This window comes from Zalophus californianus, chromosome X (assembly GCF_009762305.2).
Source record: "Zalophus californianus isolate mZalCal1 chromosome X, mZalCal1.pri.v2, whole genome shotgun sequence".
Classification (NCBI taxonomy): domain Eukaryota; kingdom Metazoa; phylum Chordata; class Mammalia; order Carnivora; family Otariidae; genus Zalophus; species Zalophus californianus.
Window position 1 is genome coordinate 127,488,187 of NC_045612.1, and position 72,089 is coordinate 127,560,275.

At 46.6% G+C, this 72,089-nt stretch overlaps 1 protein-coding gene across 2 annotated transcripts; it reads left to right on the forward strand.

Annotated features, from left to right (window-relative positions):
• The first annotated feature begins 21,401 nt into the window (after positions 1-21,401).
• Positions 21,402-47,176, forward strand: MXRA5 (matrix remodeling associated 5). Of its 2 annotated transcripts, XM_027609522.2 has the most exons (8): positions 21,402-21,547; positions 23,605-23,820; positions 29,299-29,428; positions 29,654-30,044; positions 32,360-37,318; positions 40,012-40,912; positions 44,165-44,525; positions 44,744-44,899. In XM_027609522.2, exons 1-8 carry the CDS (start codon positions 21,501-21,503, stop codon positions 44,765-44,767), a joined length of 7,029 nt encoding a protein of 2,342 aa, XP_027465323.1. In that variant the 5' UTR covers positions 21,402-21,500; the 3' UTR covers positions 44,768-44,899. The 2 variants fall into 2 exon arrangements, with proteins under 2 accessions (XP_027465323.1, XP_027465322.1); XM_027609521.2 differs by having other exon boundaries at positions 44,165-47,176.
• Positions 47,177-72,089: the final 24,913 nt, after the last annotated feature.

A 72,089-nucleotide genomic window follows, 5' to 3' on the forward strand; every position in this document is an offset into this window, starting at 1 on the left:
AAGAGAGAGAGCGTGCACGGAGGGAGAAGCAGACTCCTCGCTGAGCAGGGAGCCCGATGGGGGACTCGATCCCATGACCCCAGGATCATGACCTGAGTCAAAAGCACATGCTTCACCAACTGAGCCCTTTCCTCATGATTTTCTTAATGACCTTTCCTTTTCTCTAGCTTACTTTATTGTCAGAACACAGTATATAGTACATAAAACATACAAAATACATGTGAATCTACTGCGTATGTTCTCGGTAAGAGTTCTAGTCAACAGTAAGCTATTGGTCCTTAAGTTTTGGGGGGAATCAAAAGTTACATGTGGGTTTTCAATAATGCAGGAGTTGGCACCCCAACGCCGGTGTTTTTCAAGGGTCACCTGTACCAGGGACATGTAAACTAGGGATAGAACCAGAAGTCAATGTTTGATGACAGTTACTTTCCTTTTCAAATTAATGAGCCCATCTGCTCTGGAGAAGGAATGCCACGTGCTGTTTACACATTAAATGCCTCAGTCCCTACAAGGTGTCTTGAACCTGAGTCCTGGCAGCTGGAGAAAACATTACTACAAGCTTCCCTGCCTGGGGTCATTGCCCGAATCCAGCAGTTACAAGGATTAGTATGATTTGAGGCAAGAAATGCTTTGTGGAGAGTCCTCACCCTTAGAATTCCAAAGTTCAGACATGAAACAAAGCTAAGTAGGTGAACCACATTAAATTGAATTTGTTGCCATGAGCTAAATAAGGAACATCTTTGAACATACTCATGAACTCTGCTGTGTGAGCTACACGAGTACATTCTTTGCTTTTCAGTATCATCAGGAGCCAGAGGAACAACTCCTGGGGGACAGAGTTTCCTGTTTAACTTTCCCCGCCAAGACAGGCTTTCTGGTAGCTCACTCTTTAAATAGCTCTGTAGTGCGGGGACCCGTCTCCGTCTCCATCTGTTCACGGGTAGTTGCCTCTTCCTGGCCAGGGAAGGAGTTCCGTGACGGGGTTTAGGGAGTGAACACAATCAGACAAGCGTGGTCGTGGAACCCACAGTCTGGTGGATGGAGACAGTAATAAAACGGTCAGGCTAGCGGATGCATCATGACAGACCGTGGTAGGTTCCACGATGGACACACAGAGCATTCTGGAGAATGTGTAACAGAGGGAGACGTTTGGTCTAGGAGGTCAGACATGGATCCTCTCTGCTTTAGGGTCTTCATGGAAGACACGGTCCATCCAAACGTCTCCAGCAGTGGAAGCGGGGGAGGGCCAGGGTGGTTGGAGGGCACGTGGGAAGGGGACACAGGTGAGACATGCAAGCAGGGACAGAGCTTTCAGTCTTGTGTCAAGGAGAGCGTCTGTTGTGGGAGTAAAAGCCAGCAGCTACAGGGGGTAAAGAAGCAGGGCTATCTCTACTAGAGGGGCATTTCAGAAAAGTCATTCTCGCTGCAGGGTAAGCAATATGAATCAGAATCCACCCACAGGGTGGCCGCTTAAAGAGCAGACAAAGTGTCCAGGTGAGAGTCCACGGTTGTTTGCCCTAGATTGACGGTGACGGCCGTGCAGAGATGCAGACAAATGACGGCAACCTGTGAAGGCTGGCTATGGGTCAGAGCAGGTGACATGGAGACCTCCAGGTCCCCGGTGTGTGGAACCAGACCCGCCACACTGGAGCAGAAGTCTGTATTTTGGTCTTGATGAGTTTAACAAGATATAAGAGAGGACATGTGAGGACGTGCTGGAGGGTTTTTAAACTGAAACTAAAATCATTAATAGGCAGAAATATTAATATGCACATATCTTCCATTCAACGCCATGGCCAATTGCCAAAAGGCAGCCTTTTCCCCCCCCATTCTTTTTTCTTATCTTCTTTTTTCTTAATGTTCCAAAAGTCACCAAGTCTAGGAAAAGCAGAACACTATTCCTGAAACTATGTATTCACGATTTCACTCACGAGGCATGATACGTCCCACAAGGAGTCAGAGGTGGACCGCGGCCGCCCCCCTCCCCAAAGTCTGTTCAGTGGGAAGCGGCTCTGTTTTCCTGGATGGAAATGCGTGTTCAGCAAATGTGATTTCCATGCCTCGCCTGCTGACCAGGCTGCATGGCTTTGAAGGCCCTCTTGTCCAGATGGATCGGGCCCCCCTCCGGGGGCGGCCAGTGTGTGGCCAGCAGCCAGCCCTGCTGGGTGGGGGGAGAGAAGACAGCCCACATCATCCCGGAAGCCCGACCGGGAGGTGATGCCCTCTTGGAATGGGATTGTACACCGTGGTCTCCTGGTCTCTCAGAGGCCACGGGAAATGTTGTCGGGGAGAGCATGGTTGCAGCCTGGGGTGGGGGGCAAGTTTCTGGAGAGGAAGCTGGAAGCTGGCCTCCCACACAGTGGACAGAGCCTGGAGCAGAGCGGGAGAACCAGCAGCTCTGGGATGAGCTGAGGCCACAAGAGGACTGGCGGCCAGCGAGGAGAGCAGAGCCACAAGCAAAGCAGTCTGGGTGGCCGGGTTCCTTCCCTGCCTTCCTCTCTCGGCTTGCTCACCTTGCTTTGCCTCCTCTGCCCTGCAGCCTCCCCTTCCTGAGCCCGCCATTTCCCCCCTCCCACACGATTTCCCCCAAAGACTTGCTGCCCCTCTCCTCGCAACCATCCCCCGCTCCCAGAGAAGGACTTTGCCTTCAGCTGACTGACACTTCATTCTCTTTTCTCCCACGGTCTCTTCCAAGGCACACTGCCTCTACATCCAAGACCCTTCGACCCTACAAACAGAGGTGTCCCCTCTGCAACCCTCCAGAAGGGAACAGCCGAGCACAGTGTTGATGTGAAGAAATATTCTGGGAGCCTTGGTGGAGCCACAAATGCTGTGGCTCCCCCAGACCCAGGGTGGGCCTCCCTGTGACGCTGACTAATGCCAGGCAGATTTTTAACGTTGAGATGCATACAGCTGCTTCTGCAGAGGTCAGTCAAAGGTTAAGAAGATGAGATGACGAATCCACTCAGAGCGAGACCCAGAGCTCAGAGAGCTTGACTCAGTGAGCAGTCTATCTCAGGGCTTTAGGACACAGCTCTGAACGCCCACATCCATCCGTGTGTTAGTGTCTTAGGGCCGCCGTAACAAAGCAGCAACATTTCATCTTGTACCAACCACAGACTGGGGGGGTTACACAACAGACCTTGTCTTCCCACCATTCTGGAGGCTGGGCGTCTGAGATCCAGGCAGGGCTGAGGCTGGTTCCTCCTGAGATGAGGCCATGGTGCTCTCCCCATCACACCACTCATATCTGTCCTCATTGTGCCCAGACCACTTCAGGTCTGGGCACAATGCACAGTACGTCTTTCTAGGTCTTTCAATGTCAATGAGAACCAGGGCAGCTTACTTCAAGGTATTTGTTTCATGCTTCCCCCTTCCCCGATTTTCAGCTTTGATTCATGATCTTTATTTTTCCAATTTTTGTTTTAATTCCACTATAGCTAACAAAAATAAACTCATAATGGGTTAAGGGCCTAAATGGGAGACCTGAAACCATAAACATCCTACAAGAGAGCATGGGGCCATAATTTCTCTGACATTGTCATAGCAACATTTTTCTAGATATGTCTCCTGAGGCAAGGGAAATAAAAGCAAACATAAACTATTGGGGTTTCATCAAGATAAAAATCTTCTGCACAGTAAAGGAAAGAATCAACACACCTAGAAGACAACCTACCCAGTGGGAGAAGATGTTTGCAAATGACATATCTGATGAAGGGTTAGTATCCAAAATATATAAAGAACGTATACAACTGAACACACACACACACACACACACACACACACACACACACACACAGACACAAAACCCCTCAAATAATCCAATCACATGGGCAGAAGACATGATCTTTAAATCATGTAAAGCTTTATTTTAAAACAATGGCTTATAGGGTTTTGAAACTTTGGCACAGATGTTCAGGCAAGGAGTTTCAATTTTTACAGATTAATGGATTTTGTATATCTCTTTTCCCTTTAGCAATAAAAGTTGTCATTCATTAGTAACTTGTCACAAATACTCACTGAACCAAGTCTTAGTAACAGCAACTGTCCAGTCACTTAAAGGATTCCAGGGTAAATCAGAAAGGTGATCAAGAAGTATGACTCCCTTGAACGGGTTCATGGAAACTCATACACAAAGAACATAAACACGAACAACGTAGCATTTTTAGAGCATCCTAATAAAGTACAAAATCGATTGAGTTCAAACCCTGCATATGTTTACATTTTTGTCAAATTTGACTAACCACCCATATAGGGTGAAGTGTTTATTAGGGCCAAGGCAATAAGACAACACACACACAGAGGACTCATTGCTCCAGGCAGCACATGCCATTTCAGGTTGCAAAGAAAAATATCCTGGTTGTGGAATAATGTTTCCTGCTTCAAAAGAAGCCATTGTAAGTTGGATCCCGGTGTCTACTGGAGGTGAGATATGGCGGGTGTAATCTGGCACGTTAGGCTTGCAGCTAGCAACCCAACAAAGACTCCATGCTTGAGTCTAATCAGCAGATTATCTCCATGTCTAGACAGTGAGTTAGGCCTGGCAAAGGGTTGGCTTTGCTCATGCAGATAGAGGGGGCTGACGAAGTCTACCAAAGGTCTTTGAGTACAGAGCCCGGGCACTGCTCTGTTGCACAGAGGATATGACTTACCGCACATGAACTGCCTTTCGGAATTCCAATGGGTGCATTGGCTATCTCCAACTAAAAACCTCCCACGTATTATTTACCTAAAACCCTGCTTGCTGAGATCATTTTTGGCAAGAGCGATGGATTATGATAAATCAGTATTTCCTGGTCTCCATATTGCTCGTCATTTTTGTTTCCATGTGTTATTCTACCATTCCCTGGGGGACACTTTCATATCCTAATGGTCTACCTCCTTCTGCACACAAATCTTAAATTATCTCATGGCTTCAGCATCTTGTTCCTAGGTCTTGTTCACATGTCTGGAATAGTAAAGACATAAAAGAAAGAGCTAATTGTCCGGACGGTAAAAAAAATAAATAAATAAAAATAAGGAGAAACACATGAACCGAGTCCTCCGTTCTAAGGAATCAAAAGTGCTATAAAAGCATCACAATAATATTGGTTGAGTGTTGTCTGTGTGCTAAGCCCTGTGCTAATTGCTTCACAGACATTATCTCCCTGAAACCAGTGAGTCAGGATGATTGTGATTACCCAAGTGGGAGCTGGAGTCTGAACTCAGCATTTGGCTTCAGCCTCTGAGTTCTTAACCGCTAGTCTACACAACAGAGCACTTCAGGGCTCTGCATAATCATTATATGTGGGTTTTATTCTTCTTTTCACATCAGGATCTTGGAGTTCTTTCAAAGTATAAATAAATGGGGATTTGTGTGTGTGTGTGTGTGTGTGTGTGTGTGTGTGTGTGAAACAGAAACTTTAAGCTAGGAAAAAAATTCTTTTTTTTTTTTTGCTTTTTCTATTTAATCTTTGTCCAACCAGAAGATTATAACTGAGGAAAAATGGTGAACCCGTTGAAGCAGGAATAGCTTATTATGCGTAAGAAGATACTAAATACCCTTGTGACTTTGTTCCAACACAAACCGGGAGTGTGGCCATAGGAGAAGCCAGTTCTCAGCCACCCCCGTCCTCTGAATTTGGAATTGATGACTTCTGTCGAGGTATGTTTCACTGGCGGTTTCTATAAGGTGCCAACGGATAATTCTCAATGTGAAATTTCTCGACAAGAGAATCTGCGCAAATCTGTTTCTCATGTTCTCCCAAAGCCCTCGTCGCTGTCAAAGTGTGTTTCTAGAAGTACAGAATTTAGGGCAGCCCTGTGTTTCCCCCACCTTGTGCAGTTGCAAAAGGGGCAACACGGGTGGAAGCCCTAGGCTTTTCTTCTCTTGACCCCTGGCTGTTCTACGCTTTTGTAAATCTGCACGGTGAGAAATCTACTGGGTCTTGCTGATGTTCTCAAGAGAAAGGAGGGTTCAGGCTGTTGGCGCTGTTTGGTTCTTTAGGAAATTAGTTTTGTAGGGAAAAAAAAGTCCCAAGGCACATATTTAGAACTAATAACAGTGTCTTTCAGATGAAGCGGCGTGGATGTGTCAGGAAAGGCAGATGGTGGTGTCATCCCAGCGGACAATGTGAGTTTGTGGGGCTATCGCCTGCCTATGCTGGAGCCCAGCGGAGTGCTGGTTGAGTGCTTCTGTTTCAACCATCTGTCTGTCTCTCTTCTCTTCTCCCTCATGTGCCCTGTTACCTCCCACCTTGCCATGACGGTGGTTCCTTCCACAGGCACGAAGAACGGCCTCTTCCCACTTGACAAGCAATGTCAACACCAAAGGAGTGATGGAAAGAATACATCTGTGATTGAATTTCTTGCATTTGGACCCCTTTGGCCTTTAGGACCTGATTTTTTTTTTTTTTTTTTTTGATCACTCAAACTTCCTCAGATCACAGATGCTAGGGTGATGGAGAATCGAGTGCCCAAAACTGGGAAGTTGGTTCCCAGGTTCTGGCTCCTTGAATCCATGCTGTGCTAAGGTGAACAGAATGTTATAAGTCCTGAGACTTATATAATAAGTCAATAAGCATGAGATCTTATTCTCCTCTTCTGGAAAACCCAGGTGTCTGTGTTAAAGAGAGAGAGAAACATTGCCCGGAACTTGGTCCATAGCCATGATGCCATTATTTAGATGTTATTCTGTTCTCATTCTATTTTTTCTCATTTCACCTCCCTCCGTATTTTACTTCTCCACATTTTTTTCTTTTAAGATGTTATTTTTAAGTAATCTTTACACCAAACATGGGACTCAGACTCATGACTGTAAGATCGAGAGTCGCATGGTCTTCCAAGTGAGCCAGCCAGGTGCCCCTCCACATTTCTTCTCACCTGGATGTATGACAAAAATCATGAACGTAAGAATAAATATGAAAATAAAAAGGAATAAAGAAAGTTTTTTAAAGTTTCTTTAAACAGGGGCGCTTGCGTGGCTCTGTCGGTTAAGCAACTGCCTTCAGCTCAGGTTATGGTCCCAGGGTCCTGGGTTTGGGTCCCTCATCAGGGTTTCAATCCTGACTGCATATGAGTGTGACCTGGGGAGTTCAAACACCAATCCAGTGCTAGATTCTGCTCCGGGAGATTCTGACTTCATGGGTCTGCTTCTCTAAGTGTGGTCCCCTGGACCAAAGCATTGCCTGGAAGCCACTGGAATTGCCGAATTTGGGGGCCCACTGCAGACCTGCTACCAGGAGCCAGAATCTACACTCTAACAAGATCCCTGGGCCATTCATATGCACATTAAGGCTTTATAAGCACTGGTCTAAAAGGGTTTCTCAGATCCTTATATTTTGGTTCTCCTCCCTGCAAAGCAGTACACACAATACCACAATATACTGAATTACAAAGTACCAATTTTATATTGAAAAGCTCTTACCAGGCTTCCAAGAAACACATTCACCCCAGAATAGTCCACATACCTCCATAGTTCATCTACACTGTAAACTTTTTAAAAGATTTCTTTAACAGAGATTTGCTCTCACAATCCTTTAACTTAATGCAGGATAAATTATGGGCCAAAAAGGAATCTCAAACCTCTTTCAAAGTAAACAGTATTGAGAAAGAGTCCTACAACAGCTCATCTTTTTTTTTCCCCCTAAACCAAAGCTAAACCCCAAAAGAGCATCTGTTCCAATTCCGGGGCACTATGTGGAATCTTAGAAACAAATTATACGTTAACAATTTGTAACCACAAATTCCCAGATGATCAGTAAGTGGGAGAGTTACTTACAAAGAATTAAAAAAAAAAAAAGAAATAAAGAAAAGGAGACATTCTTCCGGCTCAGGCTTTATTTTTTAATTTGGAAATTGGCTTATTTTTTCCATTTGCCTTCCAAGATGTGGAGCAACTTAACGGATGGCCACTTGCCATCTGTTTCATTCCATTTGAAACGCCTCTGATCAAATTATTTTTTGACCACCACGTTTCCCTCCTTTTAATCTACCTGCTTAGTGACAGTTAAAATGTGTGTATGCTGTAGATGGCGGCAATTTTCAATGTCTTTGCCAAAATTATATAAGTAGATGCAGTTGTTTCTCTTTATTAAGCTAATTTTTTTCCCTTCAGGCACTGACGTGCCATAGATCATGGTTTATCCTCCTTTTCATTAATATGTCTTCCACGTGTAATGGATATTCTCCATATGCCTCATTCAGTTAAAACGTGTTACATTTTGCATTGATGGCATATTCTGTTAAAGCAAAATCATGGCAGATCTTTTTTCTGGGTTGTGGTCTCTATAAGAAGAGTTCAAGTGAAAATTTCTAAAAATGTCAAATCTTTCCCCCCACCCCAACCCCCCACCCCAATTTTGGACGTAGTTGGCTTAAAGATCCAAAGGGTTTGAATATCATCAAAGGTTACTTCTGACTCCAGCACCAGGATGAAGACGTTCTAGTCTTTTGAACTGATGTCACTTTTATTTTCGAATGCTGGTCATGAAATTGTTTGCAAATGTGAGGAACATACTTTAGAAACACCCAGAAGGCACGAGGCGGGTATGATCAAAGAGCAGTAGGATTAATACTTTAGTATCACAGATGGAGACGAATTTTCAAAAATACATTCAGTCTGCATTTCTACTTTCAAAAAAAAAAAAAAAAGCTCAGCTTCTGTGGGTACAATGGTTCATCTTTGTCTGTGAGCATCCCGACCTTGACGAGGGACCCAAGGGCTGATGAACACGAATCGCCAAACAGGTTTGACCTCAGATGGGTACCACAGGGGTCCCTAGCGTGGTGTGATTTGAGGCAAACGGGGAAGTTCTCCCACCCAAATCAACCAACATAGTAACAAGAAGAAATAATAATAATGACGATCTGCTAGTGATCAAGAGCCAGATTTTTGGTCTAATACCAACCTACTTATCATCCTTTACTTCTCAAAATGCAAATGGCCAGTGGTGGGGGCTGTCAGATCTAGCAAATGAAAATATAGAATGTCCAGTGAGAGGGGAGCTTCAGATTAACGATGGGTAATTTTTTAGTCTAAGTATGACCCCTGAAATATGTAGGATATACTTACACTAAAAAAAAAAAAAAAAAGATTCATCAGAAAATCTAACGGAACTGAAGTCTTGTAGCTAATCGTGCAACCCCACCGTGTCCGGGGAATCCTGCGCCTGCACTGCCCCAGAAAGTGGGGGCGTACAGGACAGCCCCCCCCCCCGAAGGAGCACTGGGCTGCTGTCCGCACATGCAGAGCTCCAGGTAGGAGGTGCCACAGCTGTGGATCGATGGCCACGAGGAAGGAGAAAGGCATTCTGGGTAACTGCCCCATCCGTCCCTGGGTCCTGAGCCAGCCTTGCTGCTGGGACCATCCCAACGGATCGGCCCTACCTTCTCCCCTTGCCGAAGATACAGTGGCCACAGAATGAATCCATGAGGACATGCTAATGTCTGTTGGGGGCTCCTGAGAACAAAAGCACATGGACAAATTTATACCTGGACCTCTCAAGCCCTGCTGTCCCCCAACCTGTCCTCAAGAACAGATTATCCTTTCCTCTGTCATCCAGTCCTGCCCCACCAACCTGTGCTCTTCAGGCTCTTGGTGGTTTAGGAAACTAAGGTTTAAGGAAAAACGAAAAAGCTTCTATTCTTGCAAACTCTCTCTCTCTCTCTCTCTCTCTGAGTTTTGTTTGGCTTCTCTTTGCCATTCCATGTCATCTTTCTTCCCTCTGCCCACAAAGCTAATGCAATACCGGTATCATGTGGGTCCTAGCTGGTTTTGAGTGGAGAGTTGGACAATCAGTGCAGAAGGATTTAATATGAAATTGACTCACCTTCTCCCCCAATGTGGAGAATCTCTGATTTACATGCAGCCCAGAAGTCTAATGCGGAGAAGTTTTCCTCTACCTCATTCATTATGTGCAGTATTTGGCTGGCAGTTGGTACTGCATTTCATTTTAATTGCTGCCTATTATCCATCTATCTATCTATCTATCATCTATCCATCCATCCATCCATTATCCATCCATCTACCTATCCATCCATCCATCCATCCATCATCTCTCCATCCACCCATCCATCCATCCACCCTTCCATTATCTATCCATCCAGCCAGCCATCATCTATCTATCTATCATCCATCTATCCATCTATCAATCATCCTACCTATTTATCCATCTATCTGCCTACCTACCCACGTGGATTAACATGGTTATATCCACCAACTTAGGTTGCAAGATCCTTATTACTTTCCCCTCGCAAAAACACCCACACAGTCCCAAACCATCCACATATTCTGACCCTAGATTATTACTGAATTTTTTTTTTCATATAAGCCAGTCCAAGCCCTCTCTTGGATTGAGATGAGTGGGGCCAATATTCCCAACCAATGCCACATCTGTTCTCAGTGATGAGATTTTGACTTTAATCTAGCATTCTTTTTTTTTTTCTAAAGATTTTATTCATTTATTTGACAAAGAGAGACACAGCGAGAGAGGGAACACAAGCAGGGGGAGTGGGAGAGGGAGAAGCAGGCTTCCCACAGAGCAGGGAGCCCGATGCGGGACTCGATCCCAGGACCCCGGGATCATGACCTGACCTGAAGGCAGACGGTTAACGACGGAGCCACCCAGGCGCCCCTTTAATCCAGCATTCCTGACTGCGGAAATCATTACATTTGTTTTCTTCCATTTTTTGGAGAAGGAGAGATAATGGTTCCCCAGAACATTGGCGAGGTCATTGCATCCCGGAAAAGCAAAAGTGGACAAGCCGTAGTGACATACATACAGGACCCTTCTCCTAAGAATAATAACTATTATGGTTGGCATTATCATAATTTTAAATGCTATGGAAGATCCAATCTGTCAGAAGAATCTACCTATCAGTCTCAGAATCTACCCAATCTACGGAAGACCTGATCCATCAGACCTATCGTATCGATGAGAAGTTGCCTACCACGTCAAACGTCTTGAATCCTCTTCTACTGGCCACCGTTGCTGCCCCAGCTTCCCGAGAACCCATCCTGGCTGGAGTCACTCAGCTGTCCTAAGAATCTTTCCAGCTCTTGGCATGCACATTCCGAAGGGAGGGGGAGCCATCTGGACCAATGTGGGGATGGAAGCACATGGATAAAGAACTTCCCCTCTTGTTCTCCCTGTGCAGAGTTTTTAGATTAGTTAAAATCCTCAGGAGGACCTGCAGGTCCAGCTCCCACTGCCAGCACTGAGAGCTAAGTCACTAACGTGTCCTCAAATTGGCTTTCCCTCCTTCTCCGCTTCACCGCACCCTCCACTTCCTGAACTTGTGTTCCTGGCCCTCTACCCCCAAGCAAATGACTTGCACAGAAGCCCTGGGGCCTCCGGCTCTACTCCGAGCCATCCTATGATGATTTCATGCCTACAAAATAAACTCTGGAGGTGATGAAGAGAATCAAGTGAATGTACCGACTTCTTTGAAAGGAATCAATTGTGTTTTTCTCACACCAACAAAATTAACAGCCTTTTATTAGATGATTATGAACTTTTTGGCAATTTGGGTTGTTTTTTTTAAAGATTTTATTTATTTATTTGACAGAGAGAGACACAGCGAGAGAGGGAACACAAGCAGGGGGAGTGGGAGAGGGAGAAGCAGGCTTCCCACGGAGCCGGGAGCCCCATGCAGGGCTGGATCCCAGGATCGAGCTGAAGGCAGATGCTTAGTGACTGAGCCACCCAGTTGCCCCTGCAGTCTGGGTTTTCATGACTCCCAGATGAAATTCATTGGAAAAAAAAACAAGTGTGCCTCAATGTATCCTGATGAAGCATTTGGATTCTGAGGAAAAAGGAACGTATAAACTAGACAGAAAGGTACCCCCCTCCAGCTACTCACACATGGTATATCAACCTGACAAGAGGTTAATATGGAGAATATGCAAAGGGTGTCTATTAAAATGAAGAGGAAATCCGACAGAAGATGGGGCAATGGATGGAGACCTCGTTCTTAGAAGGGAAACCCAAAGAGCATCAGTGGAAGGAGTAGGCAGAGTCTGGCTCCACCTGGAGAATATGTCCACGTCCCAATCCCTGGACACTGGGAATTTGTTACCTTTCATGGCAACGGGAATGAAGGTAGCAGACAGAATTCAGGTTGCCAGGCAGGTGATATTAAAATGAGGAGATGGTCCTGGGTTATGCAGGGGGACCCAGTGGAACCACAAGGGCTCAGGAGCATGGAAGAAGAAGCAGAAGACAGGGAGCCAGAGAGGTGGCTGCTTAGCAAGGCTTGACCCAACATTGCTGGCTTGCTTGCAGGGCAGGAGAAAGGGTCATGAGCCAAGGAGCTCATGAGCACCATGAGCCAAGATGGGCAGGCAGGTCCGAGGGATCACTTTGTGTAGTCAGAAGGAAAGAAGAGAAGACATAAGGGAAGGAGGAGGGAAGCAAACATTTCCTCTTGCATGTTTCAGGCAGTCCTATTTACTTAGCATTTTCCTTATTTTGTCTGAGTGGACAATTCATACGGCCACGTGTTCCCGAAACACGAGACAGACAAGACCCATTTCAGCCTTTCACGTGGAGGACAGGAAACATGGCGCAATCTTGGTTGGCTTAGCTCCCCGCTGCCCTCAAACTGGGCCCACTGTCTTCAAACCATTCAGTTCAAAGGATGTCCCTTTATGCATCAAACGTTCACAGGCAAACCTACATCCCGTCTATCCGTGGCCTTGGGACGTGCAGAGATGCTGTACACAGAGTTGCCGGACTTCTTCCCATACGGAGGCAACATATTCTCTGCCTGCTCTTCTCTCCGTGATATTTCTTAGTAGAAGAATTATTGCCGTGCTTTGTGCCAATTGCAAAACCCTCACTTGGCACCTCCAGCACGTTTCCTTCATGAGGTTCGGCAGAGGGGCCACAATGCTACTTCTCACATATTCCTCAGCGGCCCCTCGGTGTTTTCATGGTGTGGGATACGGGGTGGAGACACTGGCTAGCCTCGTGGAGCACCTGAACTTCTGTTTGCGTTGCATGTCTTGGGGGGTATCCCAAGATTTTCGAGGTGGCTTCTGGGAACTGAATGACACGCATTCCTGAGGATGGAATTGCACAGAAAAAAAATCGTCACCGTTCCCCTTGGGAGCTAACAGGCAAACACAACCTACCCACTAACTTTTCCTTCATGATGTTCAATTTCCATTACAACTGTCCTGGACGACTTAAATCATGCCAGTCCCCTTTATGCCTGAACACACAGCCAAGAAACTGGGTTGGCTTCGAATAAAAGAGAACTACATTTTTGTTCCTGTAAAGCGCTGCGTATATGCTGTATTTCAGACATATAAATTGATAGTCTGTATTGGCTGACGGAGAGAGCCTACAGTCTCCTGGACGTGGGCCCACCTGGATACCCATGAGTGCCAGGTGCTTCATTTTGAAAGGATGGAGATAAGCGAAGGCGGGTGCAAGTTCTCTCGGCCAGAACAAGCACAAGCACGCGTTTATTCCAAAGAAAATAATGCACAGAAAGCACAGGGACTGTTTTCTCCATAACAGTCACAAGGGTGCCATGAAGATGAGGTCACACAGATACCCTACCTGGCCCTTCGGGGTGCACCTGTGGCTCATGGAATGTACAAAAGGAGGAGTTTGGGGGTAATGGGGCTGTGGCTGAATGTGCAACACACCTGCCTTTGAAAGAGTCAAGCTCCTATCACTGGGGACAGTCAACCAATTAAGTCTGGCCCGGCCCTTGGCAAGGAGGTAACCCAATTAATTCAGCCGCCGACTGGGTGATAAAATCCCATGCGCAACATATAACCAAATCGGAAACCGCCCCTGTTGCATTTTATTTCCTTTGCAAGCCCAGTGATGTCTGTTACTTCAGTCATTCTGGAGTTAAGCACATCAGCTGTGATTTCTGTTCCTTGACGGAGATTTTAACACCTTCCCACTCCCCTGCTTGGGTTCCCTCTCTCGCCGTGTCTCTCCCTGCAAAATCAATAAATAAAATCTTTAAAGAAAACAACACCCAAAGCTAGAAAAGGATGCAGGTCATCGGACGTCTGGATTCCCTCCATCAAGGTCACGCTCCCATGATTGCAAGAATGTTCTTAGTGGCAATTAATTCTGTGGCTTACGTTACATGTGCAGGTTATTGTTTCCATATGTGGAAACCATGTATCTTGTAGCTGTATTCCTTAAAACACACACACACACACACACAATATAATTTTCCAGGTGTTGGCCCCAGGGTTGAGGGTTATGTATCAACGTGTTACTTTGCTTTTTTTACTTACTTAATAGTCCTGAAATGTTTAGTCTCCACTTGAAACGGTTACATAACTTCCCTGCACCTCGCTTGTCAATGAAGGATCCAGGGTATGTCAGTGAAGGGTCCAGGGCATGCGGCTCAGTAAACAAAACCAGCCCCCCTTCGATGCTCCCGCAGGATGCGTGGGTAGACGGTGGGTGGTTCCTTCACGACACAGATCTCCTGTTTTAAGATCCTAATTCACGTGTGCTCTGCACGTTCCTCTAGGACTGGAAGTAGCAGGGGCTCAGATTATACTGTTAAATTTGTGTATTTTTGAAAAATACCAGTTATGCCACCTGATTTGCAGTGAGTGCCTTTGAGAAGCACCTTTATTTTGTATCTTTATTTTTTAGAGATAGAGAGAGACAGAGAGAGAGCTCGAGCAGGGGGCAGGGAGCGGTGGGGGGGGAGAGAGAATCCCAAGCCGACTGCACACTCAGCACAGAGCCTGATGCACACGAGGCTGTATCTCACGACCCGGAGATCATGACCTGAGCTGGAATCAAGAGTCAGATGTTCGAAGGTAAAGTTGCTAAAGTGGAGGGGACAACGATCAGATTTATGGTGTCCTTTCGACACTCGGATTAGCAGGAGGGCATGGATATCTGGACGTGGGAGGCCAGGTACTGTGTGATTCCATCTGTGTCTCAGATAAACTCACGCATAGGGTCTGAACTCAAGGTGAGCGGTTGTCGGGGGCTGGAAGACGCGGATGGGGAGTGACCACGTAATGGGTCTCCTTCGAGGATGACGCAAACATTTTGGAGCTACATAGTCGTGATGCTTGACAACACTGTGAATGCACGAAATGCCCCCAGGATTGCAGGCTTTAAACTGGCTTAAAATATGGACCGTTATCTCAGTAATCATTTTCAGGAAGGACTGAGACTCACGGAGACCTCGCTGTACTTCACGATAATAATAAAACAAAATAAGACTGAAAACAAAGCAAATATATGCTTTCTTTTGTACATTTTCTTACCAGTGTAGTACTGGCTTTGCTGTTCTAGAAAGTGCTGAGTCTTCCATGATCATTTGTCCTAATTGACACCATCTTATAAAAGTTGGGTTTAGGGGCGCCTGAGTGGCTCAGTTGGTTAAGCACCCGCCTGAGGCTCAGGTCATGATCCCAGGGTTCTGGGATCAAACCCCATGTCAGGCTCCCTGCTCAGCGGGTTCTCTGCTCTGCTTCTCCCCTGCTCATGTGCTCTCTCTCACTCAGTCTCTCTCGTTCAAATAAATAAATAAAATCTTTAAAAAAATTTGGGTTTATATTTGAGCCCTGATTGTTCTATCATTGAGAACTTTCCTCACTGCACATTAAAAAACAACAACAAAGCAACTCAGCTCAAATTAGGAAAGCAATAGAGGTGCGAATTGGTTTAGTGGGTACTGAGAAGGTCCTGTTAATGTTTCTGGGAGTCACGAAACCATGCAGTCCCTGGGGATGCTAACCTTGGACTCGAAGCTGCTGGCCTCGTCCACCTCCCTTAGGGTGCACCTGCCTCTGCATGGCTCCAGACTGTAGAAAAATAAAGCAGGGGACGAGATTGGAAACTATAGGGGCAGTGGTCAGGGCAGGACTGGTCAAAAGGGAACCACTGAGCAAAGACCAGGACAAGGTGCTGGAGGAGGTCCTGGGGGGAGTTGAAAGAAAATCAATCTCAAAACAGACACAGTCAGTGCAAAGGTCCCGGGGCAGCAGCTGGCCCGGCTGAATCAGGAAAGAACAATATAAGAGGGAGAGAGAGGCTCTCCCATATACACACACACACCCTCAGAATGGACAAAGAATGTTTACGAGAACAGAGTCTGCATTCTTGGACCCTATTCTCTATATACCAAGGTTCAAAAAGGTGTCAGAGAATGGGGAAGGCTTTGGTGAAACTATTGCTCTCCAAAGATGTGCACCCGCGTTCTCCTTTTCAGCCCGGGAGAAAGTGGGCTCTAGCAGAAGGCTGCCTTGGGGGAAAAATCGACAGGTGTTCCTGGCAGTTTGGGGAATGTGGACGTGTGCTTACCTGCACACCCAGGGTTTGTTCCGGCAAAGAATGCAAGTGTTCCTTCCACTTTATTCATAAGTGAATTCTATTTACATCCTTAAAGACCACATTCCGAAGCATGTTTGATGACTTTGAAATTTAGTTTGGGGTTTTGTTTCGGTTCGGATTTTCGTTGTGTTTTGTTTTTGGATGCCTAAGCTGTTCTGCCTACAAACACACACGGGCATTGACCACCTGGGGAAAATCAGCATGTTTCTCTTTCCTGACATGCAGGGTAGGGCCACTGGGCACGAGGATTTATTCTTACTTGTATGTTTCCAGAATGACTTAAACTCTCTCCAAAACGCATTTTCTGTCCATTAATGAGGCTACTCCTTCCACTTGACTTCACCAAAAATCGGGAGCCTTACCTGGTGTCCTGAATGCATGCATTCACCCACAGGTGAAATTTGGGGGACCCACTGAAGGGCTGGGTCCTACCAGCCTTTAGAGCTCAGAAGGAGCTTCTAAAGGAGCGAGCTTCCCTCGGAAATGCCCTCGAAGAGACTTGGTGTGCATTCCTAACAGGCAGCTCGAACTGGGCCTGTAGAGTCAGCATGAACACAGGCCAAAATGACTTGTTCCAAAAAAAAAAAAAAAAAGTCTTCACAACCCTTTTTGAGCATGTTGAATGTTCCTCAAGTATAGGACATCTTTCTCAGACGAGTATTTTCAAGTCAAAGTCGAGGCCTTCGGCAGTTCTTATTTTGAAACGTGAGCCGGATCTCGGTTTCTGCCTAATTGCCATCCAGAGCTGAGGTCTTCGAGGGGATGCTTTAGTAAGTGCTGAGATCTCCTTGCCTGCCCCGTCTGCCTGCCCCCGGCCTGTGCAGTGTGCAGGGTGGTAGGAGGGAGGAATAATTCCATGACCTCATCCCCCTGCGGTGGTTTTCCTCCAAGCGCAATTTGGAGACCCAGAGTGAAGGAGCATGTATGTACCCATGACTTGCCTTGCTCAAGACGCTTCTGCTCAGCTAAGGGGCCGGGATGGACCGATACCCTTTGTGTTGCCCAGAAACCCCTTCTGGCGTGTCCCCCACGACAGGCCTCCCAGACTTCGCAGCTACACACCATGATTTTTCTGTGCGTTGCTGCCCTCCTAGCTGAGCAGAATTTTCTCCACAGCCCGTTTTGCAAAGATGACCCTGCTGTGCTTGGGAGATTTGCAGAGTGTCTCCGATAAACACCTCTCCTTCCTTCGGCAGGCTACGCCGCTTTAAATTACGCTGCTTGGAAAATCTGGAAGCATTTTAGCACATGCAGCCGAGCGGGCAATTTCCGACTGCTGTATCTACGAACAAACGGAGCAAAAATACCCCCTCGCGTTCGGCAAGATTGCCAGTAGTCTGCATCCTCCCTGAAGGTTTACCCTAGACACACGCGGGGCCAAGTTTCCCACGGAACGTTCCGCAGAGTCTGTTTCTGCTCCAATAAAGATATGTCCCCACCAGCGATCCGTGCACCCCAAGGGATTTCCCAGCTATGCAAGTAGACATTTCCTGAGTAGACATTTTTCTCTGTCTCTGGGTCACCCCGCAGGATTGACGGTCAGCCGGGCAGCAGTGGGGGGCTTGGGGGGGGTGGTGGAGATGGAGGCCAGTCACGTGACCCAGAAGCGCCGTTAAAAATCCTTGTTAAGCAAAGAGCCACGTCATTCCCTGGCCATGCGTGGCCTCTCTTAGAATATTAAACTCTCCCGTTCAAAAACCACAGCCCTTAGGAGCGTCCCCCCATCCAAGAAACTGCCGGTCTCTCCCCCAGAGAGCCTGTGTTGGGGGAAAGAGTGGGCGGAAGGAGGATGAAAGCCACTAGAACGCACTAAAAATAAGTGAGGCTAGGTTCACCCAATGGTAGATACTAACACACACATGGGGCAGCTCCTGGGTTCTCTGTACGCCCTATCCTGATGTGTTGATACCCTACCCCTGACAGGTGGGCGTCACACCGTCCTTCTTTTATGTTTGGAAAAGCTGATTTTAGGGAGGGCCAATGGCATGGTCTGGGCTACCCAGCTAAGAGCAAGCAGGAGGAGGGGGGAGGCTTGAGCGCAGCCATCTGACTCAGTTACCAATTGCTCTGCCATGCCCGGGGAAGTCTATACCCTTCTAACAAGAGGAACAGTGCCAAGGTTCTCATAACAGTGCAGACAAGGCTCACAGGTGGGGGGTCCCCCACAGCAAAGGACTGTAGGGATTTCTGAGCCATGAGGTTTTCGTATCCCCGTGTTCCTAAGAAGAAAAGCCTGGTCAAGGGCAGGAGGTGGAGGCCGGGGACTGGTCCGGCAAAGCCATTAGGATTTCTGTCTGAATGCCCGCGTGCAGAGCATTGAATTTCAAGAGCAGACACATCTCAGTGATGCCTTTTCCATGTATCCGCCTTCCGAAAGCTGCCTGCTACCAGCCTGCCGCCGGGGCATCTGGGCACACGAGTCGCTGCCCCCATAAATGGTACCACGGGGCCTGTAAAAAGCACGTTTTTGTGCTAATAGATGTCTCTTGTAGACCAAAGACGACAGTAGGCAAGAGCTCATGACCAAGTACATTGTTTTAGCTTGGGTGTCTGTAACAAAATACCATAGGTTGGGGGTCTTAGACAACAAGATATTTATTTCTTATGGTTCTGGAGGCTGGAAATCCGAGGTGAAGAAGCCGGCAGATCTGGTTCCTAGAGTGGACACTCTTCCTGGCTTATGGATGGCTGTCTTCTCTCCGTGACCTCACATGGTGGAGAGAGATAGGAACCTCCGATCTCTTCCTCCACTTACAAGAGCACGAATCCCACCATGGCGGCTCCATCCTCAGGAATTCATCTAAACCCAATCACGTCCCAAAGGCCCCACTTCCTCATACCATCCCATGGAGGGGTAAGGCTTGTTCCTATGACTTTGGAGGAGACACAATCCGGTCCGTAGTGTATCTATCGTCAAAATTCTGGTTCAAGGCGAGAACTGCCACTTCATGTAGGAACACGGAAAAGCAGTATCGGACACGTGGCTAGAGGCACCATGCCTCCATCAAGGCACGTGGCACTGGACTCCAGTGGACTCTGGCCAATAGTGAAGTCAATACCACTCCTCTGCTCCAAGCGCATTAGAGGTAGCTACAAGCTCTCCTAGCTGGTTGACCTGCCCTTCATCTTCTTCCCTCCCCAACCTGCACCATCGTGCAACAGGGAGAAACAGGTGAACTTAACTCAACTTACATGCGTCTCTAAGCCTCCTGCATTCAAGGAACTTTGTCGGCACTTGTGGAGACTCAAGTAAAGCATAGTTCCTGCCCATGGAGTTAACCACCGAGGAAGCAGGCAATGCTGCCAAGACCAAAGTCAAAACAAAAGGATTAAATGCACCAAAGTATTGATTTTTTTAAAATTACAGAATCACTGAGAATCCGTAACACTATATTCATGCATTTGTTGTGTAAGTTGTGGACTGACTTAATCTACACATTTCTTAGCAGAATTGAACGTCATCTGGTCCTTCATTCTGTCCATGCATATTCCACTGAGCTCCTGGTGTATGCTTATCTCCACGCCAGTCTCCAGGTTTCAGAATGTTACCATTTCTTTAGAAGCGGGTAAGTCATTCACCATAACTAAGCAAAGGGCCACATGGGTGGGCAGGGAATTTGGGAAATGCTATGACAAGAAGTTGGGGAGGAGATTATCAAGGTAGGGGCAGCAAAAAACAGACTCGAACAAGTACCTCCAGAAAAGAACATGCATGGACACTGGGAAGAGAAGGTTCAGCTGAGTAGAGCAATAGCAATGCCATGAATAAATATCAGAAGATGTTCTGGGGACAACACTTTTATAAATCCAATCAGTGGGCTTGGGGCACTCCCAGAAAGAGAATCCCCAAAACTAGTCCCTGAAAAATATGTCAACGCACATTGTCAAAACCAACTACAGAACCAGGGAGTCAACCCATTTAGGAAACAGTGACTTCGGTTGATCTTCCTGGCTGTGGACGCCGCCCTGGGCAAGGGGAGAGGAATTCTGGACACTGTGCTTCTTAGGAGAAACTGAGGCAGCCCAGACTCCATGCATCAGAAGCAACTCAGCCCCGGGCTCCTTTGGGGCCACCTCCTAAAAGCCGGTGGCAGAGTGCTGGGCATGCATCGGGCTCTACCAGGACCTCTGGAATGTTCCTTTCCTGGCTGTTGACCCTTGGACACATTTTTTTTTTGTGGTCACAGTGGCTCTCTCCTTTTGTCCCGGGGGGCGGGGTGGGGGGGTCCTCCGCTGGTGATTGGACTCACCTGAGCCCTTCCTACCTTCCTCCTGTGGGATTCCTTCTGGAAGGCAGACGGCCTTCTCTTCCCTCCCCTTCTGAGGTATAGACGCACCACCCTCTGGACCTTTTGTCCCTTGCCCTCTCCCCAGCTCGTTCCCACGTCCCCCCAGCCAACACCCCGAGGCTCCCCAGAGGTCCCTACCCTGGCGCTGCCCCCGCAGGCTCCTCAGGGCGGGAGGAGCGCACTTCCACCTTTTTGGCAGGAGGACTCTGGCGGCTGCAGAGAGGCGGGCGTCCAGGAGCAACAGGAGACGCGGGAGGGCGTGGCCGCGGGTCTCACGTTGCAGCGCGGCCTGCAGCTGGGGGCTGCCGGCGGGGCGCAGCCGGCTCCCGCCTGCGCACGGGTGCAGAGAAGCAGCCAGAGAAAGCTGCGTCCCGCCCGGAGGAGGGCAAACCCTGCTCCTTCTCCCTTCCCCGGAAAGAAAGCAAGCGTCCTTCCAGCCCTGCTAGGAAGAGCGGTCCGGGGCGCGGACCGTGTGCCGCGGCTCGCCGCGCGCTCCCTGCCTCGCCCGCAGCCCCTGGTACCCGGACTGCCTCCGGGACCGGGAACACTCTGCCCCAAAGCCTTGCGCGCTGGGCCGCGGCCGCTCTTCCAGCCGGAGTGGGCGAGGCGTGCGCTCCCGGGCCGAGGCGCAATGAAAAGGCGCGAGGAGGGCTGAGCGCAGAGCGCGCGCGGCCAGGGTCCCTTGGCTCGGGCCCGCGCCCCGTCTCCCCGGGGTGGGGCAGGGCAGGGTGGGGGTGGGCCGAGGCGTGGACTCGGGGAAGCCTCTCGGCGCCGCGAATAAAAGGGATCCGGCTCTCCGCGCCGAGCTGGGAAGCCTCGCTGCCTCGCCCCCGGCCCGGGAAGGGCATGGCCCCGGCGGACCCCCGGCGGTGACTCGCGCGCCCCGGCCCCGCGGATGCTCAGGGCGCCCCGCTCCCGTGAGTCGCGGATTCCGAAGGACAGGTGAGGACCAAGAGCAGCCTGGGCGCCCAGGGGGCGCGGACCCTGCTGCAGGGGTGGAGTTGGGGTTCGGCCAAGGGAAAAGCTGGGCGAGGGCGAAGGCGAAGAGACGCATGGCAGTGTCCCTGGCACTGGGGCTGAGGGGCCAGTGCGGAGGCAGGAGACAAGCCGAATCTGGCGGGAGGATCCGTTTCTCCTTTACCGCTTCCCTCCCTGACCTGGCAATCTCTCTCCGACCCATCCCTGGTTTCCAGGGAGGCGCCCAGGGGACCCCCAAGTGAAAGCGAGTCCGCCCTGCGTTGGAGGGGACAGCACAGCTGCGGGGCCTCCCCGGAGTTCCTCGGCGCACTGCGCTAAAGTTTCTTCTCTTACTCCTCTCCCCCTGGAAAGGGGGAGACCCTCGGCCCGCTGGGGGTTGAGCCGCACGGAAGCTGGAGAAGTCATCACCCGGGAGAGTCGGCTCCTGGTGTGCGGGTCCCAGCCTGGGCTACCCGCAGGGCCACCCGAGCTGCGTTCCGGGAAAGCCCAACTTTTCCTTGGAGCGCGGCGCTGGAAGCCCGCCAGGGCGCAGGGCCGCCGAGCCAGCTAGCCCGCCCCGGCCCAGCCTCTCCGGGTTCCCCGCGGGCCCCGGCTGCCCTGCTGGCTCAGGGCGCCTCCCCCCGCGGCGCCAGGCCTGGGCTTCCCGGGGGCGCGCGCTCTCGGTCTCTCGGGAGGACCTGGCGAGAGCGCAGGGTGCGGAGGAGGCCGGGGCCGCCCATGGGCACAGCGCGCGTTGCGGGCGGCGGAGCCCAGCGCCGAGGGGAAGCGCGCAGGCAGCCGCGGAGGCTGCACTCCGTGGGGCTGTAGGAACCTTCTCGCCCCCGAGCGCAGAGGTGAAGCCTGAGTTTCCTTCCCGCAGGGCTGTCTGCACCGTCAGCTCTTGACGCGCAGCTCAAAGAGAGGACGCACACGGGCTTAAAGGAATATCTATTTGGAAGTGAATTAAAGGACGGAAAAGCTGGATTTGGGGTGTCCCTAGCTTGTGTGAGCGCATGAGCTTGATATCAGCAGTTAGCGTTGGCCCAGAGCAGGCGCGTTTCCGTGTTGTGCACTTTACTTTCCACGTGCATTACTATTTTTAAGTAAACTTCATTCAAGAGATGACGAACATATAAAATGATTAAGGGATGGCCAATGCATGAAAAAATAAATAACCACGGGTATTCTAAACCAGACAGCTGAGGCAGCCCATTATTTGAAACATCCAGGCATTTCCATTTTGTGTGTATGACTTCACTGATCTTTTTCCTTTGCCTCAACATATGTCATCAGGTAATTCCTTTCCTTGTCATTTAATGTCACATTTTATAAATTGTGTCCCCGATGAACAACGATGGTGCATCGTGGCAACCCTGTGGCTCTTCCAAGAAAAGAAAAATTAAGGATAGTACACAAACCTGCATATAATGGAATACATTTCTCGTTAGTGAATGTGAATCCTTTAAACACTTTCAGAAGGTATATTGAAAACTTTAAATAATGTCATTAAAAAAGGGAAACACTCTCAATGACCTTCTTGATAAGTTTTTTTTTTTTTTTTTTTTGCTTCAAATACGTACAGCATGTAATGGCTCGGAATTGACATTGGAGGCAGACACATAGTTATTTTAATTACTTTATTATTATAGAAACACAAATGTATCTCTCTTCTCTACATATATACAAATATATATACACGAATATGTATATATAGACACACACACACACACACATATATATATATATATATTTTTAGTGTGTCGGTGTGTCTATTCCCTACCCTCGCTCATCACACACTGAGATTTCCAAACCGTAGTGTCAAAATCAGCAATTACCTTGCATCCTACATAATGATTAAAGATAACGGGGAAAGATGAGGAAAGTAAGTTTCGTGTTTCTTGGCTCAGATACCTTGTGTCGCTAAAGGATACCATATGATGTCTTGGGAAGCTCCAAATCATAATGCACACTTGAAACAACAATTTGCTGAGCATAAGAGCTACCTGGCCATAAACGGATATCATTTTGTGGTTCCCCCACAGGTGTCCAGGGATAACGCACCCCGACAAGATGCCAAGGCACGCGCACTGGCCAGCCCTCTCCGTGGTGCTGATCCTGCTCTGGGGACATCCTCGACCCACGCTCGCCTGTCCTCACCGTTGCACCTGCTACGTTCCTAGCGAGGTCCACTGTACATTTCGCTCCCTGGCTTCTGTGCCCGCTGGGATTTCTAAACATGTGGAAAGAATCAATTTGGGGTTTGTACCACATTCTTACTGAACAGTTTCAGCCTCTTTGTTTTTTTCATACACGTATGTGCATTGACGTAACTGCAAATGCTTATTCCTTTCCGTGTCGCTCTATCTAGCATTGCGTACCTCGATATGGGCAGAATCGGGGGTGATGGATGTTAACTATACTACATGCAGTCCTTTGGGGGTGGTTATCTGAATTTATCCATCAACTGCAACCACTATCACAAGGCTAAATAACCAGCATCCTGAACAACTTCAGGGTGTCCAGAGATTTCCCTTGATAACAATTATTTTCCAGATAGTAGGTCTGAACGAATGTATCAGACACAGACGTAAATATATAAATAGACTTACTTAAATAGACTTCAGAAGCTATTAAACATAATTTTAAAATAAATTGGACATTTCTGACATTCTGTAAGTTATCCGGAAGATGCGACTGTGACCTTGGGGAAATAAAAGAGTTCTTGCAGATTTTGCCTCTTTAAAATAGGGATATATTTTAAGAGATGTTTTTATGCAGCATTTCAGATAGAACTCCTTTATTTTAAAATTTTGTTTCATATGCAGAAATGCTTTCTATACATAAATATTAGTTGCTATGAATTATAGGTATTCATGTGTAACTTTATAAACAATTACTTGGACTTTCTCAACAAAATACATAAGCTATTTTCGACCACCTACGAAACAACAAAAATAATTTGGGATTTGATGACTGGCCACTGATGGGACATTTTAGTAAAATGAAATGGCCAAACCTGAGTCAATGAACAGATAATTGTATATATATGCTTGGACATCTTATAGCACAGAGTTAAAAAAAAAAAAGAACTTCTTGCATTTGTAGAGGCCAGTAGCAGTAGAAGAAGAGAATGAGAATTAAGAGAAATCATTGCCCTCGTGAACCAGTCTCAGCATATTGTCCCATATTGCTGTGATTCACCACCTTGTCCCTCAAGCCCGACCCCTTGGCAGAGCACAGAGTTGGAGGTACTGTCACACAGGCCTTCATGGATTCCCCGAGAAAGTATGAGAATGGGGGTGGTGGAGGAAATGGTTTTCCGCTGTGTGTCCCGCCCAGAAGACATGAATGTGCCACCTTTTGTATATTGAGGGTCTGGAGTATCAGCGTTTTCCCTACTGGCCTTCTGGTTGAAAACTGGGGCGGGGAAGTTGCGCCACGCCTCCACAAGTTAACCACAAGGTTAACGATGTGATGGCTTGATCCTAGCAACACCACTAGACCATGGCTTGTCAAGCTGTATATACCTCATAATTTCTGTGACATTTTCCCTCTACTTGTCTTTACATGGACATATTTCGTACAGGTGAAACTTAATTTCTCAGTTAGAACATAGATTCTGCGGGTTGCATTTTAACCAACTCTAAATGGTAAAGACTATGAATTACGGTCTCCCCAAATGCTTTGCCACTGGAATAGAACATAGATATCAAGACGCTTTCTTTTCCTGTTGACGGCAATAGTATTTTGAGATGCTGTGGTGTGATATTAAAGGAAAAAGAAAGCCAGTTAAGGAATAGCTTCACTGCACCGACATACGTTACTTCCCTCTGGCTTAATTGGTAATATGAATCCATATGGCATGTTTTCATTTCAATCAATAAGATCACTCTTCTCTCTCAGCACTTTCTCTGAAAATCAGTCTCAAACTAGATTCATGAGACTGTCATTGTGCATTTTGTTGCTGGGGGGTGGGGAAGAAGAGCAACATCTAATACAGATAGGACTCAGGGTCTGATTTGTCTTCTAGCCATCTGGAAGGAGGAGAAAACTCTCAAGGAATGAGAGATTATTGGCAAAGTACTAATGAAATCTTTCATTCCCACACAGATGTTTTCAGGGTCCTCAGTCACCATGGAAAAAGAGATCTGCTGTTTCCTGTTTGGACAGTCCCAGAGCTTTTTCAAAAATTACTTTCCAAGTATTTTCGAGTAAACAAACAACAACCAAAAAAATCATCCACTTAGTGTCATATTTCTAGGCCTTTAAAGACTTTTATTTTCCCCTTGATGAAAAGACTCATTTTGATGACCTCTTTCTGAATTTTCCAAATGCCCACACTGCCCTTTTCTAATTTTAGAATTTGTTTTGCGATTCTAACCGGTACTGGTGAAGCAGTGTCACCTATATTTCTGAGATACTGGAAAACATTTCACTTGACATGGTTCCGTGGTCAGTTACCCTCAATCAACAAGTGAGGGAGGCATTGTGCACAGGAGGGCGAGTGGCTGATAATGTTGCAGACTCTCCATGCAGACTCGTTCCAGTCTCTTCCCTGAGCACCACGCTGATTTCCCCGTCTCCCTGCTGGATTTTAGATGGGCGCACAGAGGCTTCGTCCACACGCATTGGGCCCTCAGAGGGAAGAAAATACCTCCTCCACTCGGCATTCAGGCAATCCCCTTGGCTTTTGTCTGTCCCCACAAAGTCTCCCCATTCATAGCTCTGCCATGAACAACAGGTGCATCTGTTGGTCCCTGATGCCCGTTAAGAACAAGCATCAGGAGGATGCAGTAGGATGGGTTAGCTGGTAGGCCCTCCATCCTGGACGGGGGAGGATGCACGCAGGCGTGAGGGCGTCCCAACCGGGCTGTTCCTCTGTCCTCACACGCAGTCCTTCCCTGCGCCTTGGCACCCGCCGTTACAGCTGAATGCCCAGTTGGAAGTGAGAATGTTTTGGCAACATAGATACAAAACACTAGTGAGCACAGCACCCCTTGGACTAAGATGTGCTGAAGAACATCAGAATCTTTCTGACCTGTTTTAGAGGTTGAGCCTTTGACTCTCACCTCCTCTGTCCCAAGACCTGCCTCCTCCTTCTGGTCTTTCTATTTTTTTTATCTTCAGGGTCTTCTCGGGGGATTCTACTTACTCCCTCTCCACGTGGTAGAGCATTGTTTTCACACATACCTTAGTTTGTGTCGCTCCTTTTCTTAAAACCTTCCAGTCATTTCCTATTGAAGTTGGAGCACATGAAGCGCACTCCTTCCCCTGGAGCCCCAGCTCCTAGATTGCCTGCCAACCCCACTTACCTCACCTGATACGATTCTCCCACTAACTTACTGTTTCAAGGCAAACCTCAGGCATCAAGAAATGGAAAGGAGTTTAGATTCTTCCATCCATTCCCTGTTAGGTTCATCATCCCAGACAGATTTCATTGTAGAATCCTAAATAGTAACTGAATGAAGCAGTGCATCAGTTCATAGACTATCCCATCTTGGGTTAGACTCTGGTTTTTCAACCTCAGTCTACTTGGGGCGCTATTTCCATTTTTGTGTAGGATAGTTCTTTGTTGTAGGGGCTGTCCTGTTTTGCATGGTGTTGACTGGCATCTTCACCTCCTCCCACTAGATGCCAGTAGCACCTTCCCCTTCTCCCAGCTGTGATCTCCAAAAATGACTCCAGATATTGTCAAATGTCCCCTGGGGGCAAGACCACCCAGTTCAGACCACTACCATAGATGGATAGATAGATAAATAGACAGATAGATAGATAGATAGATAGATAGTAGATGGATGAATAAATAGATAGATGATGATGGATGGATGGGTTGATGAATAGGTAGATGATGGATGGATGGATAGATAGATGGTAGATGGATGGACGAATGGATGAATAGGTAGATATATGATGGATGGATGGATAGATAGATGGTAGATGGATGGACGAATGGATGAATAGGTAGATATATGATGGATGGATGGATGGATGGATGAATGAATGGATGGGTAGATAGATGGATGGACCAGTGGATAGATAGATAGATATGATGGATGAATGGATGAATCAATGAATGGAAGGATACATAGATGATGGATGGATGGATTGATGGATAGGTAGATAGATGATGGATGGATGAATGGATGGATGGATGGATGGATGGATGGATGGATGAATGGATGGATGGATGGATGGATGGATGCATAGATGGATAGATAGATCTAGAGATAGATAGATAGACAGATAGACAGACCAACAGGCAGAATCTCTTCTGCTTGGGAGGTTTCCAAATCTCCAATTCTTGATATTAGGGGCTGAGTCATTCCTTGTGGGTGGCCCTCCTGTGCATTGGAGAGTGTTTAGCAGCACCCTTGGTCTCTACTTACCAGATGCCACCAACACACCCCCACCCAGTTGTGATGCCCAAGCATGTCTCCAGACACTGCCCATACAATCCAGAAGGGGGAACCTCTGTATTTAATTGTCTATTGACTCCATGAGTTAAATGACAAACAGGAACCATGATTACATTTTTACTCTATTGTCCCCATGCATTATTTTGAATCCCTATTGCATTTTTCTAATGAGACAGGATACATTTCCTTCCATCAGACCTTTCCTTTGCGTAAGTTGATTTTATAAAACAATGCAATGTTTAAAGTAATTCTATGAAGAGCTCCAAGTAATGAAGGTGAGTGGTTTGCTCTCAGAGATTGTATTTCCTGGAATTTATAGCTGAAAGGTGATGCTTCCTAGACCTGGCTCTTAGAGGAGTGATTACCCACGTCTTGACTTTGAATTTGGGGTCTGGGTTCAGGCACATATGTATAAGAAAATTAGACCTGGCGTCATCTGGTGTTTTAGGCTACGAGCACTTCACCTGCATTGTCTCCAGATCTGTTTCCTTTTATCTAGAGGATAGGGAGAAGTCATACAGAATGTCAGGCTAGATGTGTTCCGTTTCAGCAGAAGCAGGGGCATAAAGTAAATGCCCTCCACTACAGGATTCTTCATTCATTTCAGAATCCCTTCCCCAGGGATTGACTCTGGGGAGTCCCTTGTGCCCCCAACAATGTAGCAATGAGGAATTTTCAGATTAGTCAAGGAAACATCTTTACCAATGTGGATGCAAACACAAAACCCAAAACACACCAGAACGTTTACAAATAATTTAGAGAATCCATCAGAAATGGCCGCTTGTGCTTGTGACATATGGTGTTGGTGTGTTGGGTAGTTAGTTCTTCCATTTGGTCCTTTAGAGCCTGGAGCACTTCCTTCTCTTGTTTTGTGATGCAAAGCTACTTCCCAAGCTGCCTATTTCTTTGCATTCATGCTAAGTCTCTGCATTCAATGACCCGTGTGTCATTCATCCATTACTGACACTTTCAGTGCAAGTTTCCAAGGAATAGCCATTTGGACCAACTTCCTTTAGAACTTAAATCCTACTTGTTTCCCTAAAATCGCCTCTGACTCCATTAACATGTACCTAGTCAAAATTCCCAGCGAATATTCCTGAACTGAATGAAAGCGAATAAAAATACGTCACTTTCCTTTTGACCCTGGTAGTGGACACGGACACAGAGCAACAAATGTGCTTTGGGAATGGCACCAGTAGACCTCAGAGTCAACATTTGGCTAACTTGCTCCTGGGCAGGCTGCAGGATCTTTCCCATATGGGATTTAAGCTTTCACTGTTTCTTATTCCAATTACTATTATCATTTTTTTTTTTTTTTAGATTTAATAGTATACAGGCTTTGTCAGAAACCTCATTTGCGGGACTGACCAAGTTGGAGCTCCTTATGATTCATGGCAATGACATCCCCAGCATCCCCGACGGGGCTTTAAGAGACCTCAGCTCCCTCCAGGTAAACCCACGCTTTTACAAGCATCAGTAATTACAGCCTGTAGGACCATTAATGAATAGTGGGAACGATCTAATGCTCCCAAATGATTAATAAAATTGCCATTTTTTTTAAGGTTAAAAACCAGCTTCATGTCATTACTTCCCTGCCCTCTGTTCTGGTTTCTGTCCCTGCCTGTGGCTTTGTAAATTATAAACAGGATTTTCCGCTACGCCCCTGTCTCCGTAGGTTTTCAAGTTCAGCTATAACAAACTGCGTGTGATCACAGCACAGACCCTGCAGGGGCTCTGGAGCTTAATGAGGCTGCACATTGACCACAACAAGATCGAATTTATCCACCCACAAGCTTTCAATGGCTTAACATCCCTGAGGCTTCTCCACTTAGAGGGAAACATGCTGCACCAGCTCCATCCCGGCACGTTCTCCACGTTGACGTTTCTGGATTATTTCAGACTCTCCACCATAAGACACCTCTACCTCGCCGACAACATGATCAGGACTCTGCCCACGGGGATGCTGCAGAACATGCCGCTTCTGGAGAATCTTTACCTGCATGGGAATCCGTGGTCATGTGACTGCGAGATGAAGTGGTTCCTGGAGTGGGATGCCAAATCGAAAGGTAAGAGGGGAGGGCAGAGCGAACATGGCTCCCCGCGGCACATTCCTGACCCTTCTGGAAAGGTTCTGTTCTCTGATGTTCTGACGTTGCTTTATCTTGTGAAGAGCACATCACCAAGTTGGTACGGCGGGAAACATTCATGGAAGTTGTACAACCTTGATGTTAAGACACCCCTGTTCCATAATGGATGTATCCTTCTGTGAAATATAAAGCAATGATCATTTAACCACTTAATGTATAGTTGACTACGATTGTCTTCAGTTGGATATCTGGAGTGTTATGTGCAGCTTTGGGTTACAGCTAAATGGGGGATTTTCCACCCGTCCCTGTCCTATGAGGAGGTGTTCAAGGAAGTTTGGAAAAGAGAAGGCCAGCAGTGGCTATGATGTTATTCTCTTAAGAATGGGGGAGAGGGATGTTCTGCATTGACCCAGAGAACAGAAAACCAGGAGTGTTGGGTCGATATTGCCAGACAGTAGATTTTGATTCAAAATAAGGAAGCGTTTATTTCTTTGTCTTTCTTTTACTCCCTCCCTCAAGCCGTACCTTGAAACCCATCCTCAATCCCATTGGGTTTACCATATCCCAGGTCTATTGGCTCATGTCTATCCTCATGACCTCCAGCTTGGGTCCAGCTCCTTTCTTCTCTCTCTAGGAGGAGAGTCAGGCCTTCTGGGCAGGTCTTTGCAGCCGTGATCACCCCTCCTTCAATCAACTCTACCCAGAGCAGTTGTCAGAACAAATTGTCAGAGGAAGCGTGTGGTCCTGCCACACTGCTGTTTAAATGTCCATGGGTTTCCCATTGCTCTTGGGATGGAACGTACACTCCTTCCTAGGAGTTCCTACACAACCGTGCCCACCCTCCTGCAACATGCAGGTCCCCCACTTAGTCACTCACGACAGCCACAGTGGTGTCTGTTTGCTTCCTTATACCTTCCAAACTTATTTCCCAATCAGTGTCATTGGACCCGCAGAGACCATGCATCTGCTGGATGTTACAGGGTCTGATTTAATTTCAGCCCTCAGAGCTTTGTTAAAACATCACCTCCCTTGGGGCGCCTGGGTGGCTCAGTAGGTTAAGCATCTGACTTCAGCTCGGGTCATGATCTTGGGTTCCTGGGATGGAGCCCCACGACGGGCTCCACACTCGGTGGGGAGTCTGCTTGCCCCCTGTCCCTTCCCCGGCTCGTGCTTTCTCTCTCTCTCTCTCTCAGATAAATAAATAAAATCCTTAAAAAATTGTTTTTAAATCACCTCCCTTAAGAGGTCTTGCTACCCTCAATTTCTACTTAGCATCTTGGCCTGTGCCTATCTAGGACCATTCTGCACACACACCTTATGTCCCACTTTCATGTGTTTCCAAGTTATAGATGATGGTCCTTTGACTGGTTCGTTCCCAGTGAGAATAGAAAGAAGAGGGCAGATATCCAGAGCACCGTACTCTTCTCCCTTCCCCAATGTGAGATAGTGTGGCTCCATTTACTGCTATAAAAAGGCACCTAGGTCTGGAGCAGGGAGAAAACATCATTCAGCCTTGCAAATGTCAGTTGGAGGAGACTTTGTGACTTTGCAACAGACACATCAAGTAGAAAACTGGGTGTGGAGTTCATAAGATGTGTTGATGGGAGAAGCACGTATGGGAGCCATCACTGGATAATAGATGATGATGGAAACCTACATGTGGGTGAGGCCATGGATGACGGGGCAGAGTGAGATGGAAGGGGGCCTAGACCAAATCAAGGAACTCTCCATCAGTAATGAGTCAGGGGGCCAAGATGGACAAAAGAGTGAAAGAAGCAGACCAGATTAGGAGAACATTCTGGAAGACTTGATGTCCTGGAAGAGTAGAATGTGAATCCAAAATGGAAACACAGCCTGAAATGAAAAATTACAGCAACAGAAAAAAATTATAAAAGGTACATATGATGTGATTCATGGCAAAAGTGGGTCCTTTAACCTGGAACTGTTTTCACGGGTTGCATTTGTTTAGGTAAAATCTCCTGGACCCTTAGAGAAGGTAAGTTGTATAATGTGTGTGAATAGGGTTGCTTTGAAAAAAATACTCAAAAATATTTCTGAAAAAAGTATTCATTATTCATTGTCAAGTAGTTCTAAAATGGTAGTTCCTTACCACACTCTGTGCTAAATTGATTGAAGGTCATTGATGAAGTCACAGACATGAGGAAGGTATTCAATCATGAGGGACATGCACTGAGGTGATAAAGAGGCACACAAAGACTTTACCCTCCGGCCGTGTGCGAGGCATGCCGTTCTTGGGTTCATTAACTTATAGCATGTTTGTTTATTTGTTTTAGGGACTCTGAAGTGTAAGAAGGACAAAGCCTATGAAGGTGGTCAGTTATGCACCTTGTGCTCCAGTCCCCCCACACTGCACCAAAAGGAGATTCACAAGCTGAAGGACATTACTTGTCTGAAGCCTTCCATAGTGTCCCCTCTGCGACAGAACAGGAGCAGGAACGGCGAGGAGGAGCAGGAACTAGAAGAGGAGGGTGACAGCCAGCTCTCTCTGGAGGGGTTCCAATTCCCCCCATGGAACATCTCTTTGAATATGACTGACGAGCACGGGAACACAGTGAACTTGGTCTGTGACATCAAGAAGCCAATGGATGTGTACAAAATTCACCTGAACCAGACGGACCCTCAAGAGATTGATATAAACGCGACCATTGCCTTGGACTTTGAGTGTCCAATGACTCGGGAAAACTACGAGAAGCTGTGGAAACTGATTGCCTATTACAGTGAGGTCCCTGTGAGGCTGAACCAAGAACTCATGCTCAGCGAAGACCCCAAGGTCTCCTACCACTACAGGCAAGACGTGGATGACGATGCCCTCTACTACACGGGGGTCAGAGCCCACATTCTTGCAGAACCGGAATGGGTCATGCAGCCGACCATAGATCTCCAACTCAACCGACGTCAGAGTACGGCCAAAAAGGTGCTGCTCTCCTATTATTCCCACTATGCATTAACCATGCCCACCAAAGACGCAAGGCAGTCTCGGAGCAGAAGCTGGGTGATGATCGAGCCCAGCGGGGCAGTGCAAAGAGCTCAGACTGTGCTGGAAGGGGGCCCGTGCCAGCTGAGCTGCAACGTGAAGGCTTCTGAGAGTCCATCCATCTTCTGGGTGCTTCCGGATGGCTCTGTCCTCAAAGCACCCATGGAGGACGAAAATGGCAAGTTCTCCATCCTCACCAGCGGCTGGCTGAGGATCAGATCGACAGAGCAGTCGGACTCGGGTTTGTACCAGTGCATTGCTCAGGTGAGGGATGAAATGGACCGGATGGTATACAGGGTCCTTGTGCAACCTCCTGCCACTCAGCCACCCGATGGCCATATGGTGACAATTCAGAAGAACCCAGGGGAGCCAGTGATGTTGCCTTGCAGTGCTCTGGCCATCCCTGAAGCCCAGCTCAGTTGGATTCTTCCAAACAAACGGATAATTAATAATTCGGCTAACACCTCACATGCATACGTGTTGGCAAATGGAACTCTTTCCATCCCAAAGGTCCAAGTCAGTGATGGCGGTTACTACAGATGCGTGGCTGTCAACCAGCAAGGGGCGGATCACTTTACTGTGGGGGTCACAGTGAATAAGAAAGGATCCAGCAGGTCATCCAAAAAGGGCAGACACCCAGGTGGGAAGAGTCTTTCCAGAGTGCCAGGAGATGTCGTGGAGGACGAAGGGGGTTCAGGCATAGGAGACGAAGAGAACACTTCAAGGACAGGTCTACACACAAAGGACCAAGGGGTACTCATCAAAACAAAAGACGATGCCATCACTGGAGGTAAAAAACCCAAGAAAGGGCGAAGAAAACTCAAACACTGGAAGAATTCGGAAAAAGAACCCGAGACGAACATCGCAGAAGGTCGCAGAGTGTTTGAGTCCAGGCGAAGGATAAATATGGCCAACAAACAGATTAATCCAGAGCGCTGGGCAGATATTTTAGCCAGAGTACGTGGGAAAAATCTCCCAAAGGGAACTGAAATACCCCAAGTTATTAAAACCACCACGCCTCCATCTGTGGGTCCAGAAGTGACACCCCTTCATCCTGCTGTTCCTCCCCCCTCGGTATCACCCGCACAGACCACAACCAGTGCCGAAGAAACCTCAGCCGATGCGTCTCTATTTGGTGAGGAGGATCAGGTTTCCAGTACTGTGTCCTCAACCAGGTTGGGACTGGAAAGTGGACACGATGGAGTAATTCTTGCTGAGCCCAAAGTGGCAAGCACACGTCTGGAAGAATTCATTGACCATGACTTTTCCAAGACTGAGGATACCACTCCCACTGAGGCCGACCCAAAGTGGGCGATAGCCAGCACCCTGATATCCGTAGCTCATGAATCTTCTCCTACTCTGCAGACCCTGGACCTGGTCTATGAGGAGCCCGCCAGTGAAAGCGCAGCCACAGAACGCCGGCCTGCAGTAGATGCTGGATCCATGCCAGAGCCTACGTCAGATGAGTATGAGTCTCCGTTGGGTGCCATCTCCTTGGCTGAGTCTGGGACTGTACCCTACATTCCCCCAGACTGGGAGACTAACCCACAACCAGATGAAGAGAACACAGAAGAGCTGACCTCCACTCCCTTTACACCAACCACCATCTTGTGGGTTGGTGACTCTGGGACATCTGAACCATTAGAAGGGCTCACGTTAGGGGAGCCAGATGCCCCATCAGAAGGACATCCACAGGGAGAAACAGATGACACTTGGCTTGCGAAAGGTGCTTTAAGCACCCAAGGCAGCCCGCTGATTGAAAAGGGCACAGAGGAGAATTCCAAGGCACTACAGGAAGGACATATGCCAGAGAGACACCCCACAAACTCCCCAAGTCCTGAGAGTATGGGAAACCATGTCGAATCTACCAGTCTGCTTAACTCTGCCCTGAGAGTGAATGGCATTACTCCCTTTAAACATCCCAGGGAAACCACGCTTGATACTCTCTTTGACAAAGACACCACCACGGTGGCAGCAGTGACGCCAACCAGAAAGGCCACTTTGCCGTTGGGGCTGACCACTCACCCTTCCCGAAAGAGACCCAATGGGAGGAGGAGATTCCGCCCCCACAGATTTCGACACCGCCATAAACAAACGGTGCCCACGACTTTTGCCCCAATGGAGGCTTTTTCTACTCGACCTGCTCAGGTACCTGAAGCAAAGGCTCCAGACCATGTGGGGAGTGCACCGGGGCCAACATCTTGGGTTGACAGCACCGTTGGTACCCCCAAGCAGTCGGAGATGAAGAAGGCGACAGAACCTGTATCCAAGGGGACCCCACGAAGGAAACACGGGAAAAGGCCAAATAAACATCGGCATTTCACTTCTACAGTGAGCCCTCCAGACTCTGCATCCATGCCCAGCCCTTCCCCAGAAAACAAACATAAAAATGTCATTGCCCCCGATTCGGAAACTGTACTCTTATCGACAACCATTTCCCTGACAACTGGCGACCCGCATGGGAAAGCTACAGTGGAAGATTCTGTGACAACTGCCACAAAAAGGAACTTACCACCCAGCAAATTCCAAGAGACAATTCCAGTCACCTATAAGCCTGCATGGGATGGAGAAGAAATGACGAATTACGGAGTCAGAAACATCAATGACTATAAAACCGACAGCTCAGTCACTGACGACTCCTTCACTAATGCCACATCACCTCCTGGCTCTGAGGTCTCCACTGTGGGAGAATTTCAGGAGGAATCGGCTCCCCTTGGCTTTCCAGGAACCTCACGCTGGAATCTCCCAAGGGGAGCCCAGTCTGGGAGGCTGCAGACAGATGCACCTGTTACCAGCTCTGTGGAAAGCCTTACAGACTCACCCTTTCTTAAACAGTTGGAGGATCTGGGTGTTCCTTCGGAATTTCCACCATCAGTTGCAGCCTCTACACTGTTTCACCTGGAAGAAGTGGTTGCTTCAACCACTGTCTTGTCTTCAAGTGAGGCAGAAACCACCATCCATGCTCAAGATCATCACGAAACCACTCCAGCTGAAATTAGACCTCGGCATCACGCCCCGACTCCTACTCCAATGGGGGAGCCAACATCCCCATTTTCAGCCACCACTCTTGTGTCCTTGGCACAGACCTTCACGAAGCCCACGCCTCTTGCTTCAAAGACACCTCCGACATCAACAGATTCCAAGGAAAATGTTTTCTTGAATTACGTGGGGATCCCAGAAGCCAAAGCACCCCCAGTGAATAATGAGGGAACTCAGCATGTATTGACGCCAAATGAATTATCCACCCCTTCGTCCAACCAGGATAAATTTAACTCAGCTCGAAAGCAACAGTTGGAAAAAGAAGCCTTTGATGGAAAGACCCAAAACAGTCTCCCACGGGGCCCCGATGGAAAGCACCAGGGCGGGAGAATCCAAGTCCTCCCCCAGCCAGCCAGAGTTCCTGCCAAACCGATCCCACCGAGGGGGACGGTGAGGCCAACACATACGGCCACAGAAGGCTCCTTTAGATACTTTGTAACTTTCCAGCCCCCTCGTCACTTGACCAACAAACCAGGAATAACGGCGTATCCTTCAAGGGTTTTGCCAGAGAATAAGCACTTGCTGACTCCAAGATTATCAAGTACGACAGCTCCCGTTGTTCCAGCGCTTAAGCCCAAACCTGGCATTTCCACTAAGTTTACTGACCAAGGGACGGACCGATTCAACGGCAACTCGAAAGTGTTTGGGAATAACAACATCCCGGATCTCAGAGACCCTGTTGGCAAGCTTCCAAGTTCAAGAGTCCCCCATTATCCCAATGGAAGGTTCCCTTTCTTTTTCAACAAGACTCTCTCTTTCCCACAGTTGGGAGTTACTCCGAAACCCCAGGTGCCTACCTCTCCTGCCCCTGTGATAAGAGAGAGAAAAGTCAACCCAGGTCCCTACAATAGGATACATTCTCAGAGCATCATCCACATGGACTTTGGTCCCCCAGCACCTCCATTACTGCACCCTCCCCGGGCTACAGGGCCACCATCCACAAACGTACAGAACATCCCTGTGGTCTACTCCACCCGGAGCTCCATCCCCTTTGTGGCATCTTCTGGCCAGCCTTCCAGAAGCTCCCATCAGAGCACCTCAAAGCTCTTCTCTGCTGGAGGAGCCCCTGCATCCAAATTCTGGACGGTTGGGGAAAAGCCCCAAATTATCACCAAATCCCCTCAGACCGTGTCTGTCACTGCAGAGACAGATGCCGTGTTCCCATGTGAGGCCACGGGGAAACCCACGCCTTTCATTACCTGGACAAAGGTTTCTACAGGTAAGGCATTTATGTGTTTGCGTTTTAACCGGGGTTGGTGTAGAAGGAGGTCCCTTGAGTCTGTGACCCCAAGCAAAACTACAGAGTCTGGGTAAAGGACAGATGGATGGGACAGAAAGGGACATCTGAGAACCTAGATACAAGGATATTCCTTTAGGGGGACAGGAAGTAAGGACCCAGAGCTCTTTTCTTGAGCTCTAAGGTCTGTGAGATTTTAATGGGACTCTGGAGACATGCCATAGGTTCTTTGGGTAGGGAATGACCTAGGCTCGGGAATATTTTATAAAGGAACCACTTGCCTTTTCCCAGAGAAACCCAGCACAAAACCCTTCCACCACCCATATGGGGTGCCATGAAGGTAAGGAAGAGTGAGCAGATTGCCCTTGCCCTTCCACTGGCTGCCAGATGTAAATGCAGCTTGTTCTGGGCTCATCAGACATTGCTTTGATTTGAACCTAGAGATGTGGTCACATTCGTTTGCTTGGGTTGCCATAACAAAGCACCGCGGACTAGCTGCCTTACAGACAGACCTTTATTCTCTCCCGGGCCTGGAGCCTGGGAGTCTGAGATCCAAGCGGGGCTGAGGGTGGGAGTCTGAGATCCAGGCGAGCCAAGGCTGGTTCCTCCCAAGGCCTCTGTCCTTGGCGTGTAGACCCTGTCTTCTCCCTGTGTCCTCACGTGGCCGCCCCTCTGTGCACGTCTTTCTCCTCATCCCTTATTCCTGTATGGACACAAGTCCTCTTGGATTACAGTGCACCTCAATGACCTCATTTTAACTTCTTGATCCCTTGAATGACCCCATCTCCAACTAGTGATATTCTGAGATCCAAGGGGATGGGGCTTCAACGTATGAATTTTGGCGGGACACAATTCAGCCCATAACAATGGCCTGTACTTGGAATTCTGGGATGCCCAAAGAGCACTCAGCTTCGTGAAAATGACCATTTCCTTTGAATGGCGAAACAGTTGTCAGGTGACACAGAAAAGTACCATCCGAGACGCCACAGCCTCCGTGAAAGACTTACCTCATGCCCTTTCCCTTTCTCCCCCCGCCCCCCAACACGGACATATCCCTCAGGCCTGGTTTCTGATCAGAGGGACCGTTCCTTTTCTCTTCTCCGTTTTGATGATATAGGAATGATTTCTGCAACAGCACTTGAGGGAGCTGTGCATTCTTTGCTTAGGTTCATGTCACCAGACCTGGACGTGTTCCAAAGTTCAACAGAGGCTCTGGGCCCAGGGGAATTATGGACTTCTTTGATCAGCTCGTCATTGATGTCATATGTTTTCATAATGATTTAATAAGGAATGTTGCTCGAAGGAGCAAATGGGGAACACCATGGGGTTTTCATGCTCAAAGGATGGTGCCTTTCTTTCTCTACTGGAACATCCATTTGTATCAGTCCGTAGGGTTTTCCGTATCTTGTGTGCTATCAGAGCATCCCCAGGCCATGTCCCCTCACCAGACGTACACGTGCCACGAATCAGCTTCTCCTGCCGGCCGCAGCAGAGGGAGCCTGTCAGAGCTCACGGAATGGCCGGTGTTGGAAGCAGGACCCAGGAACCCAGCTGTGTGGGAGATGAAGAGAATGCTATAGCTCAGGGCTTTCCAGTTTTTAAATCTGGGATTTGTTATTCTTCAGAAAGCGTAAGCCAGCACATCAGGAAATGCCTGCCATGGAAGATCGTTTATTATTCACTCTCCACGAGGAGGGGACCATACAGGGAAGGACCAGGGTCTGTCGGCAGGCGGGGGGAGAGGGAGAAGCTTGCACAAGAGATTTATTGTGGTTTCTGCAAGAAGAAACAGGTGAGGCAGGGTGAGCAGGCTTGGCACTGGCTGGCTTGACTGATTTCAGTGGGCTCTGGGGCACAGGGGGTCCCCTATTTGTCTGGCACCTGCCCTGGGAAGATGAAGGCAGGTGCATGGTGGCCTGGGCGTGTGAGAGCCCCATAGACAAGGGGGTGGGAATGCGGGCTCTGCACTGCTTGTTTTGCATTTAAATGGTGAATTGGTTGTTAACGGTAGGAATTGCCTAGCTCTGGGACGGGCTGTCCTCCCACCAGAGTCAGCATGACCCAGATGTCAAAGCATCAGGAACACTCGGTTAATACCGACCCTCACTGTGGCAGAGCCCCAGGAAGATGTGATATACAACATAGGAAGTACAAGGTGGGGCGAGAGAGAAGCAAATGCCCCCGATTGTAACAGTGCACGACCTGGCGTTCAACACAGCCACACTGGGCAGCAAATGACCCGCTCACTCTGGCTCATGTTGGACTCCAAAGCCTGGCCGGGTAGAGGTGGACGGTGGGTAAAGGTGGACGGTGGCTGCAAGCATGGGGACCTCTAGAGGTCAGCACCTGTGCCAGTGAGGCCGGCCGGCGTCTCTAGGAGCTGGAGTGACAAAGAGGTCCCCTGGGGAGGACCTGGGCCTCATGGAAGCTTCCAGAACACTCTACAAAACCCATGCTAGCTGCCCTTTGCTTGAAGGGGGCGTTGGTGTAAGAGTCAAAAATGGTGCAACAGAATGTTCCGTCTTCTCCATGTTGGAGGTGGGGGCTGGCCTTCGCTGTTGCTGTTTGGGACATAAAGGGGAGAATTCAGCTACACCACTAACAGCCCTCCTTCTTGGTTTTTCCTGAAAGGATGTGTCTCTGCAGAACCTGACTATACTTGTTTTGAGTTGCAGGTGCTCTCATGACCCCTAACACCAGAGTGCAACGGTTCGAGGTCCTGAAGAATGGGACGTTTGTCATCCGAAAGGTACAGGTGCAGGACCGAGGCCAGTACGTGTGCACCGCCAAAAACCTGCACGGGGTGGACAGGATGGCGGTCCTGCTGTCCGTCACGGTGCAGCAGCCCCAGATCCTCGCCTCCCACTACCAGGACGTCACCGTCTACCTGGGAGACACTATCGCCATGGAGTGTCTGGCCAAGGGAACCCCAGCCCCCCAGATCTCCTGGATTTTCCCGGACAGGAGGGTGTGGCAGACCGTGTCCCCCGTGGAGGGCAGGGTCACGCTGCACGAAAACCGGACCCTGTCCATCAAAGAGGCCTCGTTCTCAGACAGAGGAGTGTACCAGTGCGTGGCCAGCAACGCGGCGGGCGCGGACAGCCTGGCCATCCGCCTGCACGTGGCGGCCCTGCCCCCGGTCATCCACCAGGAGAAGCTGGAGAACATCTCGCTGCCCCCGGGGCTCAGCATCCACATCCACTGCACCGCCAAGGCCGCGCCCCTGCCCAGCGTGCGCTGGGTGCTGTGGGACGGGACCCAGATCCGCCCTTCTCAGTTCATCAACGGGAACTTGTTTGTCTTCCCCAATGGCACACTCTACATCCGTAACCTGGCGCCCAAGGACAGCGGCCGCTACGAGTGCGTGGCCGCCAACCTGGTGGGCTCCGCGCGCAGGACTGTGCAGCTGACCGTGCAGCGCGCGGTGGCCAACGCGCGCATCACCGGCACCTCCCCGCAGAGGACCGACGTGCGCTATGGCGCGACCCTCCGCCTGGACTGCAGCGCCTCGGGGGACCCCTGGCCGCGCATCCTCTGGCGGCTGCCGTCCAAGCGCATGATGGACTCGCTCTTCAGGTACGTGCCTGCTCCTGGCTCGCTCTCCTGCTCCTGCTTCCCCTTTGGGTGCTGGGGACCGCATCCTAAAACATGCCTGGGGCCATCCTGGGAGCCCTCTCCATGGGGCCGGTCAGAGAAGGGCATGACTCTGTGTCCGGGGCACAGACGCACAGACCTGAATCCCTGTGTGTGCCGCGCGGGGGAGGGGGGGGCACATTTCGTTTTAGCCCAGTGAGATCTTGTCTTTATAAACTGGGACAAACACTTGGACTTTCTCCTCCTTTCCCGCCGGTCTCCCTCTCCAAGCAAAGAAATGAACTGATAACTTTTCTTTCAACGATTATATTTATTTGTATGTTAAGTGATAATATTAGGTAGCACATTTAGGTTGCCTTCTTTGTGTATTGTATGATTTCAACAAAACACGCTATAGAGGCAGTTGCAGATCTTGTCATAAAACGGCCTTAGCTTAAGAATGAAAGGGTGTGAACACAAAAAAGTTAAAGGGTTAGGTGACTAGGGCACCGGGTTGGCACAACTGGAATTCTAACAGTTTATTTTGGCTTCGAAGAAAATCACCTTCTCTCATCCAGTGCCTTCCGTTCCCACATGTATGGACCTTGAGCACTGGTTCTCAACCCCCTGAGTGATTTTGGCCCCAGGGAACATTGTGCAATGTTTGGAGACATTTTTGATTGGCATAACTCAGGGAATGGGGGTTCCACTGGCATGTGGTGGGTGGAGACCAGGGATGCTGCTTAAAGCCCTACAGTGCCCAGGATGCCCCGTTCCAGAGAGTCATCCAAGCTCAACGGTCAGGAGTGCCCAGGCTGAGACACTCTGACCTAGCATGAAACACAATTGATCTATCATCTGTCTGTCTGTCCATCTATCCATCCATCCATCCATCCATCCATCCATCCATCCATCTTATCTATCTATCTATCTATCTACTATCATCTATCTATCGCAGTGGTTTTCAGCTAGACAGATGGCACCACCGGGGAACACTCATCAATGACCGGGAACGTTTTTGGTTGTCACACTAGAGTGGAGGCTGCCACTGGCATCTGGTAGGTGGAGACCGGGGATGCTACTCAGCACCCTACAGCGCTCAGGAAGCCCCACCCCAGAGAGTCATCCAGCCCCAGATGTCAGCAGTGCCCAGGCTGAGAAACCATCGGCTAGATCCAAAAGTGCCAATGTGTCTTCAATACGCGTCTCAAGATACAGAGCACAGAGACAATGGTTGGCAAAATGGAATGTGGTGGAAAAACCCTGGCTTATGGTGTGTCTCCAGCATCCACAGCCCAGCAGCTCAGGCAGGAATGCATGTGGACATCCGTCCCACCCAGGACGCAGGGAGGGAAGCCAGCGCGCAGGGGCTCTGAGCAGCTGTGCCTGGCCTCCCCCCCTCTCTTTCCAATGCAGGAAGAAGGCAAACGCGCTTTCTCGCAGCCTGTTAACTTTAGACAGTTGGGTGGTGCCTAGTGAACCTTGCACACTCCATCCAGAATACCACGTACACAGTTTTCCCTGGACTATCTCCCAGCTCGGCAGATGTACTGCCATGTGCGGAAAAACTGTTTTCAGCTCTTTTTGGCACGGCTCAGGCAGCGTTGAATGAATGGCAGCAAAAGAATGTGATCCCACTACAAATGTGAACTGTTCTACTAGTATCTCCCCATAAATCATAGATCGCTGTCTCTGCGGCTTCACTGTTACTAAATTTTGACTAATTACATTCTTAAGAAAGTGTGATTAAACAACCCACGTGAGTTTTATAAAAGAGCAGGCTCTATGCCTTGTCTACACATTGGGACTATTTAAAAATACAGATCTTGGAGCTTTTCTTGAAGCCCGATGCCCAGTGGTGGGTAGGCATGTCTGTGTTTCTGGGTTGCTCCGTGGATTGTGATCATGGCCGAAGCTAGAAATCACCACTTTGAAGTTTCAAAATGCTGGCAGACATGAGCTACTGCCCAAAGTTTTGGATTCTAAACTCTAAGACACATTGAAATATCTTTGCTCCTCTCCTACTGATTTATGTTAACTTGATTTGCACTCGCGGCCAACAAAACAGTTTATTTGGTCATTGTTAGTAGTTGTTTGTATTTTATTCACAATAATCAGGTTGATTCAACCATAGGCAGACTTCTGTTTCTTGTTCTTGTTCTTGTTCTTCTTCTTCTTTTTTGGTAGCTTTACAACACAGTTCCACACACACTGTTCGAATAATGCAGAGTTTAGGAAATATTTATGGATTTAAATTCAACCCCCTCCTTCTCCAATACCACCATTATAAATTATGTGTAATTGAGATTTTTCAATCTGGACACTTCTAAAGGAAGAACCTCCCAAGTCTTTCCACCTCTTATTCAAAATATGAGTTCTTTTTTTTAAATTTAATTTAATTTTATTATGTTATGTTAGTCTGACACTCAAGGACACCTCAATATTTCGAAAAAGGTCACATACATAGTGAAGACCTTCTTATTGTTCTCCCCATTACCGGCTCCTTTAAACTGAAAAGCTTTTGAACTATCAACCCAGAGGTGTGTGGGCTTAGGTCCAACGTCATCATTTCACAGAGGGGAAAGGAACCCTGGCTTGGGGTGCTGGCTGGTGAATGTCATCCAGCTTTAGGTACAAGTTCTAGGGAAGAAGACATCACATCAATATTGCCACGTTCTAAAGGACCCAATGTTAGCATTGAAACTCTGGAAATAACCCCAATTACACGGTGCATAGAGTAGCCACTTGGCAGTCTCTAGCCTCATAATGGGAGATAGTATAATACAAGATTGTCAAGGATAAACATTGAAGCGTCTTATTCAGGAAGAACTCCACTTCTTTATTGAGTTCGCTCAGATTCATTCTCTCCATGGCTGTCGCGTTTTGCCTGATTTTATCATTACTATAAGCTGAGCCCTGACCGCCATGGAAATACGAGATGCACGTACACCCACACTAACAGGCTGGACGTCTTTGACTGCCTTTCACATCCTTGACTCAGGGGCCAGGCCAGCCAAAGGTCAGACTCTACCGAGTCAGAGTTTTTATTTGTGGTAAATCAATGATTTCCACCTGTGAATGCAGTCCAGCGCAGTCCCCTCCAGGCTGCAGAACCCATGTGACATTTTGCAGTAGCAGCCATGTGCCCAGATAGTTTCCAGAACCACATGTTTTCCTTTCGTTCCAGTGACCTAAAGCCAGGATGGAGCATATGGGAGACTGACATTCTCTTCTTTTTCTTGTTTTTCTGGTCAGCTTTGACACCAGAATCAAGGTGTTCGCCAATGGGACCCTGGTGGTGAAATCCGTCACGGACAAAGATTCGGGGGATTACTTATGCGTTGCCCGGAACAAGGTTGGAGACGACTTTGTCGTGCTCAAGGTGAACGTGGTCATGAAACCGGCCAAGATCGAGCACAAGGAGGAAAATGACCATAAGGTCTTCTACGGGGGTGACCTGAAGGTGGACTGTGTGGCCACCGGGCTTCCCAACCCTGAGATCTCCTGGAGCCTCCCAGATGGCAGCCTGGTCAACTCCTTCATGCAGTCTGATGATGGCGGTGGCCGTACCAAGCGCTATGTGGTTTTCAACAATGGGACCCTCTACTTCAATGAGGTGGGCATGCGGGAGGAAGGGGATTACACCTGCTTTGCCGAAAACCAGGTTGGTAAGGATGAGATGAGGGTGCGGGTCAAGGTGGTGACCGAGCCCGCCGCCATCCGGAACAAGACGTACTCCGTGGTCCAGGTCCCCTATGGTGACGTGGTCACCGTGGCCTGTGAAGCCAAAGGGGAGCCCACGCCCAGGGTGACGTGGCTTTCTCCAACCAACAGGCTGATCCCCGCCTCCTCCGATAAGTACCAGATATATCAGGATGGCACTCTCCTCATTCAGAAAGCCCAGCGCTCAGACAGCGGCAATTATACCTGCGTGGTCAGGAACAGCGCAGGGGAGGACAGGAAAACAGTCTGGATTCACGTCAACGTCCAGTCGCCCACCATCAACGGGAACCCCAATGCCATCACCACTGTGCGGGAGATCGCTGCCGGCGGGAGCCGCAAACTCATTGACTGCCAGGCAGAAGGCATCCCCACCCCGAGAGTCTTGTGGGCCTTTCCCGAGGGCGTGGTTCTGCCTGCCCCCTACTATGGGAATCGGATCACCATCCATCGCAACGGCACGCTGGACATCAGGAGTCTCAGGAAGAGCGACTCCGTGCAGTTGGCATGCATTGGTCGCAATGAGGGAGGGGAAGCCAGGCTGATTGTCCAGCTCACTGTCTTGGAGCCCGTGGAGAAGCCTATATTCCACGACCCGGTCAGCGAGAAGATCACAGCCATGGCCGGCCATACCATAAGTCTCAACTGCTCGGCTGCAGGGACCCCGACGCCCACCCTGCTGTGGGTCCTTCCCAATGGGACGGAGCTCCAGAGCGGCCAGCAGCTGCAGAGGTTCTACCATAAGAGTGACGGCATGTTGCACATCAGCAGCCTCTCCTCCGTGGACGCTGGGGCTTACCGCTGCGTGGCCCGGAACTCTGCCGGCTACACGGAGAGGCTGGTTTCTCTGAAGGTGGGGCTGAAACCCGAGAGCAGCAACCAGTATCACCATCTGGTGAGCATCATCAATGGGGAGACCCTGCAGCTGCACTGCATCCCTCCAAGGGGCCGGCCGGCTGGCTTCTCTTGGACGCTCCCCAACACCATGCTCTTAGAGGGCCCCCAAACACGGGGGCGCTTTTCCCTCTGGGAAAATGGCACCCTCACAGTACGTGACGCCTCCGTGTTCGACAGGGGGACCTACGTGTGCAAGGTGGACACTGAGTACGGCCCTTCCATCATGAACTTTCCAGTTATCGTGATAGCATACCCTCCCCGGATCACCAGTGAGCCAACGCCCGTCATCTACACGCGGCCCGGGAACACCGTCAAGATGAACTGCATGGCCATGGGGATTCCCAAAGCCGAGATCACCTGGGACCTGCCGGACAAATCGCACCTGACCGCCGGGGCTCAGGCCCGTCTCTATGGGAACAGATTCCTTCACCCCCAAGGCTCCTTGACCATCCAGCAGGCCACACACAGAGACGCAGGCTTCTACAAGTGCACCGCAAAGAACATCCTAGGCACTGACTCAAAGACTACTTATATCCACGTCTACTGAAACGCCTCCCCCAGGACATGGACTCCACGGCCATTGCTTGGAAAGTTAGAACAAAGCGTCATTGGTAAGGAAAGCTGCTGCGGCCGGATGGTCAGAACTCTTAACTGATCCGTCATGGTGCACAGTGGCCCCCGGGTGGGTTTCAGGTTCATGTTGACTTTGACCTATGCCTTGTCGGCGAAAGGAAGCAATGCAGACACAGGTTCAGCCTCTCCAGGGACTTTGGTTGATGTTGATGGCATGCCACCTGCGCCTGTGTGGCGTTTCACCGGAGCTGGGCGCACATTGCAGACGCCGTGCCTATGCTTTACTGGGCGTCTGTGGCACACCTAAGGAGCACTCACTGAAAATAAACCGTAGAGATGACCAGTGCCTTGCTGCCCCGTTGAAGATGCATCCCCTAGTTAACCTGCTGCAGTCTTAATATGATAGAATGTTTTAGAATGACTACCTATCTTTCACTTATTAGAACTCCAACTTGCCCTATAAGGGCTTAGAACCACAGTGACTGATGTTTTTGTAACGTACAAGTTTCATACAGTACAGCTACCATTTTATATGGAACTCACTTTTTTATATAATGGAATTCACTTTCTCCCTGGAACTCACTTTTTATATAATGTCTTACATAAAGACATTTTATATTTTCTTTCCAATCAGACGATGAGGCTAGAAAGAAAGTAATACTTTCTGTCTCATTAAAAATAATAAATTATTGGTCTTTACAAGACTTGGATACATGAGAGCAGGCATGGAAATACAATTGTAAAAACAAATCCCCTATGCTTCCTTGAGCAAATTCAGTAACCGCTATTATATTACATTCCCCAGCAACCTTATGGTATGGGAGGCTGGGGTATTGAATTTCTTTGTTTGTGGATTTATCCTGAGAGCTGAAGTTAGGGGGAGAAGGCAGGAGAGAGCTAAGCCGTGATCCTGCACAATGAATCCAGAGCCTCCTGGAAAAACCAGGAAGTGTCTCCCCACCCACCCCCTGCCCCCCGTCAATGTGTGCTCATGGAAAATAGGACACATGTTATCCCCATGACTGCTTTACTGTATTTTTAAGGTCAATATAATGTACATTTGATAATAAAATAATATTTTCCAAATAACCGGGCAATGATAATACTCCTATTTTCCAAACAAGAGCATTTCAAGTGCTTTTGCAGGTAAAGAGCAATTTTGAAAAACTGCTTTTTTCCCACCACATTAGAATTATTCTATTCTCTGCAAGGGTGTAGCAGGCAAGGAAACAGAGTCAAAGGAAGTGGCTCCAACGATGTATTTGACAGGAATTCAGGGTGGGATCCCTCGGTCCCGGGGGGTGACAGTTCCAATATGGAGCAAGACAGTCTGGGGATGGGGTTGTGGTGCCTTATTAGCAATCCCTCATGAAATTTTCTTTAGGAAAGCCACATCTGGGGTACATGCACTAGCCTTCCTCAAATATACAAATCGGTCATTGTTGTGCTTCCCCGAAGAGGAAAAACAAAAGTAAAGAGAAAGATTTGGGAAGAACATGGCTGGCAGTGTTGACAGAAGGACAGTGATTGTCAATCTTTAATGAATGGCAGTCACTGAAGCAAGAAGATTGGCTTTTCATGACGCTGTGAGATGCATAGACGGTGTCTCACTCATTCGCCCATGCATTTGCTCACGTATATCCGCACAGCCTTTACTATGTGCCAGATACAGGGAGGGGCCCTGCGAGTACCCAGATGTACAGGAAACACATCCTGCCTCAAGAGTTCATGCTCCACACACAGAGCTTCAGCCAGAGGGCTTCTCAACCTCTGCACCCATCTGGGGCTGATGATTCTGTGGGGTGGGGCGTCCTCTGCCCTGTAGGGTTTTGAGCAGCATCCCCATCCCTGGTCTCTACCTAATAGATGCTGGTAGCATGCCCCACTCTAGGTGTGACAACTAAAAGTTGCCTCTAGATATTGTCAAATGCTGCTGCAAAATTGTCCCTAGTTGAGAACCACTGCCATAGATGTTAGATATATGGAGGATGATGCTGATGAAGATGAAGATGAGAGATAGATAGATAGATAGATAGATATAGGGATAGATGGATGGGTGGGTGGGTGGGTGGGTGGATGGGTGGGTGGGTGGATACATAGATACACTTCTGTGGGTGGGCTCAATGTACACCCTTAAGGACTTGCCGTGCCCCACTGTAGGCAACATCGGATGGCAGAAAGAGGCATTTGGTGGTCTGCACTTAATGTCTTCTCAAAGAATGTAAAACAAATGTACAGGTCAGCTTAAGACAAGCCTGAGACATTCAGATTCATTACTTGTGGTTCAGAGAGCTTTTGGGATTCCAGGGGACTCCAAGGCCCCATCAGATGGAAGGGTAAGCGACATCTTTATGACGAAGAAATCATAAGGTGGATGGCAGGGCAGAATGAGATGGCTGGGAGACAAGGACCACTCCCCCAGGAGCAAACACACTTAAATCAGTTTGCCCAGGATGGGGATGTGTGTGATTTCAGATCATTAATTGGGAGCACACATGGTTCTATTATGATCTGTAGATAATATGTTTTTTTTTTTTTTTTTAATTTTTTATTGTTATGTTAATCACCATATATTACATCATTAGTTTTTGGTGCAGTGTTCCATGATTCATTGTTTGTTCATAACACCCAGTGCTCCATGCAGAACGTGCCCTCCTCAATACCCATCACCAGGCTAACCCATCCCCCTACCCCCCTCCCCTCTAGAACCCTCAGTTTGTTTTTCAGAGTCCATCATCTCTCATGGTTCGTCTCCCCCTCTGACATACTCCCCTTTTCTTCCTCTTCTATTATCTTCTTTTCTTTTTTCTTAAAATATGTTGCGTTATTTGTTTCAGAAGTACAGATCTGTGATTCAACAGTCTTGCACAATTCACAGCGCTCAACGTAGCACATACCCTCCCCAATATCTATCACCCAGCCACCCCATCCCTCCCACCCCCGACCACTCCAGCAACCCTCAGTTTGTTTCCTGAGATTAAGAATTCCTCATATCAGTGAGGTCATGTGATACATGTCTTTCTCTGATTGACTTATTTCACTCAGCATAACACCCTCCAGTTCCATCCACGTCGTTGCAAATGGCAAGATCTCATTCCTTTTGATGGCTGCATAATATTCCATTGTGTATATATACCACATCTTCTTTATCCATTCATCTGTCGATGGGCATCTTGGCTCTTTCCACAGTTTGGCTATGGTGGACATTGCTGCTATAAACATTGGGGTACACGTACCCCTTCGGGTCCCTACATTTGTATCTTTGTGGTAAATACCCAGTAGTGCAATTGCTGGATCGAACGGTAGCTCTAATTTCAACTGTTTGAGGAACCTCCATACTGTTTTCCAGAGGGGTTGCACCAGCTTGCATTCCCACCAACAGCGTAGGAGGGTTCCCCTTTCTCCACATCCCCGCCAACATCTGTCGTTTCCTGACTTGTTAATTTTAGCCATTCTGACGGGTGTGAGGTGGTATCTCATTGAGGTTTTGATTTGGATTTCCCTGATGCCAAGCGATGTTGAGCACTTTTTCATGTGCCTGTTGGCCATTTGGATGTCTTCTTTGGAGAAATGTCTGTTCATGTCTTCTGCCCATTTCTTGATTGGATTATTTGTTCTTTGGGTGTTGAGTTTGATAAGTTCTTTATAGATTTTGGATACCAGCCCTTTATCTGATATGTCATTTGCAAATATTTTCTCCCATTCTGTCGGTTGTCTTTTGGTTTTGTGGACTGTTTCTTTTGCTGTGCAGAAGCTTTTTATCTTGATGAAATCCCAATAGTTCATTTTTGCCCTGGCTTCCCGTGCCTTTGGCGATGTTTCTAGGAAGAAGTTGCTGCGGCTAAGGTCGAAAAGGTTGCTACCTGTGTTCTCCTTTAGGATTTGGATGGACTCCTGTCTCACGTTTAGGTCTTTCAACCATTTGGAGTCTATTTTTGTGTGTGGTGTAAGGAAATGGTCCAGTTTCATTCTTCTGCATGTGGCTGTCCAATTTTCCCAACACCATTTGTTGAAGAGACTGTCTTTTTGCCATTGGACATTCTTTCCTGCTTTGTCAAAAATAAGTTGACCATAGAGTTGAGGGTCCATTTCTGGGCTCTCAATTCTGTTCCATTGATCTATGTGTCTGTTTTTGTGCCAGTACCATACTGTCTTGATGATGACAGCTTTGTAATAGAGCTGGAAGTCCGGAATTGTGATGCCGCCAGCTTTGCTTTTCTTTTTCAGTATTCCTCTGGCTATTCTGGGTCTCTTCTGGTTCCATACAAATTTTAGGATTATTTGTTCCGTTTCTTTGAAAAAAGTGGATGGTATTTTGATGGGGATTGCATTGAATGTGTAGATTGCTCTAGGTAGCATTGACATCTTCACAAGGTTGATTCTCCCAATCCATGAGCATGGAACGTTTTTCCATTTCTTTGTGTCTTCTTCAATTTCTTTCCTGAGTATTTTATAGTTTTCTGAGTACAGATCCTTTGCCTCTTTGGTTAGATTTATTCCTAGGTATCTAATGGTTTTGGGTGCAATTGTAAATGGGATCGACTCCTTGATTTGTCTCTCTTCTGTCTTGTTGTTGGTGTATAGGAATGCCACTGATTTCTGTGCATTGATTTTATATCCTGCTACTTTACTGAATTCCTGTATGAGTTCTAGCAGTTTTGGGGTGGAGTCTTTTGGGTTTTCCACATACAGTATCATATCATCTGCAAAGAGTGAGAGTTTGACTTCCTCTTTGCCGATTTGGATGCCTTTGATTTCTTTTTGTTGTCTGATTGCTGTGGCTAGGACTTCTAATACTATGTTGAATAGCAGTGGTGAGAGTGGACATCCCTGCCGCGTTCCTGACCTTAGGGGAAAAGCTCTCAGCCTTTCCCCATTGAGAATGATATTCGCTGTAGGTTTTTCGTAGATGGCTTTTATGATATTGAGGTATGTACCCTCTATCCCTATACTCTGAAGAGTTTTGATCAAGAAAGGATGTTGCACTTTGTCAAATGCTTTTTCTGCATCTATTGAGAGGATCATATGATTCTTGTTCTTTCTTTTGTTAATGTATTGTATCACGTTGATTGATTTGCGGATGTTGAACCAGCCTTGCAGCCCAGGGATAAATCCCACTTGGTCGTGGTGAATAATCCTTTTAATGTACTGTTGGATCCTATTGGCTAGTATTTTGGTGAGAATTTTTGCATCCATGTTCATCAAGGATATTGGTCTGTAATTCTCTTTTTTGATGGGGTCTTTGTCTGGTTTTGGGATCAAGGTAATGCTGGCCTCATAAAATGAGTTTGGAAGTTTCCCTTCCATTTCTATTTTTTGGAACAGTTTCAGGAGAATAGGTATTAATTCTTCTTGAAATGTCTGATAGAATTCCCCTGGGAAGCCATCTGGCCCTGGGCTTTTGTTTCTTGGGAGATTTTTTATGACTGTTTCAATTTCCTTAGTGGTTATAGGTCTGTTCAGGTTTTCTATTTCTTCCTGGTTCAATTTTGGTAGTTGATACTTCTCTAGGAATGCACCCATTTCTTCCAGGTTATCTAATTTGCTGGCATAGAGTTGCTCATAATATGTTCTTATAATTGTTTGTATTTCTTTGGTGTTGCTTGTGATCTCTCCTCTTTCATTCATGATTTTGTTGATTTGGGTCATTTCTCTTTTCTTTTTGATCAGTCTGGCCAGGGGTTTATCAATCTTGTTAATTCTTTCAAAGAACCAGCTCCTAGTTTCGTTGATCTGTTCTACTGTTCTTTTGGTTTCTAGTTCATTGATTTCTGCTCTGATCTTTATGATTTCTCTTCTCCTGCTGGGTTTAGGCTTTCTTTGTTGTTCTTTCTCCAGCTCCTTTAGGTGTAGGGTTAGGTTGTGTATTTGAGACCTTTCTTGTTTCTTGAGAAAGGCTTGTATTGCTATATACTTTCCTCTCAGGACTGCCTTTGCTGTATCCCAAAGATTTTGAACAGTTGTGTTTTCATTTTCATTGGTTTCCATGAATTTTTTTAATTCTTCTTTAATTTCTTGGTTGACCCATTCATTCTTTAGTAGGATGCTCTTTAGCCTCCATGTATTTGAGTTCTTTCCAACTTTCCTCTTGTGGTTGAGTTCTAGTTTCAAAGCATTGTGGTCTGAAAATATGCAGGGAATGATCCCAATCTTTTGGTACCGGTTGAGACCTGATTTGTGACCTAGGATGTGATCAATTCTGGAGAATGTTCCATGGGCACTAGAGAAGAATGTGTATTCCGTTGCTTTGGGATGGAATGTTCTGAATATGTCTGTGAAGTCCATTTGGTCCAGTGTGTCATTTAAAGTCTTTATTTCCTTGTTGATCTTTTGCTTAGATGATCTGTCCATTTCAGTCAGGGGGGTGTTAAAGTCCCCCACTATTATTGTATTGTTGTCAATGTGTTTCTTTGCTTTTGTTATTAATTGCCTTATATAATTGGCTGCTCCCATGTTAGGGGCATAGATATTTACAATTGTTAGATCTTCTTGTTGGATAGACCCTTTAAGTAGGATATAGTGTCCTTCCTCATCTCTTATTACAGTCTTTGTTTTAAAATCTAGTTTGTCTGATATAAGGATTGCCACCCCAGCTTTCTTTTGGTGTCCATTAGCATGGTAAATGGTTTTCCACCCCCTCACTTTCAATCTGGGGGTGTCTTTGGGTGTAAAATGAGTCTCTTGCAGACAGCATATGGATGGGTCTTGTTTTTTAATCCAATCTGATAGCCTGTGTCTTTTGATTGGGGCATTGAGCCCATTTACATTCAGGGTAACTATTGAAAGGTATGAATTTAGTGCCATTGTATTACCTGTAAGGTGACTGTTAACTGTCTGTTGTCTGTGTTCGTTTCTGCTCTTTGCTGCTTTTAGGTTCTCTCTTTGCTTAGAGGACCCCTCTCAATATTTCTTGGAGGGCTGGTTTCGTGTTTGCAAATTCCTTTAGTTTTTGTTTGTTCTGGAAGCTTTTTATCTCTCCTTCTATTTTCAATGATAGCCTAGCTGGATATAGTATTCTTGGCTGCATATTTTTCTCGTTTAGTGCTCTGAAGATATCTTGCCAGTCCTTTCTGGCCTGCCAGGTCTCTGTGGATAGGTCTGTTGCCAATCTAATGTTTCTACCATTGTAGGTTACATATCTCTTCTCCCGAGCTGCTTTCAGGATTTTCTCTTTGTCTCTGAGACTCGTAAGTTTTACTATTAGATGTCGGGGTGTTGACCTATTTTTATTGATTTTGAGAGGGGTTCTCTGTGCCTCCTGGATTTTGATGCCTGTTTCCTTCCTCACATTAGGGAAGTTCTCTGCTATAATTTGCTCCAATATACCTTCTGCCCCTCTCTCTCTCTCTTCTTCTTCTGGGATCCCAATTATTCTAATGTTGTTTCGTCTTATCATATCACTTATCTCTCGAATTCTGCCCTCGTGATCCTGTAGTTGTTTCTCTCTCTTTTTCTCAGCCTCTTTATTTTCCATCATTTGGTCTTCTATATCGCTGATTCTCTCTTCTGCCTCATTTATCCTAGCATTCAGTGCCCCCATTTTTGATTGCACCTCATCAATAGCCTTTTTGATTTCGATTTGGTTAGATTTTAGTTCTTTTATTTCTCCAGAAAGGGTTTCTCTAATAACTTCCACGCTTTTTTCAAGCCCAGCTAGTATCTTTAAAGTCATGATTCTGAACTCTAGGTCTGACATCGTACTAATGTCCGTATTGAGTAGGTCCCTGGCTGACGGTACTACCTCTTGTTCTTTTTGCTGAGGTGATTTCTTTCGTCTTGTCATTTTGTCCAGAGGAGAATAGATGAATGAGAGAACAAAAGGCTAACAGGTTTACAACGTCCCCAGCAAATATACTGTATACAAATCAGAAAAGACCTGAAACCAGGGGAAAGGAAAGGGAAAGAAAGAAAAAAGAAAGAGAAAAAGAAAAAAAAAAGAAAAAAAGATAAAAACAAAAACAAAACAATTCAAAAAAGGCAGAATATGATCAAATATGATCAGGCTAGTGCATAGATCAGTGCCACACACTAGATTTTGGGCGTATTTTGGTCTGTTAGAAAAAAGTGCCTCCTAAAATTTTAAAGGAAGAAAGACATATATGTACAAAATAAGGGTTGATACAATGAAGGGATGGAAGATGACTGTAAAGATGAAAATTATAAAAGATTTAATAAAAGGACTTGGTAAGATAAGTTGTTTGAAAAAAGAAAGAAGATTTAAGGAAAAAAAAAAAGGAAAAAGGGAGAGAATGTGATCAGGCAGGAGACTAGAACAAAGCCATACACTAGTGGTTTAGGGTATATTTTGATCTGTTAGAAGAAACTGTACCTCAAAATTTTAAAGAGAGAACAACTTATATATATATGCCAAAAACAAGGATAACTACTATGAAGGGATAAAATATGACTCTAAAAATGAAAAAAAAATAAAAAATGTTTTTTTTTTAAAAAAAGGGATTTATAAGATGTTGGTTGAAAAAGGGAAAAAGAAAAATAAAAAAAAGTCAACAAAAATTAACTTTGATGAAATAATGAATCATGGTAAAAAAAAAAAAAAAAAAAAAAAAAAAAAGAAGCCATGAATCTATGTGCAGTATTCCCCTAGCGCTGGAGTTCTCCTATTCTCCTTGATCGATCAACTTGGTCTTGGCTTGCTGGCTGTTTGTGCTGATCTTCTGGGGGAGGGGCCTGTTGCTGTGGTTTCCAAATGTCTTTGCCGGAGGCGGAATTGCCCCGCCCTTGTTGGTCCGGGCTAAGGAAGCTGCTCCAGTTTGCTCTCAGGAGCTTTTGTTCCCTGCAAGCTCTCGGTACAGCTTTGGAGGACCAGGGCGAAAATGGCGGCCTCCCAGTCTCCGCCCGGAGGAGCCGAGAACTCGGGGCCCCACTCCTCAGTGCGCCCCCAGAGAAAAGCAGTCACTCCCGTGTCCCCGGTCTCCGGCCGCACTCCGTGCTCACCCGGCCTGTGACCGAGCGTTGCTATCTCTGGCACCCGACCCCGCTCGGAGTCTCCAAACCCAGCAGATCCCTGCAGTGTGTTCCCGCACCGCTCCTCCCCGGGAAGGAAGGGGAGTCTCCCCGGATCTGCTGCTTGTTGGGTCCCTGCTGGGGGAGCCGTGCCCCGACTGGGCCGCAGATCACAGTTTGTGGCAACCCCGAGCTGAGAGCCCGCGACTCTGCTCCGTCTCTGCAGCCGGCTTCCCCGCCCCGACACCTGGGAGCTCTGCCGCACTCAGGCACCCCCGGTCTCTCTGTGACCCCAAGGGTCCTGAGACCACACTGTCCCGGGAGGATTCCACCCCCCGCTTAGCCACTGCAGCGACGTCCCTCCACCGAGCCAACTTTTAAAAGGTCCGATTTTGTGCTCCGCGGCTCTAGCACTTGCCAGAAGCGGCCGGCGGAGGCCCCTCCCCCGCCGTCTATCCTCCCGAATATCGCCTCGGATTCACTTCTCCGCACGTCCTACCTTCCAGTAAGTGGTCGCTTCTCTGTTCAGAGAGTTGTTGCTACTCTCCTGTTCGATCTCCTGTTGAGTTCGTAGGTGTTCAGAATGGTTTGATCCCTATTCAGCTGAATTCCTGAGACCAGACAAAATCTAGGTCTCCTACTCCTCCGCCATCTTGCTCCGCCCCCTGTAGATAATATGTTAACTAAGAGATAGTCTTACCCCACCCCCACTCTCCACGAACTTCTAACATCTGGTATATATGCTTGTAAATCTGCGTGCCAGTTGTCCGGTTTTGATTGCTCCCAGGGTTTCACTGGAAAACAAAACCCAACCCAGGCGATTCTCTTTAAGATTTGGTTTCTAATGGCACATGCAGCTCTCATTCTAGGGAAGCGGGACTGGAGTCTAGATGTGGGGAGGGATGCCTCCATCCTGCCATAAATCTAGACCGCAGGATGCTGCATCCTGCTGGAGCTTTTTCTGCACTTTTTATCAAGTAGGACCAAACTAGGGGCAGTACAGTGAGTTTCTGGGTTCCAGGAGGACCCGATATTTCTGGAAAGGAAAGCCCAAAGGTCATTTTAACTCCATCCTGAGTGTCTGGCCATTCAGCCTTCCTAACAGAGTTAACCTTGTTACATCCTAAGAAGCCAGTGGTTCTCCTCCTTGGCTTCGTGTTGTGATCACCTGGGGAGATTAAAAATTCCTCACGTCCTGGTGTGATCACTTCCTGGGGCTGGTGTAACAAATTACCACCAACTCAGGGGGTGCTTGAAAGAATTGAAATTTATGCTCTCCCAGTTCTGGGGACCAGGTGTGTAGGGTCCAGGCAGGGCAGGGCCACCGAGACCCGGGTGGTGCAGGCTCCCCACCTCCAGAGGCTCCAGGGAAGGTCCTTCCTGCCTCTTCCAGCTTCTGGGGCTCCAGGCATGGAGCTGGTGGTCCACTTGGATAATCCAGGACAAGCTCATCTAGAGATGTTTTACCTAATTATGTCTTCAAAGATTATTTTCCTAAGTAAGGTCCATTCATAGGTTTCAGGGTCTAGGATGTGGACATATCTTCTGTGGGGCCATCATTCAACCCAATACACTAACCCATATCTTTAACCAATTAAACCAGAATCTTTGAGGGAGAAGCCTCTGTGATCATAATCTGTCAAGGTGGAGATGAACAAGTGGTAGGTTTAGTGCTGAGAGTCAATAGGTGGTCTGGCAAGTCTATACCATGGCCCACTGTGCATTTCCTTATGGTTTAAAGCTCTGTGGGGGCATCTAATATGCCCATTTCCACCATGTTGCAGGGTCCTCCTCCCCGTATAGACATCCAAACCTGGGTATGTGTTATTTAAGCTCCTGTGCTTATGTTTCCAGACTTGGGAGAAAGAGGAAGCTCACTGCACACCCACCTTATAGGGTAATTGTTAAGATAGAAAATACTGTGCTTAGAACAGAGACTTACCCACTGTGTGTAGTTCATATGCATTGCTATTTCCATGCTTAAGCTTTTATTTCCGGAGCTTTTAAACTAGCTGTGGTTTCCAAAGCACGTTCACACACTGTATTCAATTTAGGCTTCACAAACGCTCTTGGAAGACTTGAATTCTGAGGAAGAGTTCTTTCTTTTCCTCTTTCTTTTTTTTAAAGATTTTCTTTATTTATTTGACAGAGAGAGACACAGCGAGAGAGGGAACACAAGCAAAGGGAGTGGGAGAGGGAGAAGCAGGCCTCCCGCAGAGCGAGGACCCCAATGCAGGGCTCAGTCCCAGGACCCTGGGATTATGACCTGAGCCGAAGGCAGACGCTTAACCAACTGAGCCACCCAGGCGCCCCCTGAGGAAGAGTTCTTAGTGATGATATGGTCTGCTCCTACACCATGTGACTTTGGCTGTGACCTGCCCATCCAGAGCCATGTGACAGAACGAGGACCAGAAGCAACCTGTGTGTTAGGTTGGGTTATGCTCAACCACGAGGCTTATTAGAATAGAGCAGGAAAAACAAGGCTTTCAAACAAGGAGATGTGGGAATGAATTTAGGTTCTGTCCCTTAACAGCTATGGGAACCTAGGTATTCCGATGATGTTGTCATCCGTTGTCAGATGACAATGACACCACTCACTTTATAGGATTATTAGGAAAACCACTGAGATAACATATGGATCACGGGACAATGGTCAGTCCTATTTAAAAAAAAAAATCCTGCAGCTGTGCTTACCACATATTAGGGTAGCGTCAATCATCTGAAAGATAAGAAAAAGCATTTTTTGTTTTGTTTTGTTTTGGAAACTCTATGACACCTTTTGATTGTGTAAAAAGAAAGTCCAGTCCCGGTCTGGACTGTCAGAAACACGTTGAGATGTGAGAGCAAAGCAGTGAGAAAACAGAAGAGAGAGAGGTGTAGGTAGATAGGTAGATAGAATACATAATGTATAAATGTATAAAATATATACAAATCAATATAAAATTATATATGTATGAATATATTGGGATTCAAGATTCAAGGACTCATATTTGAGCAGACTACTAAATCAATTTTTAAATTTCCTGCTGAATATTTTACTATCGAAAATGTCTACATAAATCTCACAGTGTGCACACTATGGCCTAGCTGCACCTTGTCGACACACCATAAAAATATACCTGGTACCTTTTGGGACTCATTGCCCCACCGACTGTACCTCATTGGAGCAGGTAACTCTTATGTATGAAAAGCCTTCCATCCATAAAGGAGAATGCCACAATCCTGAGTGGTCTCCAGCCCCTTTCACACATCTTAATATAGTCTCAATAATTATTTCTTATTTTAAAAGTATTTTTCTCTTAGAATACGTAATAAGAGATGGAGAAATGAACAGATGGGATTCCAAGTGTAGAGCTGGATAATTTCAAAAGTCACACATAGGAGGGAAGACATAACTCTGTAAACAACTCCAAAAAAAGGAATTAAAAAAATCTTGGTAATATTTTATTTGGTATGCTACTCCCATTTTAGTACACAGAAGACATTTTTAAAAAGCAGTCTTGCCACAGACGGTAGCCTGGATCAAAATCTGGCTTGCAGTTCCTAAGTTTCTGAGTCCCTTCCCCTGCTAAGATGTTGATAAGAATGTGATTTCCATGACTCAAAGGTGATTAGCTATCCCTGAACTCTCACGCATCTGCTGCCATATTGCAGAATGTTGGTGAAGTGCAGTTTCCCAGGCACAGACTACATTTCCCAGGCTCCCTTGCCTCCAGATGGGGTCATGTGACTAAATATCACCAATCAGGTGTCCCCTTTCAGTCTAAGCTGATGAAGAAAGGATGCACCACATTTCCCAGTCTCCCTTGCATCCAGGTGGGGGCATGTGACCAAGTCTCACCAGTGATATGTCTCCCTTCCTGGCTAAGCTGATGAAGAAGAAAGGATACACCACCTTTCCCAGGCTCCCTTGCTGGCAGATCCAGTCATGCGACTAAATCTCACCAATCAGGTGTCCCCTTTCAGTCTAAGCTGATGAAGAAAGGATGCCCCATATTCCCCAGTCTCCCTTGCACCCAGGTGGGGTCATATGATTAATTCTCACCAATGATATGTCTCCCTTCCAGGTTAAGTCACGAAGAAGAAAGGATACATCACCTTTCCCAGGCTCCCTTGCCTCCAGATGGGGTCATGTGACTAATTCTCACCAATCAGGCGTCTCCCTTCCAGGCTAACATGATGCCCTTGAAAGCGGAGACCCATGCTTATTGGGTTTATGCCTCTGCAAGGCTGAGGTTTATTCTACCCATTCTACCCATAGAACGGGCCCACATAAGAGATTAAACCATTTATTTTACCCACAACATAGTCCCACAAAAGACCATGAGCCAGAAAAACACTGCAATGTCTAAATGAGGTAATACCTGGAAAGAGCTTTCTATGGAAATGTGGAAAAACCAGCTACTCTTACCTTTATCGTTATTATGATCATCTTGGTGGGTAGAGAGGAGTTCAAACTCAAGTTTGAACACGAGTTGTAATTTTCAAAATCTCTCTCACATGCTGTGATTTAAAATGTACGAGAGGGCTTTGAGTATTCATGATTTCTTCTAGATCAAGGAACTAGTGGAGGGGCGATCCTGCATTTCTCCCATCTGTGAGCCCCAGAGAGAGATCACCTGCCAGTCCAGGCCAGTATTTCAGGTGGATTTTTAAACATGGCATACATTAAAATTTTCTTTTTTTTCTAAAATTTTTTTTTAAAAAAATTTACTTATTGAGAGAGAGAGAAATGCACAAGCAGGAGCAGAGAGAGAGGGGGAGGCACGATCTCCAATGAGAAGGGAGCCCCCAATGTGGGGCTTGATCCCAGGACCCTGGGATCATGAGCTGAGCCGAAGACAGACGCTTAACTGACTGAGGCACCCGGGCGCCCTACATTAAAATTTTCTACAACACTCTAGTCAAAACATCCAGACTCTGAGGTCCTATCTCTTGATCGTTTAAGAAACAGAAAGAGAAAAGTATATTTTAATTTTTTAAAAAGCCATAAAGTGCCTTGAGAGCAGGGATGTGTTAGTGAAAACTGAATTCGACCTTTCTGTTACAAAAAAAAAAAAAAAAAAACGTAGACACGCTGCTTTTGGAAGGAAAAAAACAGGCTATTTTCTGTTAATGTCTGGCAATGTGAATTTTAAAACAATAATAAAAGGCAAAGGAACAAAATTTTGAAGGGATTTTACATATAACATAAAGAATCACAAAGTCCCTTTTATTATTTTATGTTCTATAAGTTTTTGTGCAATATGTCAAAATAATTCAATGGTACATTGAATAAGATGTTGGAGGTTATGGTATTCCTCAGGATTTGGCTCTGAATGATTATAAAAATAGATTCTGTGTAAAAGCGCTTTTTTTTTTTTCTTTCTGGATGATGGTAGGAGGTTGAGGTCTATTTTAAATAAATAGTAAAAGGAAGATTAAAAACACAATTTTCAGAGGACAGGATTGGTACCCACTGCAGTTTCATTTTCTTATTATTGATTCTGGAAAAGGAGACCTTTGTCAAGCCAGGATTTAAAGTAATAAAAAAAAAAAAAAAACCAAGAAGATATTTTCCTACAGAAAATACTGGATTTAGTACATCTCAAATGGGGGAAAGTAATCTTTCTTGACAGCCTTCCAGCGGAAAGCAGAAAAGTGCACAAAAGGCCACCCACCATGTGGCCAGGTTGCTAGAGGGCCAGAAGGAATTGGCCAGAAGGTAGGCAGATTGGGGGCCATTTGGGAGAGAAAGACCACATTTCTACTGTTTTCACACATAAGGTTTGTACTACAGTGAGTTTTTGTAAAGCCTTCATTTCATATTATAAATGTTATAGATAAGATACAGCAATATAGATAAAAGGAATAAATGAAAATTATTCACAATCCCATTACTCAAAATACACTGAACGTGCTCACATATGGGTAAGTGTATGTGCCCACAAAAATTATTGTACATATTATATGTATATACACACATACATATGAAATTTCAGTTCTGTTTGGGTGCCAAACCATGTGGTTTAAAGTCCACTTATTTTCCATAACAATCTATGAATTTTTTACTCCAGTGTCATTAATGGGACTAATATCCCATTCCATGCATGCACCATAAAGTGTTTCATCCTATCTTGGTGGACATCTGGATCATTTCATATTTTTTGGCCATCTCTGCCAAGAATCTGCCATTAATCTCTGAACTTCTGTGATGTAGGATTGCTACAGTAGAGGATGTGAATGTGTCTGAGGTTCTTGCCAAAGGGTTTCCAATTTCTATTGTCCCCACACTGGCATATGACAGAGCTACTTCGCCACACGTCATGCCCAAGACTTGCTATCATATTAACAGCTTCTAATCTGGTACTTAGAAAAGAAGTATGTTCTTTCTATCATTCATGCATATTAATTAACAACTACATAACTTGGCAGTGTCCTAAAGCAAGCATTCATTAGTCTGTCCCCACATTTCTGTTGAGCTGTTCAGACTTTGTTTTTTGAGTAATAACAATAATTTACATAACAAGGCATTAACACATCCTAAATATAGCAAATGTTCCATCAGGCATTAATGTCCTACATGTAACAGATATTTTGTGATATTTTGTCATTCATCCTTTTACTTTCAAATTTGTTTCTACAACTGAATTTTTTTTTTTTTGGAAGTACAAAAGTTTTTAAATTGTTGGTAGCTGCATCTCTCATGTTTTCCTGGTTTCCCCCTTCTGTTTAGAAAACTTTTCTTCATTCTGAGATCAGATATTCCCCTACCTGCTCTTATAATATTTTTCCTTTTTAAATATTAAAACATTAAACATGTGGAACCTACTTGACTCTGTGGTATGAGGTGAAAATCTAACCTTCTTTGGTCTGAATATTAAACCAGTTATTCTAATGCCACATATTAATTTAGCATTTCCCTGGGGATAGAAGTTGAACTTATATTTGTTTCCCCTGGCCTACTGCAGAGTATTTTATAACATGTTTTAATACGACAGTGCAAGTTTTAATCTTTTTCTTATTATATCATTTGTATTCTTACCCACTTTTGCCTTGAGATAAATTTCATTAAAAAATTTCATAACAAAAAGTGATTGAGATTTCAACCAGAATGTCTTAAATACGTGAATTTTTTGTGATATTTTTAAGGTATTTTTACATATGTTATTACGTATTATATATGAATATATGTTTTATACGTGTGTCTTCCCATGCAAGGTCAGAAGTTGTGCCTCTGTTTATAAGCATCTTTCTGTATCAGAAATGGTCCGCTCTTTCCTGCATAGAATCCTCAAACACTTTTGCTAAATTTTCTTATGGAGGTCTTTTTTTTTTATCTGCATCATTTTAAGCTAAGCTATTTAAAAGATGATATGGCCTGTGAACACTTGGAGTTTATTTTCCTCTCCATTGCTGTATTTCTTATTATTTCTCTTATTCCAGTCTACTGGCTATAGGTTCCAAGTTAATGGTTGGCAACATTTCTGATTCTTGCAGAAGGAAAATGTCTATGGAGCAGCTTTCCCTAGGTTACCCTCAGACCTCTGGTTCTAAATCTGGTTCTGGTTCTGCCAGATGCTGCAAGAACGATCGAGGGCTTTTCTACTCAAGAAAACCTGCACCAGGCAGCCTGAAGCAAATGTTCACCACATTTAAGAATAATCTTTCTGGCTCTGAATTATGAAGTGTGCTCTTTTGTTGAGAAGGGGTGTTGAATAAATCAAAGAAACCAGATTCACATCACTGTGAATGAGTCATGCACCAGAGAGGCTCAACTTGGCCTGAGGAGCTAATGATCAAACATCCAGGAGTTCTGCAAGCCATCTGTTCAACTATGGTGTAGCTTGAAATCAACCACAGTGGAGGATTTACACCATGGAAATGGGCAAACACTACAAATCAGAGCGTGTGTGATTGAGAGCTGGTTTTCTTAGCCCATCACGTATTATAGAGGATATCACATTCATGCATTTATTCAATAGATATCTTTTGACCATATTCTATGTGACAAAAGCATGACAAAAATGTTAATGAGTGCAAAGATTCAACAGTAATCGGTTGATGGACACAGTTGTGATAAGTAATATAAAGAAGACGACGCTCCCAGAATTTGTAACACACATATATAGTCAGACCAGGAGCTCCCAGATTTTCCTGAGGAAATGATGCATCAGCTCAGACCTTGTCACTTTACAGGACTTTCGATCCACTCCATAAATACATAAACAACTGTTTCCTAACTGGAGTTATCTACATCAACTACAGAGAGGCCCCTCCCTCTTTTTAAACAGTTACCACAATAAACAGAATCCACTTCACTAAGCACGTCCAAGCCACAGAATTGAAGAATCAGTGTTCATGACTCTGAACGGGATCTGAGATCAAAGGGATGGATGGCGTAGAACATTTATAGTGGAATTCACAGGTGCCCACCATCTCTCTCTAAAGAGTCTTCTTGTTGAAGCTCCACACGTTCACTTTCTCAGAAGTCAGCTTACCACCCAGTCTGGCCCTTTTGGTTTCCAAATAAATCATTCTCTCTGTGTACCAGAGTGCTCTATGGAAAAGACAATGAATGAGTTCCACATGGTTTGAAAATGGAACAAAATAACAGCGTAAATTGGAATAATTCATATTCTTTCATTTCCCACTCAAACTCTGCATGTGTGTGTGTTTAGGTTCTTGCAAACTTTTTTTTCTTTTCCAGACTCTGTCTTGTGTCTGTAAGCAACTCAGGGTAGCAACCGGTTTTACTTTATGGAGGGTTTATGTGATGAAGGCGCCACTTTTATTCTGTTTGTTGTTTTAATACCTGATGAACATCAGCCTGATGTGTTTACGAAGTGAGTTTTCTTTTGAGATCAAACCTTTATCCCGAGGTTAATCCATCTTGCATGGAGCTCCTCAGCTAGACAGAAGGATAATTCAATATTGTTATGTATACATGTCTCATTCATTCACATCTCCTCATATTTACTGAACACCTGCTATTGATAACAATTCACTCTTTCATGGAGAAAATAAGGCAGACATCCCAGTGACCCCGATGAGAGAGTAAACCTCCTACTAAATGCTCATTAGCATGATTAGGTGGGAGAGTTATAAAAGGGGAATAAATTTGGAGATAAAAGGGGTCTTAGGAAGAAGATGGCTCACAGATGGTTAAGATTTGGTCAAACACAAGTGGAAGGGAAGCATCTCTGGCAGAGAAGTAGCGTGAGCAAGACATGGGGATGCAGAGGCCTGGTGCCTTGGGAAACAGGCAGTGGTTCAGTTTAGCTTGGACGTGGATTTCCTGGAGTGTGGGTACCAGAGAATCCCAGAGACACCCCTTGTGCTGTGTTGTGAAGTCTGTTCCATACTGGGATGAATTGGATAGTCAACATGGAACAGTTGTAAGTTTTTTTTTTTTTTTTTTTTTTTTTGCTTTGCTTGTTTTAAGCCACCTACCATAGACTATTTGACCACTAATGAATCTAAAAAAAAATAATGGCAGGGGATGGTGAGTTGGATTGATTCCCATTGGGAAAAATGAACTGGGCTCCTGGTAAAATTAGTCAGGAGACAATTGTCATAATTTAGGTTAGGATTAATGAAGGTTTAGTTTAAGGTGGTCTGAGCAAAAATAGAAAGAAGGAAAGAAAGTTGAGAAATATCAGACAGGAAGAGTCTTTAGGATTTGGTGATTGCATGGAAAACAAGAAATCAGGGAAGTCATCAAAGAGGGAGAAAAACCATGAAAGACCCTTAACTCTAGGAAACAAACTGAGGGTTGCAGGAGGGGAGGTGGGGGGGGATGGAGCAACTGGGTGATGGGCATGAAGGAGGGCTCGGGATGGGGTGAGCACTGGGTGCTACACGCAACTGATACGTTGTGGAATACTTCATCTAAGACGAATGATGTTCTATATGTTGGCTAATTGAATTGAAATTAAAAAGAGAAATATCAATATCAAAAAAATATTTGGGTCTGAGGGACTAAGGGTGATGTATCCCCTTCAACAAGAGTAAAAGGATTGAAAGTTCTCCACTTTAACGCTGTCCCATTAGAAGTTTTTTTTCTAGATGGTGGATTGAGAGTATTGAGCAAATATTTAGAAATGACAAGATGTCCATTTAAAGTCAGCAGATTCAGAAACAATTACATTAAAGATTTTTTCTACTGACCCTCTTATTTTGAAGTTTAACTTGTTGGGGTAGTTAGATATTCATGAATACGCTCTGAGCCAAAGAAACACAGGGCAGACAGGCACGGGTATAAGGCAAGTACCCCACGGCAGCTGAGGCAAACAGTGTGGAGTCTGGGCCATGCACACGAGGAAGGAAAACGGGTGGTTTTGATTTTGATTTCAAGATCCCGTCGTCATAACCCCAAGCATGTGCTGATTGCAGATTGTTGGACGTTTATTAGCCTCCTCTAAAACCCCTGTGAGTTGGTCCAAGTAGAGGCATAAAGCACCAACCAAGAAAACCTGCCCGTTGTAACAAAGCCCCATAAAGTCCACTCAGACTACCGTGGCCCAGGAGCACAGGCCCAACTGGCCTGCAAAGCTGCACGCAGGAACACTGATTTGGTGCACACGTGGCCACGTGGAGGGACCGGGGGCATCACGAGGACACCCAGACACAGAGCCTTCCCCCCAGGGGTCTGCAAGAAAGAACCACAGAGGTCTGAAGGCAACAATGGGACGCAGACTGGCCTCTTAGCCTGGGCCAGGGATTCAGAGTCTCCAGGGCTACTGCTCGCAACCGTAGAAACCAGCAAGAGAAAACTGGTGGGGTGGGGAAGAACCACATCTGCTCTGCAAAACCCGGGGCGCCGGCATCCCAGGGAAGATCCAGCAGGTATGGGTTTAATAGTCACAAAGGGTTGATGGTCAGTGAGGTGAGCCGAGCTCCCATCAGTCTAAAAGGTTAAACGATGTTCATACTGTCTTGGTGCCAACAAACCAACCGTGGACTGCCATCCAATTTGCCAGGATAAATAAAGCAAGCTGGGCTCGTCTGGGCTTGGGAAGCAGCTTTAGTGTCAGGGTGGAGCCCCTGGAAGCTTGCACTTGTACCAAAGGCTCACAAAAGCTCTTCTTGCATGCCTATAGAATGAATCACGCTGGAGCTGACATCGCAAGGAACGCACCCGCAAAGCAGAGGTCGGGGTGAATTGTGCCGCGTGCTGTTGCCGACCGCCGGATTTGTATTTTATTTTTCGGGGACTGTCACCATGGCAGCACGAAGGAAGGGTCAGGCAGAACAAAACGTACTGCCATCAGTTTTGGAAAACCCTCCGTTATAATTTTCTTATTTTATTACGGGAGTCAAATGATGTGTCATAGTGGAAGCCACATACACCAGGTCACAGAAACATTCAAACACAAGTCCTACCACAGAGCATGCACAGATGGACCCAGGATAGAGAGGACATTCACAGAGACAGAAGGGAGCTCTGTGATGAAAAGGGTAGACCACCATCATTAAGGCCAGAAAATAATACACGTCAACACTTGCATGTATTTTTCTTCATGAGATTAAGATTTCCGTGTACGTTGTGGACTTTAAGGAAATATTTGATGCCTAGCTTGTGTCTGAAATCTTTTTTGTAACAAATCACATAATAGATCTATTTTTGCACAATGCAGAAGTGGTTTGGGTTCATTTGTAGATTGCATAAAACGTTGTGCCACCAGATGTGTTGCTTTTGGTCAGAGGTCATTAAAGAGCAACTAGAGTAATTGGCGAGAAGAGCAAGGTCATCGACTTAAGAAAAGGGAAAGGTAACTCCAGTGTTCTGCAGAGTTGACACCAGCTGATCGCCCGGTTAGTGCTTTCTCTAGATTGTGAGGAATGCCGGGTAAAAGGCACATCACTTGCCCCTTTGCCAGACGGGGGTTGGGACTCAAAGAGGTCAGGTGGTATTCTGAGCCTCTGACATCAGACCCACTACACCTCAGCTCTGCTCCTGCCCATGCTGGTAATGTGCCCAGAGAGTCTGAAATGGAAGCAGGAGATTGCAGCTCTGACCGTCAGCATCTCACTGCCAACCAGCAGCGACTTGTCCCAGGTTCCCCATCATTCATCCCTAGAGCAGGCTTCTAAGCAGGTCAAGTATCTGCCAGATCAAATAGAATGGGGATATTCTGGAATTTTCATTCGTATTCCTAATAATACTAACTACTCTTTACTGGGGATTTGAGCCAGGCCCTGGGCTAGACATTTTACACAAAAGTCCATAATCCTCCAGATCACCCTGGAGACCCTCATTAACCACTTGATTCCCAGCCCAAGTTGAGGGAGAGGAAGGAACCAGCTTTAGGTGAAACACTGAGGAAGAAACAGAGCTGGGCTTTGAACCCCAATGTGTGGGCAACAGATGTGCTATGTCTCTTCTGTAGTTAATGATGACTATTATTATACTGGCAATTGCCAGTGATTGCCTGTGATTCTCCTGTGATTGCCAGCATGTGGGGCATAACAGAAACAACAACATGGTGGCCCTCTAGGTGATGTACTCTGAAAGCACAAACCTTACCTGGCTACAAAACATGTGACCCATTGCAACCCATGACTGAGATCATGGAGAGGCATGCCAACCAATGGATAGTCATGAGGAACCTTCTAAACCTGGATTTTATATCTATCTGCTTGTCTATGTACCTAACCATCCATCCATCCATCCATTCTTATCCATCCATCCATCTTAATCTGTCTAGCTATCTGCCAAAACAGCGAAACTATAAGACAAAACTGAATTTTCTTGAGTTTAAAATAGTCCCTTTCTTTAAAAAAAAAAAGTAGAGTTTCATTTCCTTTGTTGAGATAACGAGGAAGGATTGGTTCTTTTCCAAAAAGTATACATAATAAGACTCGCCTGCTGTTTCTCCAGGTCTTTGAAGCTTCTTTTTTCATTTGTTCTGGCCCTTCTGAATGGGCAGAGATCTGGGTGCCTGGCTTCTCCCATCTAAGCGTCGCATGGCCATATACCCACTATCAGTTCATTGTAGCCATGGTGGAGGGAAGAATATTCTGTAGAGCAGATAGGTGCGGTGTTGAGTGTAATACTCCTGTTTGTTCAGAAACATCCTGGGGAAGCACTCTGTGTTGTTGTGTACCCTAGACTCATATTACAAAGAAGTACAGTTCATGCTTATAAATTGCCAGCATTGATCCTCTTGGGGATAGACACCACAGAGAAAAATAAACACCTGAGCTATTTAATACATTCATCTTAAAAGCAAAAGCAAAACAAAGCTATCATCAATGCTTACAAAAAGAACTAAATTGAATTATTTTAAAAAAATCTTCAGGTTCCATCTCATTTTATTTTTAAGTGTTGGTTTATTCATCTGCCTTAGATCTGATTTCTCAGAAGCAGACCACAAGAGGAAGTGCTCCCAACAAACCTATTGTATGAGTGATATTTAGGGAAAAATAAAGCAAGCCAGCTGGGATCTCAGGCCAAATTCTGCAGAAGGAAACCTCCACTTGAACCTGCAGGGGACTCTGGAAGGGACGTGTGCATCAGGTTGGGTTCGTACCACATTGGCCTGAGGGCTGAGCGAAATCCACACCTCTCCAGGAAGCCAAGATCTGTTTTTTGCAGAGGGTCTTGGCTGGGAGAAGCAAAGCACATGTATAACTAAAGGGACCCTCATGCATGTCGGGAGAATCACTGAACATTTCCAATATACCACCCTCTCTGTCATCCCAAACTTCAGTCTTCCATGGAGGTGCTGGTGCTCTTCCTTCTACATCCAATCCTGAAATCTATGGAAATGTTCCTCTCAGAGACACAGGTTCATTTCTTCTAGACTAAATTCCTCCTTCTCTGTCTCTTCCTTTCTTCTGACCTTCGCATCAGCTCCAGTGCTCCAAGTGTGGTCCAGGACCAGCAGCCTCAGCATCGCCTCGTCCGAAATGCAGACCCTCAGGTTCCACATAAGCACATGGCTTATTTTTATGCATTCACACTGAGTTTTATATATTTTAAACACAGTTTGCACTTGTTTTAACTTGGCATTTTGAGTGTCATAAGCACAGCGGTTTTCTCTGAATTAAGTAACGTTCTGTCTTCAGGAGCCCCCTCCCCAGTGGTTAGGTATATATCTTGTGTCTACCCTGGAATCCATTTTTTCTGACATGTTTTCCATTCAAGATGAAAGTTCAGGTTCTTTCCAATTTGTGAATATACTCTTCCTCCCTTCCATGAGGGAGGAAGTTTGGCCAGTGTGCTTGAGGTCAGTCCCTAGATTAGGGAGTGTGAGTACATGAACAGATAGTCCGCCATGTTGCTTACCCCACAGTATCTCACACATGTGTGGTTTTAGGACCCATGAGACAACCTTGTGCTACTGACGACATAGATTCATTCTTGAATGAGTTCAAATGGCATTGGTACCACAGGTCCCAAGGCACCCCACTTTGCAAACCATCAAGGTAGAGAATAGAATCCAACACGTTGGAAACCCAGTGGTCAACCATCAGGCTGGAAGCAACAGCCAACGGAAGTGCTGACTCTTTCCTGAGATCATAAGGGAGAAAAAAACAAGTGTTCCAATCCCAAGCAAGAGCTAAATGTGTGCCCTTAAAAATGGCAGTTATGCCCTTGACTGATTCAGACCTTCCCTGAGGGGGAGGACTGGGGGAAATAATTATCCCTCATCTGACTTTCAGAAGGATGAGAAATTCTGACGCTCACCTATCTTGCTGGAATTTCCACGTGGTGGGTATGGATTTTACACGTGCCCCCAATGATCCCCGGAGCCACAGACGGGAAGCTTGAAGAGACAGCTTGACAGCCCTTTGTGACTCCTGCTCTGAGGCACACCACGGGCTTCACAGGTCTTTAATGACAACCAGAGAGAAGAGGGGAGTCTTCTGCACACCAGATGGGCACAGACTTCCTCCATCATTTGTTTGCAGAAAGCGTTCCAGGCGGTGAAGGGGACTCAGTGACCTGGCCTGCAGACACCCTGATACTCTGAATCAGTAGCAGTTCATCTGAAACCCAAGCATTTCCCACCTGGCATCACCAAGGGATGAAAATCGTCCCCATCTTTTAAGTGCATGGAGATGAGAAGGCCAGTATTTGGCCACGTGCCCGAGAAAGAAAACCCTACAATGAGACTGTGTTTTGGGACAAAAGCTGCCTTTATTGGGTATAGAAATTCTTCCTTCTTTGAATGGCAATTTCAGATCCTTGGTGAGTCTTCAGCTTTACCCCATTCTTACGTGGCCCTTGTTGCTGGGCTCTGAGTCGGCTGTGGCTCTTGGGGTCACAATGTGACAGCATCTATCTGCCATGAATGGGGAAGGACTAGGTGATGGAGAAACAGAGTCTCTATGGAAAGAGAGGCTTAGCACAGAGGAGGACATGGGGAAAGGCACAAATCATTCTGTTCTGGTTTTTTTCAACTATTAAGGACTCTCTTTTCTGGGAGGGTGGCACCTTCTCTCCCTCCCTCACTCTCTCCCTCTTTCTCCACACTCATTAAAGATTTGCAGTCTTAGAATGTTATTCCAACTTCTCATACCAACCCCATTTCCTGCCCACACATAGAGTCATTAATTGTGGAAAATGTGTCTGTAACTGAAATATTTACTGGCAGTCCCAGGGAGCCACACAGACATTTCTTATAAACTCTCAAGCTTCAGCTCATTTTCTCCAGGTCACCTTTTCTTTGAGTAGCAGAGCGAGTGCCTGTGACTCCCTGAGTGCACAAGTCCCCGCATGCACAGCTGCTCCATGATATTTATTTGCTGCATCCAGTTGAACCTCTTCTACTCAAAACATAAACACCAGGTTGCTCCAGACCCAGAGCGGGGACGGCAGGCTTCGACACGCAGGATGTTGTCGGGTGGGTTGAGAAGCTGATCCCACACACGGGCTTTGCACGGTGCGGTGATTCAGGGTAGCTGCACAGAGGCAGCTGTAAGGCAGAAGGCCCCCTTGGAACGAAAGTCCCTTCAGGGATTAGCCGACTGATGGAGCAGTGGGAAGGGGTGTTGGCACACGGAGCCAGCCCACAGTCAGTCAGGCATTCGCTTGGTGTGGCTGTAACATCATGCTGACTGGGAGAACTTGGTACTGCCCTAGCAAAGCCAAAGGGAGAGTATATGCTAAAGACACAGCCACGGACATTGCAAAGAGCCACCAGGAGAAACAAATCTGTCAAGGAGAGGGACGTCTGTAGGCAGGACTGATGCTGTCAGCCTCCCATCTTCACCAACCAGACTTGGACACGAAGAGTAGTCTTGTTACTGCATCTGTAATTCATCTCAGGGTTTGACCGTGTTACTGAAGAGGCAGGTCCAAGTGACAGCAACAGTTTCCTTTTCAACACAAATGGTCTGCTTACAGGATGATTGCACTGGGCTTGTGCTCTCGGTGCCTGGTGAAGTCAAGGATGAAGGCTACTGGCATGGCTGGTCCAAAGACCTTGTTGAATGGCAGTTGCCAAACAGACCCATGAAATATAGAGAACAGACTAGAGGTTGCCATTGGCGGATGGGCAAAATGCGTGCAGGAGAGTAGGATGTATGGACTGAACTATGTTACGGAATGAATAAGTCATGGGGATGAAAACCACAACATAGGGAGCATAGTCAATGATATTATGGTAGTGTTGTATGGTGACAGATGGTAGCTACCCTCGTGGTGAGCACAGCATAACACATAGAGTTGTTGAATCACTTTGTTCTACACCTGAAACTAATGTAATAGTCTGTATCAACTCTCTTTCAATTAAAAAAAAAAAAGTATGTCCTCGCTTGCCTTTCTTGTGATTCAGTAACATAATATGACATGAAAATCTTTAGTTGGCTCCCTATTGACAAAAGATATGTTCCCGACCCCTTAAAGCTGGGAACCCCTCCATGTCTCAGTCCCCAGTTTATGCCTTAAAATTCACCCCGAGTTGCCTATCTGCTCCCTCACTTCCAATGCACCCTGAAATCCTTGCCATGTTCCAACAACACGTGTGTGTTCCCAACCACAGAGCTCACACATTTCTCTGCCTGGAAACTTCTTGCCTAATTTCCCCATCTTGTA

Bases quoted from the DNA above. Each gene is read 5' to 3' on its own strand.
- MXRA5 (XM_027609521.2), top strand. From the start codon at position 21,501: ATGCTCAGGGCGCCCCGCTCCCGTGAGTCGCGGATTCCGAAGGACAG. The intron at 21,548-23,604 runs GTGAGGACCAAG...GTTCCCCCACAG, and splicing joins TCGCGGATTCCGAAGGACAG to GTGTCCAGGGATAACGCACC. The intron at 29,429-29,653 runs GTAAACCCACGC...CTGTCTCCGTAG, and splicing joins GAGACCTCAGCTCCCTCCAG to GTTTTCAAGTTCAGCTATAA.